Raw genomic sequence first — 59721 nt, 5'->3', positions numbered from 1 at the left:
TCCATAGTGTGACCTGCTTAACAAGGACAGAGGTATTTAACCTATTGAAAATGTCTTCCTCTACCTATCACATCAAGTCCTCACATAAAGTGCATTGTCATCCGGCCTCAATCACTTTAATGTATTGAAGTAGGATGCTCTGCAGGGCCTTGATATGATTGGGAATGCACCTCCAAAGTCATAGTTTAGAGTTTAAATGATTTCCCAATAGACAAAGTTTAATAGAATGCATTTATTTAGTGTACACTGTGGAAGCACTTGGTTTTTAAGTGATAATACCCGAAAAGCCTGTGTTTGGAGGATATAGTGGCACGGGTGTGTTGTTAGGCCCGAGACGAAGTACAGTCATTCAGTCTTTTTGTTCTGTATCTATGGACGCAACCCAGTTGTTCGTTCTAAATGTTCCATTGCCATACTGGCTGGCAACGTTCTTATCCCTTGCTTGCTAGCTAGCCAACTATGGCTAACTTACATTCACGAATACGGCTAACTTGCAGCCAGAATAACAGCGAAGTAGCCGCATTTGCATTTGTTTAAGCTGTTTTCTAGTGACATATATTTGTATACATCCATAACAATAAGCTAATGATGCACGATTTTGCCTGGCATAGAAAATGGGCTCACTTGTCAGGAGTGGTTAGCCAACAACACAGCTAACACAATCACTTCAAACTGAAGCTGGAAAGACTGCAAACTAGCAGCACTTTGTTTCGTTTTACCTTTTTTCAATGGACATTTCTTTGTATATATCCATAAAAATTAGGCCAGCTGATTCATGATTTCCACTGGCTGAGAAACGCTGCCTGGCTGCCTCGTCCTGACTCACGACACGTTCATTACTATGGGACAGCTGGAGATCAAATTTGAATATTGAAATTTTGTTGCAAATGTCGGAGAGACAGACACTGCAAGGTTTATACAAATCTCCGCTGTTGAAAACTAAATGTTAGTCTAAAAGAAATGTGCGATAATGGTGGATATAGTGGAAATCATGTTTATAAAGTGCCTGGCTGGGCTGATGAGACAGTGGATTGCGCAATTAGATGGAACAGAGTAAATAGGCATTTTAATGTCATAGATTTAGCCGGTGGTAATTTGTGGAATAGACACTGGCTAGAATGCGGTTTTAACCAATCAGCATGCAGGATTACACCCACCCGTTGTATAATATATAATATCCCACATTCCTTCCACAAGGTTTAGTCACTTTAGCACCCCCTGTTGCTACTTTGAATACATAAACATACCATTTTCTGGAGACAAGCATTCTTTTCGATGTTAACATTTTGTATTTGTATGTTTGACTTACAATAACCTACTTCAATAGACTTGACTTCTGAAAGAGTCAACTCTAAATAAATTAATCCATTGTGTGACCACTTCAAATGAACTATACAATAATCTTTATTGCTCCGTATAAAGCAAGGGTGTCAAACTCATTCCACGGAGGGCCGAGTGTCTGTAGGTTTTTCTTTTCAATTAAGACCTAGACAACCAGATGAAGGGAGTTCCATCCTAATTATTGACCTTAATTCATCAATCAAGTACAAGGGTAGAGCGAAAACCCACAGACACTCGGCCCACCATGGAATGAGTTTGACACGTGATATAAAGGATACCATGAAGTTACCATATTTCATCATCTGATGTGAAAGCCCCAGAGCTATACAATAAAGCTTACCTTGAAATTGAATGAATTTCTAGTTGGACGGTCTATTACTATTGTGCCTTTGATTGATTAAGAAGTCATTTTTTCCTTGGCAGAGAAGGAGGGAGGAGGACAGAGGGTAGAGGGGCTGCCTTTAGGGGGGCAGTCATGCGTGTGAGCCTGTGTTGTGCCTCTGAGACAATGGGTGCAGATGGCTGCCTTACTGCAGATGTGGCCATGGCTGTAACGGACGCCTGGGAGAGAGAACACCCTCCCATGGAGTCTATTTCAGCTGCTTGGCAAGGAGTGATGCACACACACACACACACACACACAAACACACACACATACAAACACACAATTAGAGAAAGAAAGCGAGACAGATGCTCATGTTGAAAGCATATGAGGACTGGGTTTAGGTATCTGTCCATATTACATACTGGGCTCGTGGACAGACTGTCAGCTCTCTGCTTTGACACAGACAGCATAGAAAGCTGACCCATTGTAGGATAGTGTAGAATGTGACCCCAACTGGAGTAATCTGAAAAGCCTGAGGATTATACCAGTCGGCTCAGCTGTCACAGAGGAGGCAAAGTCACACGTTGTGTGTGTGTGTCAGTCAAACCATGTGGCAGCAGTGCCTATGGTTACCCTCAGTAGGGAGTGTATTGCATGTAATGTTCTGAACAGCAAGATTTGTATTCTTAAAGAGGAAGAAAACTGTGGATAATAGGCATGTGCAAATCCGATTTCTGTCTCCAGACATTTTATCATCAGATAGTCACCAAAAATAACATATTATATGATTCAAACATACTGTCTCCTGTTCTGAAGACTGGTACATGAAGTAAAATGTTGTGTAAGAGTGTTCTAAGATATTGTATTTTACTTTGAAGAGTAAGATATTTCCTATATAACCTTATTGTAACATATTGTCTACTCTATATGACTATGTTATTACATACCATGGTGGTCATCTGCTCTGAGATGCTATCTATATCTGTTTGCAGTTAGGTATTATGCAGTTGTGCCTATTGTCAGAACACAATGGTTGTTCGTTACCCTGAGGTCACATCATGCGGTCACTCCACCAGACCAGAGTGTGTCACCTGTTCCTTAAAGCAAGCCCCCACCAACTCCTCCTCTCATTAACACTCATTAACACAGGCAGGAGATGGAAGAGCTGCTGAACACTAAGCTTTGTACTCCACAGACACAGCGAGGGTTCTTGATCAGAAAACCTTAGGAGGTTTATCACCTACTTTTTCTGGTGAGAATAAAACATGAATCATGTAGGCTACTGCTTAATACAGGGTCATCCCAGTCCCAATTATAGTCAGTCGTCTAATGTCACCTCCTGAGAAGAGATGGGGTGGTGGTATGATCGTCTCACATCCCTGACAGGAACACCTGTTGGACGGCAAATCCCCTCTTTGTCTCCACAGCCCTTCTCATTCGATTACCATGGCAACCTCTATTCACAGACAATGGCAATAGACCTACTGAATATTACATTTTATATTTACATATAGAGGGGCTTCACATAGATAGACAATTATCAATCAGGAAGATGCATTGTTTTTAGGTGACACCACCGTTTTCTAGTAGACTACTGTGTAAATACACGTTTTAAAAGAAAGCCTTATTCCCTGTGTGTGGGTGTTTTTAAGGAGAACGCCTGCCAGGATTATTCTACCTGGAGCCTGTTGATAGGAGGATGCAACGTTACAGAATGTTTAGCTCTTAATGTATGGTGTAGAACCTATATGATTTTCTGCCAAGTAGAATAGGCAGCTCTATTCATTACAATTCAATTAGCCTTGTATTAAATGCATTATGAAGAAAATTGTGTAATGTAGGCTCCATAAATTATGAAACACGGTATGAAGAAAATTGTGTAGGCCTACTGTTGAGTACACGGAAAAAAGGGCCTTTCTGACTACAAGCTCACAAGTATCCCAAAGTATTAAGCGAAAACGAGCATAGAAAACAGCATTGGCATGAATAAAAAAAAAAAAAACGTAAGGCTACTATTTTATTATAAGTATTTCGGTGACAACCTGGTTGATTAACAATATTGGTTTCGTTCGTTTTTTAATATAAATACACGTGGACACAAAAAGCAGCCTAGAACACCATTTCCCAAGATGCATTGCTCCAATAGCTTTCAAAAGACTGATTCGAAGTTTGCCCCTCAGAAAATGATTTTCTATTGAATGACGTCGCACAAAAATGTGTCCTTTTCCCTACGAATTAAGTGGCACAAAATTGTGTGTCTTCACACAAATTAAGGCACACAAAAACGCACGAAATCTGCTGAAATTCTTTCTGTACATATTTGCACGAATTGAGTGTGAGATTGTGATGATGTATGCCATGGGCTCTCCAGCCTTGTTCCTGCAGCTACCCAGTGCCTAATTTGGGAATCCATGTGAAATATGTTCGGGAACATACATAGTAACATGTTTTCTTAACGAAACACATTTCACTAAACTGTTGACAATCCGTCTGCGCGCTCGAGAAAGGAATAAAAAGAGAGGAGGAGATGGAAACGCATGGTGGTGAGATATTCTGTATAACTACAGGTAATGTGTCACCCAATTCATTATGAAAATACAAAAACAAATCTGTTACTAGGCTATTCAAAATCATATCCAAATCCAATAATTGTATGCTAACTGTAAGCCGCCCTGCACAATCAATGAACCAACAGCATCGCTAAAGGCTATACGTTCTCCCAAACTCATGGATAGACATTTTGGAGTGTAGCATAAGGTAACCAGTCCATCCAGTATGCATAATAATACAGTCCACACTCAAAGGTTAGACCAATTGTATCAAAGACATCTTAAATCAGTTTTGTTTTATGTTTTTCTGCCATGCATACTATGCGGTAGGCTACATTATGTACTGTATAATGGCACAATCAGAATTTTAATACAGTTTTTTTTTGGGGGGGGGGGGGGCTCATAAGCCTATGTATAAGCTAATATGCGTATGGGTGTTTTTAATTAATTGTCACATTAGAAAGCGCTGTTGAGTTAGGCTTTGAAACAACATCCACAACAACCATGTTTTACTTCTTTCTTCAAATTGATCATCACAGTGAGGTGTTTTAAAAGTACGATAGGCCTACTGTTTTGATAAGTGTTTGATGTGATTTTCGGTTAGATTTGCAGACCTGTTAGACCTGTTGGTAGTTAACAAGTTGGGTACTACCAAAGCATGTCCAGAGTGCATAAAAGGATATTACAGTGGAATAGTACTGTGGTCATGACTGCCGCAACAGCCCTATCTGAGACCAGGTTGCTTAATGGGGTGTTGGGCCACCACAACAGCTTCAATGCACCATGGCATAGATTCTACAAGTGTTTGGAACTCTATTGGAGGGTTGTGACACCATTTTTTCATGAGAAATTCCATAATTTTGTGTTTTGTTGATGGTGGTGGAAAACGTTGACTCTGGCGCCGCTCCAGAATCTCCCATAAGTGTACAATTGGTTTGAGATCTGGTTACTAAGACAGCCATGGCATGTGGCAGGGGTATTCAACTCTTACCCTACGAGATTCAGAACCTGCTGGTTCTCTGTTCTACCTGATAATTAATTGCACACACCTGGTGTCCCAAGTCTAAATCAGTCCCTGATTAGAGGAACAATAAAAAAAGCAGTGAAACTGGCTTTGAGGTCCAGAGTTGAGTTTAAGAGCAAAATGGTTTACATCAGTTTCATGCTTATCAAACCATTCAGTGACAACTCGTACCCTGTGGATGGGGCCATAGCCATGTAGCCAAAATAATGGCCTGCCCAGCATTGTTTTACATGACCCTAAACGTGAATGGATGTTAATTGCTTAATTAACTCAGGAACCACACCTGTGTGGAAGCACCTGCTTTCAATATACTTTGTATCCCTCGTTTACTCAAGTGTTTCCATTATTTTGGCAGTTACACGTATGTCAATGTTTGTTGCATGATTTAATGACATAAGAATGCAAAAAGATTGTAAGCGACACTGTTTCAATCAACCTTGGTAAAATAATACAATCATGTAAACACACTGTTTTTATTACATATGGTGAAATGTAATCTCATAAGGAATGTAATGAAATGCTATGAAGCTGCTATACAGAGCACACATTACAAAAGCTCAGTCAATATAAAAGCAATTCAAACAAAATAAGCATTAGTAATACAAGTTAACTGGGACTGTGAACATGATATACTGCGTATATTCAATTCAGTTAGCTTGTGATACTTAATTTCTTGTATTTTACCCCCCTTTTTTCTCCTCAATTTCGATCTTGTCTCATCGCTGCAACTCCCCAACGGGCTCGGGAGGCGAGGGTCAAGTCATTTAAAAAAAAAATCCCTTTATTTAACTAGGCAAGTCAGTTAAGAACAAGTTCTTATTTACAATGACGGCCTAGTCCGGCCAAAAATGTACGACGCTGGGCCAATTGTGCGCCGCCTTTTGGGACTACCGATCACAGCCGGTTGTGATACCGCCCGGGATCGAACCCAGGTCTGTAGTGACACCTCTAGCACCGCGATGCAGTGCCTTAGACCGCTGCGCCACTCGGGAGGCCTGCTTGTAATACTTTAACAGAGCATAAACTGACAAGCATCAAAACATACAACATAAATGTTAAAGCAACCGTTGCAAATTAATCAACCTTCATTTCAGTATTGCATTTAAAACTGCTTCACAAAACGTAGTATCTACAAAGGAAACCATGTTTCTCCCTTTGGATCGAAGAAAATCATTCACATTGCTAACTGGGATAAATCCTCGATTTATATCGTCTCTGGATGTTTGACTTTGTCTTCAGTTTAACTCCGGTCCAGAAAACAGCTTTCTATAACATATTGCTATTAATCTGCCGTAAGGCCATACAAATGTAATTGAATGTTTTTGAAAAGTGAGACGAGTGAGCGAACCTTACTAAGCAATCTTAGTTCAACACATAATCAATAAATGTAAGCCTCTCGGGGAGGCAAAAAGAGGCATAGTTCAGCCATAACCTGAGAGGAAGTTGTTTTCTCCATAATCTTGCATTTCTTTCTTAATTTATGGGGAAATGGTAACATTAAACATTTTATTACTTTTGTATGGCCAACTTTCAAATTATCTATCAAAATACTGTCTCAACAAATCTTTAACATACACAACACATTCATATTACATTTTATAGTCTGATATAAGCCTATTTCATATCTTTACATTTGCAATTTAGCATTCAATAGTAATATCCATGCCAAGATATCAGTGAATGCGGTAAAAAAAAAAAGGATTCAGCAGTATTGAGCTCTTGGAGATTGGAGATTTTTCAAATCTTCACACTTTCAGTTCATTTTGTCACAATAATGAATAAGTAGCAACCACTAAAATAATCACTGGCATAAATAAAGGTTTCTGCAAAACATGCCCAGCTAAAATTGCCTTCTCTGTCTTACATTGTTAAAAGTATTATGTATAGTACAATTATTATTAAGAAGACATGTAGTGTATATCAAAAAGTTAACCGAATACTGAATAATTATAAACACTACTACAACCCATACTTTAGCCTACTTTTAATCAACTAAAACTAAGACTATTATGAATAGGTCCAGATAAAAACCAACCACACTCCTTAAGGCTTGACCTCATATACAGTTGAAGTCGGAAGTTTACATACACTTTAGCTAAATACATTTAAACTCAGTTTTTCACAATTCCTGACAGTTAAACCTAGTAAAAATGCACTGTCTAAGGTCAGTTAGGATCACCACTTTATTTTAAGAATGTGAAATGTTATTTCTTTCATCACATTCCCAGTGGGGTAGAAGTTTACATACACTCAATTAGTATTTGGTAGCATTGCCTTTAAATTGTTTAACTTGGGTCAAACGTTTAGTCTAGCCTTCCACAAGCTTCCCACAATAAGTTGGGTGAATTTTGGCCCATTCCTCCTGACAGAGCTGGTATAACTGAGTCAGGTTTGTAGGCCTCCTTGCTCGCACATGCTTTTTCAGTTCTGCCCACAATCCCCTTCTATAGGTTTGAGGTCAGGGCTTTGTGATGGCCACTCCAATACATTGACTTTATTGTCCTTAAGCCATTTTGCCACAACTTTGGAAGTATGCTTGGGGTCATTGTCCATTTGGAAGACCCATTTGCGACCAAGCTTTAACTTCCTGACTGATGTCTTGATGTTGCTTCAATATATACACATAATTTTCTTTCCTCACGATGCCATCTATTTTGTGAAGTGAACCAGTCCCTCCTGCAGCAAAGCACTCCCACAACATGATGCTGCCACCCCCATGCTTCACGGTTGGGATGGTGGTCTTTGGCTTGCAAGCATCCCCCTTTTCCCCCCAAACATAATGATGGTCATTATGGACAAACAGTTCTATTTTTGTTTATCAGACCAGAGGACATTTCTCCAAAAAGTACGATCTTTGTCCCCATGTGCAGTTGCAAACCGTAGTCTGGCTTTTTTATGGCAGTTTTGGAGCAGTGGCTTCTTCCTTGCTGAGCGGCCTTTCAGGTTATGTCGATATAGGACTCGTTTTACTGTGGATATAGATACTTTTCCTCCAACATCTTCACAAGGTCCTTTGCTGTAGTTCTGGGATTGATTTGCACTTTTCACATCAATGTACGTTAATCTCTAGGAGACAGAACGCGTCTCCTTTCTGAGCGGTATGATGGCTGCGTGGTCGCATGGTGTTTATACTTGCGTACTATATTGTACAGATGAACATGGTACCTTGAGGCGTTTGGAAATTGCTCCCAAGGACGAACCAGACTTGTGGAGGTCTACAAATTTTGATTTTCCCATGATGTCAAGCAAAGAGGCATTGAGTTTGAAGGTAGGCCTTGAAATACATCCACAGGTACACCTCCAATTGAAATACATCCACAGGTACACCTCCAACTTCCTGACTGATGTCTTGAGATGTTGCTTCAATATATCCACATAATTTTCTTTCCTCATGATGTGATCTATTTTGTGAAGTGCACCAGTCCCTCCTGCAGCAAAGCACCCCCACAACATAATGCTGCCACCCCCGTGCTTCACGGTTGGGATGGTGTTCTTCGGCTTGCAAGCCTCCCCCTTTTTCCCGCAAACATAACGATGTTCATTTTGGCCAAACAGTTCTATTTTTGTTTCATCAGACCAGAGGCCTTGAAATTCATCCACATGTACACCTCCAATTGACTAAAATTATGTCAATTAGCCTATCAGAAGCTTCTAAAGGCATGACATAATTTTCTGGAATTTTCCAAGCTGTTTAAAGGCACAGTCAACTTAGTGTATGTAAACTTCTGACCCACTGGAATTGTGATCCAGTGAATTATAAGTGAAATAATCTGTCTGTGAACAATTGTTGGGAAAATTACTTGTGTCATGCACAACGTAGATGATGTTTATATGTCTCACCTTCATCTATGGCCTACTGTTCAATGATGAGCTGAATGGAAAAAGTATCTGACCACAAATACATAGCAGGCAATGTGGTATTTTATCTTTTAAAGAATGAGGTTCTGTATCTGCACAGTATATTATTATTGTTTTTGGATTACAGAATAGCGAATTGGCTATAGTAGATACTAAGAACAATGCAGCTGATATACTACATGTTTAACCCATCATGCATGGAGCCCTATTCATGTGTGGAGCCCTCAGAGGAAGTGATTGAGGAGATTGTAATAACAGGCTTATTGTCACAGTTGCTCCTTCCCAAAAGCTGGAGATCTATTAAGATCTTAGTGACTCATACATTTCCTCTCTAAGGAACACATCTCATCCCATGAGCTCATCTCATACCAAATAAGCTGACCTGTCACTCTTCAGTGTCTCTCCCTCTAGGCCTCAGCCTTCTCCTTTTTTAAATTCATTTTAAGGAAGGAGGGAGTGCGAAACTTATTTTTCTTCTTGGGGGACTTGGTTTGGCTGTCAGGGGTCTTGTCTCCCCCTGATTTCTCTGAGGTTATGGATATTTCAATCGTTTCTGTGGTGCTTATACTGAGCTTGGATACTTTGATGTTTAGTTTCTCTTCCAGTTCTTCCATATAATCTTTCCCATTGGGTATGATCTCTGTTAATGGGAAGAAACCAAGTCAGTGAGGAAAGATGGGGGCTTGTAGAAAAGTGTATAACTGCAGGAAGAATGAAGAATACCATTTTGTTTATAGTGCACCCTTTCCATAACTCCAAAAATTTGAACGAATAAAATGTTTAAGAGAAGGAATGCCCTGATTTAGGAATTAATCTTCTCATGGAAACTTCATTGGACACACCGGTCTTGCTCCTTTCTTATGAAATACTACCTTTGGCAGGAGACACGAGTGGAGACAGGGACAGTGAGATGGTGGACTCGTCAAATGTTGTCATCTCATCTGCGTCTGTGACATCAGCATCGCAAGTTCAAGAGTTATCAATAGGGCCTGGAGTTTTCCTGACCATGTGACCTGGCCAGATAAAACATTGGTCCCTAGTCATCACAGATTCAGCAACACAAATACAGTAGCAATACTGTAGATAACAGAGGTGAGAATGAAATGAAATGTTGATGAAGTGAGTGTTCTACATCATGATGACAGTGTTGATATTTGTATGGGATAGGGGAGTATCGTACCATCCAGGCCCAACTGCCTTCGCTCCACAACGCTCTTATACTCTTCTAGCACCTTCTCTGTCAGCTCACTGAAGGGGTTGGGAGGAAGAGAGCGCATCTGCTCCTCATCCTCAATGATAAAGGCCTGAGGGGAGCGAGAGATACAGAACAATGGGGTTAAACTTAACTGCTATACATACTGCTTAGTGACTAATGAGCTCCTCAAATGCCCAGTCTTAAACCAATGGGAAGGTCCATACCAGTGAGCTCCAACCCAACTATGTCACCGAACACAATATAAGGATGGACCAACGAAGACCCACATTACAGTCTTCTGATCATGACAGTCATGGAACTCACCACCATATCATGTTAGTGTTGTGTGGTGTGAAGCTGACCCAAGTACTTACTGGTCCTGGTATGGTGTCCACAACGATGCTAGCTAGAAGATGGGACTTTGGTCCTGGAGTCATGTGATCAACAGTGTTCTGTTGCCTTATCTAAAATACAGATTTCCATTACAAATTCTTTTAAGTTCTGTTAAGCGTCCATAAAAATGTATACAAATGCTTTATGACTGATTGGACCATCCAGTTGTCATGCCAGAGGGAGACAGGCTGCATCCTATAGGTCACTGCAATCAACACTCATTTGCTTGGGAGGAGAGTTCAATAGTACCTCCTTTACAATGTGTTTAGCAAATGGTCAAGCTGTTGAACTCAATATGTATCCCAGCCCAATATGTCGGAACATGTCAATAAGGAACATGATTAGAGAACATGATGTTCTAGCTCACCCGGTTCCTCTTCTCCATAACATCAGTGGGGTTTGTATTAAGGGGAACAAACTGGTTGGGGTCCTCGATCTTTATGGAGGTGCCAGTGCCATTGCTGGTCTCTTCAGATTTCATCCACTAAAAGGAAAGATACTGGTTTAATAAAGATATTTCAGTCTGGAGCTCATTAAATCCTTTTTTCTGAAAGGTGAATTTATTTCCTAGTGTCTGGTGGAAAGCAGACTGAACCAGGTTTTCCTCTAGGATTTTGCCTGTGCTTAGCTCCATTCCGTTTATAATTTATCCTGAAAAACTCTCCAGTCCTTAACAATTACAAGCATACCCATAACATGATGCAGCCACCACTATGCTTGAAAATATGGAGAGTGGTACTCAGTAATGTGTTCTATTGGATTTGCCTCAAACAACACTTTGTATTCAAGACAAAAAGATAATTCCTTTGACACATTTTTTTGCTGTATTACTTTAGTGCCTTGTTGCAAACAGAATGCATGTTTGAACTATTTTTATTCTGTACAGGCTTCTTCTTTTCACTCTGTCAATTAGGTTAGTATTGTGGAGTAACTACAATGTTGTTGATCCATCCTCAGTTCTCTTATCACAGCCATTAAATTATTTAACTGTCACCATTGGCCTCATGGTGAAATCCCTGAGCCATTTCCTTCCTCTCCGGCCACTGAGATAGGAAGGATGCCTGTATCTTTGTAGTGACTGGGTGTATTGATACACCATCCAAAGTGTAATTAGTAACTTCATGCTCAAATGGATATTCAATGTATGTTTTTTTGAACCCATCTACCAATAAGTTCAATTTTTTGCAAGGCATTGGTAAACCTCCCTGGTCTTTGTGGTTGAATCTGTGTTTGAAATTCATTGCTCGACTGAGGGACCTTACATATAATTGTATGTGTGGGGTACAGAGACGAGTTAGTCATTCAAAAATCATGTTAAACACTATTATTGCACACCGAGTGAGTCCATGCAACTTATTATTCAACTTGTTTTTACTCCTGAACTTATTTCAATACTTATTGACTCAAGACATTTCAGTTTTTAATTTCTTATGAATTTGTAAACATTTCTCAAAACATAATTCCACTTTGACATTTATCTGGTATTGTGTGTAGGCCAGTGACCAACAATCTAAATGAAATCCATTTTAAATTCGGCCTGTAACACAACAAAATGGGGGGAAAAAGGGATGTGAATACTTTCTGAAGGCACTATACACTTCCTCAAAATAATCAGAATTTATCCAAGATCACTCGAGAAATGTCCTTAATTTTGACGTTTTTGCAGAGGTCTTAGTCGCAAATGTTTGGTGGAGTATTTCTCAAGTGAAAAAATGTGTATGAAAATTATTAATCTCTCGTTGAATGGCAGCAAACACTTCATTGAATAATACTGTTCAAATAAAATTTGTCACATACGTCAAATACAACAGGTGTAGTAGACCTTACCGTGAAATGCTTACGAGCCCTTAACCAACAATGCAGATTTTTTTTTAAGTAAGACAAATTTGCTAAATAAATTAAAGGAAAAATGGTAACACAAAAATAACAATAACGAGGATATATACAAAGGGTACCGGGTCAATGTGCAGGGGTACTGGGTAGTCGAGGTAATGGAGGTAATATGTACATGTGGGTAGGGGTAAATTGACTACGCCTTCATAATATATGCACAAACTATTCCGGGTGGGAAGCATGCGGACACCTTTAGAAGATGTTATGTAGGGAAATATGTTTCATACATGTAGTTATACAAGATTCCACAAGAGGGCAGGCTAACCTACAACATGTGATATTTCATCTCTGCTATAGGAAGACATATTGTCAGGTGGAAGCAATAGAGGTGCAATACTGCATGTACACAATGTAGTCTACCGGTATACAAGGTAGATTGAAGAAGACTGGTTTATAGCAGCTCACCATGGTCTTGGTTCTGGGGCTACACTCTCCACTGCGTGAGCGTTCAGGCACATTGACCTTCAGGTAGCTGTTGGGAGAGTTGAGCCAGCGCGCCCTCTCCCTCTGCTGTTTCTGCACCAGGAAGTTAAAGGGGTTTCTCTGACCCAGATCACTGTCCTGCAAAGGGACAGTGTAGACCGTGGCAGGAATCTCCACATCATTTTTGGTCCGAATCTTTTCCCTCACTATGGGGTGGTGGTACATATAGCCTGTACGGTAACCCTAGCAACACAGAGAGACAATGTTTCAGTCCACCTGTCAAAATGGATTCCACAAAAACTCGGACACCTGTTATCCATCAACTGGAAAGTCTCTGTTAGTGTTGAGAATGTTTATTAGATTTTCAAGGAAAAGGTTTGTGCAACTTAATTATGCTCAGAACCAACACAAGGTGTTCTCTGTTAAGTGAATGGCCCTCGACAGCATATAAAAACAATCTCCCAAGGACACGTTTTCAAACATTGGTCCTGCAGTTTCCCATCACAAATTTGTAAGATTATTTTCATCTTTAACAATGTGAACATACACTTCATATCAGTGACTAAAGCCTGTGGTTTAAGGGGATCCTAGACCACCCAATGTTTAGCCTCCATTGTTGGAACACTTTGTACAGTACATTTAAACAACACTTTCAGAAGTGCCTGATTTCATAGGGAATAGATTACGCCTGGTAACACAGTGCAGTTGGCAGGGGAACTGTTGTTAGGGACACATCAAAGAAAAGGGGGGACCGCAAACCCCAAACCCAACCATGTTGAGCGGAACCCAGGGAGTGTGTTGCGTTTTCCAGTCAATTAACTCTGAAGGATTGTGTGGTCTGTGCTCTTAACTCCACACAGCATGGCCTGGCATCTGGAATCCATGATGGGGGAGGCGGGCTATGATCACACAGAGCTGTACAAGCTAACACAGCTGTAGCCTACACCAGCCCCAGTCCCCAGCAAGTGGCATGTCATTAGTAGATTCAATAGAGAGATCAGGCTTGCTCATTGTCTGCTGTGCCCACAGAATGTGTCTGGCCCTAGTCATTAGCAGTGTTGTTGAGATAGTATTGTTTAAAGGGGAAGCACTTTGAACATCACACAGTTATCTACAGTGGAGGTTAAACACAGACCCATCGCTAACAAACAGCCTGATAGCTACAGGCTAAGATTAGATGCTCATCTTTGATAAACACGCAACGGTCTTTAATAAGGCACATTGGGACAATAATTGTGCATTTGTTCAAGGAGCTACAGCTGGCCTTGATGATCTCCAATGTTTGATTCACAAGTTAAAAATACTACTTTCCGGTTGGGATTATGATGTCAATATATTCACACACATCCTCAGGATGTGCATGGGAGAGGAAACCCAAAGCATTGTGGGAAAGGTCAGATATAATGGTCAGGTCACCTACCAGGTTGTCCAGCATCCTCATGAGCGACTCAAACTCTGCCTCGCCCACTTTCCACTTGACTTCGCTGTCCACGGTGACCCCAGCAGCAGCCACTCCGTGGGTCAGGGGCTTGAGCCTCTCCCTGTCCAGGAGCACCAGGTTCTCTACTCCTGCAGAGCCCCGCAGAGCACTGACCTGAATGACCACATCAAAAACACATATAGTCAAGGTCAGGAACCATTTGAATTCACCAGGTTAGCCGAATAATGAGTAAAGTCTAAAACTAGCTATTATAGTGAAAATATGAGGTAAAATGTGTCACGAGGCATCACTAGAGTGTAGTAAAGAAAACACAGAGGAATCCCAGACTGACCACACATGGAATGACCTGCTCAATGGAAAAACCAACACTATCCCAGACACATTTTTATTTTACTAGGCACGTCAGTTAAGAACAAATTCTTATTTACAATGGCGGCCTACCCTGGCCAAGCTCTCCCCTAACTCGGATGACGCTGGGCCAATTGCGTGCCGCCCTATGGGACTCCCGATCATGGCCGGTTGTGATACAGCCCGGGATCGAACCAGGGTCTGTAGCAACGCCTCTAGCTCTGAGATGCAGTGCCTTAGACCGCTGCGCCACTCATATGATGATAAGAGAACATATTATATGTCTGCTCCACATAGAGCTATGAGTTACATGGGGACTCAACCAAGTCCTAGAACACTGAACTCCACCTGGTGCTGTTTGAGAACAGTGGTTTTAATCACACAGAGTATTTGATTTAGCTTTGTTTTAACAGATGTTTGACTTCTTACTTGTTTCTCTCTCACGCAGGGAATGTAACACAATATCATTCAATTGAAAAATGACCAACACCAAGTTTGATTTGTTTCCAAAAACCTGGGACCATTTTTATTCACATGTAATACATGCTGGTGGGTTTAGACCACACACGTTTACTGAGGCAAAGTAAACACAGACATCTTGGATTGCAGCACGCCAACATCCTATTTCCAAGGTAAGAAAAAAGAAATAGCAGTGAACTATTCCATGACCTATACAATAATGTGGTAGAAAAGGTGTGGCTGATGAATTCAAGTGTTACCTGGATTTCACAAGCTTGCTGTGAGTGGTAAATGTAGTGGAACGCCTCCTCAATAGTCTCCCCCAGAGCAACCAGGCCATGGTTCCTCAGAACAAGCACCTGCAACATGATTAAGTGTGGGATAACAACATCTAAAAAGGTCATATGAATGCATAAGTAAATACAAAGACATGAAAGGTAAAGCAGTTTAGCAAGTGGATACAACTTCCTGTAATGTGAAAATGCATGTTAAATGCTCTTATACCTGTGTAGAAAGAGCAATTACTACAGTAACAGAACAGTTTGATTAAATGCACTGTGTTCTGTTTCTATGTTTGGCACACACTACAGTGAGCCTGTTGTTGTTAAGGAAACCCATCATTCTGCGTTACCTTGGCAGTGGGCCCTAGGGCTTTCTGGAACTCCACCTTCTCTTCTTGATCATCCAGACAGCCTTGGTAACCGAAGTAGGCAACATCGCCCAGAACCAGAGCCTCTTGGGAAATGGGCAGGATGCCACATTTCATCGAGGACACCTGTGAGTTCAGGATAAAAGCAACCGTGGCTATGCTGTGTCAACAACAACTAACACAAGTTATTTCCGGCTAGTAAAACATCAGACATATAGCAACTATAAACTAGTAACTATAAACTTTAGATGGAAACAGCACAATTACATTAGGTGCACTTACTGTACATACAATAATGAAACAAAGATGAGATGGTAAATACACTTTCAGAGGTTGCTCTTAATTCAGTCATGAAGGGACATGGCCACTCATTGAGCTTTAGTTTAAAGTGTACTCACAGCAGCAGTGGCAGAGGTGTGGATGTGTATGATACACCTGACGTCAGGGCGCATGGAATAGACAGCAGCGTGAGGGCTGAAGCCAGAGTGGTCCACCTCCAGGTAGGTGGATCCCTGGTCGACAACATCACCAATCATGTTCACTTTCACCTGGAAACAGACCAGGACACAATATCTCTAGGTCTACTATGGCAGCAAGATACTGAGTCGGATACAAAGTCACACTAATGTATTGGGTATTATTCCAACTCATTGTGCTGTTACTCACTGTATTCAGTTATTATGATGAAGAGGAATCTAGTTATCCTTCTATTGGGACTTCCATCAATACTGTATTAAGGCATCTACACGCTGACAACAAGCTAGAAAACATCCATTCAACACAATTGTCAATTCTCCTTGACCCCTTGCTGAAGTAGTGAGGCATGTCTCTCAGCACAGCCAGAGGTTGTTTGAGTGGCTGGCTATTGATTATGAGGCCCTGTCAATAGTCTGAACACATATTCTGCACAATTCACACATCTGAATAGGGTTGTTTTGTACTGTTAATGATTGTGTTGTTCACCCACTGGAGATGAGCACAAACTGTTATTTTGTAGGGTAGTTCTAAGCCATGTGTATCTGGAATATGAAAACGCATGGACCATTATACCTACCAGACTGCCAGCCGTCACTTCAGTGAAAGAGAGCCCTTGTGGGATGATAAGAACATGGTCTTGTTCTTTACTAACCCGGACCTGTACAAGGAAAAGGAAAACGTATATAACAAGCAAATGTCAAAAGGCATGCATTGCCAAGAGCAACATTGTACCAGCTATATAATTTTCTACTGCATATAGACAATTATCCAGATAAAAATGTCTAGACTATTTATACTTTAACAATGCTTGCCAATTGCAAAAATAGAATGTGTATTGGGTGACTGAGAACTCCATGTGTCATTTTGACATGCCTACAGTAATCAAAATTCATACTGTGCTTATGAGTCTAGTGGTTAGGGCGTTGGGCCAGTAATCAAGAGGTTGCTGGATCGAATCCCCAAGCTGACAAGGTAAAAATCTGTTCTGCCCCTGAGCAAGGCAGTTAACCCACTGTTCCCCAGGCGCCGAAGACGTGGATGTCGATTATGGCAGCCCCCCGCTCCTCTCTGATTCAGAGACTTTATACTTTATAAAGGGCATTCAACAATACTGAACCCTAATCTTTTACAACCACTTCAACAGTGACTGTTGGTTTATAAAGAGACAGTGCTGCCTCCATCACCTCAAAGCCATAGGAGACAACCGTTATGTTTACATTTCCTAACAGTTTCAGTAAACATTCCTAGTGTTTTTAAAACACTACTATAGTATAAATACTATAGTATTCACTGTAGTATACTGTAGCCCCCCCCACCTCTCTGATTCAGAGGGGTTGGGTTAAATGCGGAAGACACATTTCAGTTGAATGCATTCAGTTGTACAACTGACTAGGAATCCCCCTTTCCCTAATGCTACATTAAGTTGGTATAATACGTTTTTTTAATGTGGGTTCTACTCACAGTAATGTATGAGCTGGTGAAATGGGCCCAGCTGAAAAGGTCCACCAGTCTGTAGACACTGGCTAGCTTACAGCGACACTGTTTCTCCCCTTTGGTAAAGGATGGAGACTCTACCCCATAGAGGTCATTGACTGGGGCGACCATCCCTGGGCCTGGAGAGAAAACGCATTGCATTCATGGTGAACTATTGTGACCGAGAGCACAGTCACTGACACCCTACAGCCTTCGTGACAAGCACCACAAATTTCTAAACAGCCATCTTTGTTAAAACTAAACAAGCTAAACCATTCATAATACTTCAGAGATATAACATTTATGAATGTTCATGAAACAAGAGCTTTCTTTATGTTCATGTTGCATTATAACATGGTCAATGGAATTAGCTTTCTCTTTCTCCATGACTACTCATTCAACATGAACAGCTCTTAAAATGTTCGGCCTCTCTCTTTTCAAGTTCCTCTAACAATATTTAGCTCAAACGATTGCTATAAAAAAATGACTTTCTCATTAAATCACTACATCACAGCATCCCTTGCTTAACTTTTGGATCATAATAGTGGCTGTTCTCAGAACTTCTCATGAGTTCTGAGTAGTATATCTTTTTTGACTTTATAAAGGGCATTCAACAATACTGAACCCTAATCTTTTACAACCACTTCAACAGTGACTGTTGGTTTATAAAGAGACAGTGCTGCCTCCATCACCTCAAAGCCATAGGAGACAACCGTTATGTTTACATTTCCTAACAGTTTCAGTAAACATTCCTTGTGTTTTTAAAATACTATACTATGGTATAAATACTATAGTATTCACTGTAGTGTTTTTACGGACTAAAGTCAGCAAAAACACTACAGGCAATACTGTAGTATTTACTGTTGTATACTGTAGTATTTACAGTTAAAGATGCACTATGCAGAAATGGCTCTGGTTGTTAAAATTCTAATAGTTTGCCAAATTTCACTTTATGTGACAAAACAAGCAAGTATAGTGTAGAGAATCACTGTACCATCTAAACCGCTGTGAAATATATTTTCCATAACCAAAAATATTGTATTTTCACATGTTTGAAGCCGGGGGTTAAAAACTGAAAGTAAATAAGGCAAAAACTAAACTTAAGACCGGGAAGCATAAATATAGCGCACATAGAACAGATCTACCACTTCTTAGACTTGCTTTTAATGAGTGACAGATCTATTAATACATTTCTATGTGGATTTGGTCAAGTTGCTCAAAAAGTTGCATATTGCAGCTTTAACAATAGTATACAGTATATTCTGAAAATATTCAGACGCCTTGACTTTTTACTGCCTAATTCTAAAATGGATTAAATTAGGTATTTTCCTCATCAATCGACACACAATACCCCATAATGTCATAGCAAAAACAGTTTTTTTGATTTATGTAAATTTATCAAATAAAAACTGAAATATTACATTTACATAAGTATTCAGACCCTTTACTCAGTACTTTGTTGAAGCACCTTTGGCAGCGATTACAGCCTTGAGTCTTCGTGGGTATGACGCTACAATCTTGGCACACCAGTATTTGGGGAGTTTCTCCCATTCTTCTCTGAAGATCCTCTCAAACTCTGTCAGGTTGGATGGGGAGCATCGCTGCACAGCTATTTTCAGGTCTCTACAGAGATGTTCGGGTTCAATTCTGGGCTCTGGCTGGGCCACTCGGACATTCAGAGACTTGTCCTGAAGCCACTCCAGCGTTGTCTTGACTGTGTGCTTAGGGTCGTTGTCCTATTGGAAGGTGAACCTTCTCCCCAGACTGAGGTCCTGAGCGCTCTGGAGCAGGTTTTCATCAAGGATCTCTCTGTACTTTGCTACGTTCATCTTTCCCTTGATCCTGACTAGAGGTCGACCGATTAATCGGCATGGCCGATAAATTAGGGCCAATTTCAAGTTTTCATAACAATCGGTAATCAGCCTTTTTGGACGCCGATTATGGCTGATTACATTGCAATCCACGAGGAAACTGCGTGGCAGGCTGATCACCTGTTAAGTGAGTGCAGCAAGGAGCCAAGGTAAGTTGCTAGCTAGCATTAAACTTATCTTATAAAAAACAATCAATCAATCTTCACATAATCACTAGTTAACTACACATGGTTGATGATATTACTAGGTTAACTAGCTTGTCCTGCGTTGCATATAATCAATGCGGTGGCTGTTAATTTATCATCGAATCACAGCCTACTTCAACTTCACCAAATGGGTGATAATTTAACATTGCCGAAAAAAAGCACAATCTTTGCACAAATGTACCTAACCATAAACATCAATGCCTTTCTTAAATTAATACACAGAAGTATATATTTTTAAACCTGCATATTTTGTTAAAAGAAATGCATGTTAGCAGGCAATATTAATTAGGGAAATTTGTGTCACTTCTCTTGTGTTCAGTGCAAGCAGAGTCAGGGTATATGCAACAGTTTGGGCCGGCAGGCTCGTTGCGAACTAATTTCCCAGAATTTTACATAATTATGACATAACATTGAAGGTTGTGTAATGTAACAGCAATATTTAGACTTAGGGTTGCCACCCGTCCGATAAAATACGGAACGGTTCTGTATTTCACTGAAAGAATAAACGTTTTGTTTTCAAAATTATAGTTTCCTGATTTTACCATATTAATGACCAAAGGCTCGTATTTCTGTGTTTATTATATGATAATTAAGTCTATGATTTGATGTTTGATAGAGCAGTCTGACTGAGCAGTGGTAGGCAGCAGCAGGTTCGTAAGCATTCATTCAAACTTTACTGATTTTGCCAGCAGCTCTTAGCAATGCTTGAAGCACAGCGCTGTTTGACTTCAAGCCTATCAACTCCTGAAATTAGGTTGGCAATAGTAAAGTACCGATTAGAACATCCAATAGTCAAAAGGTATATGAAATACAAAATGGTATAGAGAGAAATAGTCGACGTGTAATAATTCCTGTAATAACTACAACCTAAAACTTCCTAACTGGGAATATTGAAGAACTGGGAATATTGAACCACCAGCTTTCATATGTTCTGAGCAAGGAACTTAAACGTTAGCTTTTTTTACATGGCACATATTGCACTTTTACTTTCTTCTCCAACACTGTGTTTTTGCAATATTTAAACCAAATTGAGCATGTTTCATTATTTATTTGAGACTAAATAGATTTTATTTATGTATTATATTAAGCTAAAATAAAAGTGTTCAGTGTTCATTCAGTATTGTTGTAATTGTCATTATTACATATATATATATATAAATCGTCCAATTAATCGGTATCAGCTTTTTTTGGTCCTCCAATAATCTGTATCGGCGTTGGAAAATCATAATCGGTCGACCTCTAATCCTGACTGGTCTCCCAGTCCCTGCCGCTGAAAAACATCCCAACAGCATGATGCTGCCACCACCATGCTTCACTATAAGGATGGTGCCAGGTTTCATCCCGTCGTGACGCTTGGCGTTCAAGCCAAAGAGTTCAATCTTGTTTTCATCAGACCAGAGAATCTTGTTTCTCATGGTCTGAGAATCCTTTAGGGTCCTTTTGGCAAACTCCAAGCAGGCTGTCATGTGCCTTTTACTGAGGAGTGCTTTCCATCTGGCCACTCTACCATAAAGGCCTGATAGGTGGAGTGCTGCAGAGATGGTTGTTCTTCTGGAAGATACTCCCATCTCCACAGAGGAACTCTGAAGCTCTGTCAGAGTGACCATCGGGTTCTTGGTCACCTACCTGACCAAGGCACTTCTCCCCCGAATTCCTGGTTTGGCCGGGCAGACAATTCTTGGAAAAGTCTTGGTGGTTCCAAACTTCTTCCATTTAAGAACAATGGAGGCCACCGTGTTCTTGGGGACCTTCAATGCTGCAGAAATGTTTTGGTACCCTTCACCAGATCTGTGCCTTAACACAATCCTGTCTCGGCGCTCTAAGGACAATTCCTTCGAGCTCATGGCTTGGTTTTGGCTCTGACATGCACTGTCAACTGTGGGACCTTATATAGACAGGTGTGTGCCTTTCCAAATCATGTCCAAACAATTGAATTCACCACAGGTGGACAACAATCAAGTTGTAGAAACATCTCAAGGATGATCAATGGAAACAGGATGCACCAGAGCTCAATTTCGAGTCTCATAGCAAAGGGTCTGAATACTTACAGTTGAAGTCGGAAGTTTACATACACTTAACTAGTTTTTCAACCACTCCACAAATTTCATGTTAACAAACTATAGTTTTGGCAAGTCGGTTAGGACATCGACTTTGTGCATGACAAGTAATTTTTCCAACAATTGTTTACAGACAGATTATTTCACTTATAATTCACTGTATCACAATTCCAGTGGGTCAGAAGTTTACATACACTAAGTTGACTGTGCCTTTAAACAGCTTGGAAAATTCCAGAAAACGATGTCATGCCTTTAGAAGCTTCTGATCATTTCAGTCATTTGGAGGTGTACATGTGGATGAATTTCAAGGCCTCTGGTCTGATGAAACAAAAATAGAACTGTTTGGCCATAATGAACATCGTTATGTTTGCGGGAAAAATGGGGAGGCTTGCAAGCCGAAGAACACCATCCCAACCGTGAAGCACGGGGGTGGCAGCATTATGTTGTGGGGTTGCTTTGCTGCAGGAGGGACTGGTGCACTTCGCAAAATAGATGGCATCATGATGGAAGAAAATCATGTGGATATATTGAAGCAACATCAAGACATCAGTCATGAAGTTAAAGCTTGGTTGCAAATGGGTCTTCCAAATGGACAATGACCCCAAGCATACTTCCAAAGTTGTGGCAAAATGGCTTAAAGACAACAAAGTCAAGGTATTGGAGTGGCCATCATAAAGCCCTGACCTCAAAGCTATAGAAAATGTGTGAGCAGAACTGAAAAAGCATGTGCGAGCAAGGAGGCCTACAAACCTGACTCAGTTACACCAGCTCTGTCAGGAGGAATGGGCCAAAATTCACCCTACTTATTGTGGGAAGCTTGTGGAAGGCTACCCGAAACGTTTGACCCAAGTTAAACAATTTAATGGCAATGCTACCAAATACAAATTGAGTGTATGTGAACTTCTGACCCACTGGGAATGTGATGAAAGAAATAAAAGCTGAAATAAATCATTCTCTACTATTCTCTACTATTACTTTTCACATTCTTAAAATAAAGTGGTGATCCTAACTGACCTAAGACAGGGAATTATTATTAGGATTAAATGTCAGGAATTGAGAAAAACTGAGATTAAATGTATTTGGCTAAGGTGTATGTAAACGTCCGACTTCAACTGTATGTAAAATAAATTCTAAAAACCTGTTTTCACTTTGTCATTATGGGGTATTGTGTGTCGATTGACAAGGACATTTTTTATTTAATACATTTTAGAATAAGTCTGTAACGTAACAAAATGTGGAAAAACGGAAGAGGTCTAAATACTTTCCGAATGCACTGTAATTACTGTCTTTAAAAAACTGTAGTGTATATACTACAGTAATTAATTAAGTGTCTTTGCAGATTGTAGTATACTGGTGGTAAATTGTGGAATAGACACCGGCTGAAATGCGGTTTTAACCAATCAACATCCAGGATTAGACCCACCCGTTTTGTAATATTCTACAGTATAGTACATTTTACTACAGAATTCTATAATAAGTACTGTAGTATTCTATAGTAAACTGTAGTATTTTTTTTATGTGGACGACCTCCATTGAAAGACGGAGGGAAACATAATTGACACTCCAGACAGCTGTAATTCATTATAAAGTCCAGGACATGTGGCCAACTTATTAGAAACATTTGGAATGTGGAATGTGGAATGTTGTCAACAAGTACTTGAGCAGAATTTTGCTGCATAAGGGCTCTCAATGTCACAGGTTTTTGTGATTTCCGTGTTCCAAAACATTGACAATGCAGAGAATCAGGATGCATCACTGAAAGACTATGCAGACCCACATGTACTCTCTCACATGTATGCGCACACACTGCTACTTACTGAGAGGAGATGTGAAGGAGCCTGTCCCTCCCACAGAACTGGCCATGATCAGATCAGCTACCTGCCTAAGAGCCAGCAGTCCTGTTGGATTACTGCCCTTAGTCATCTGATCCTGGATCAGGCCTTCCAGCTCATCCTTAAACACCTGCAAACCAAACAATAACATGTTAAAATGACTGAGTGAAAATAGTCCCAATAGTCACTGGCTTACATCGATTAATCTTTACCAGTCCAGGATAGTGGTCACTGATCACAAAGAATAAGATGAGGGAAGGAAGTAGAGCGGAAGGTAGCCTAGTGGTTAGAAAGGTGAACCAGCAACCGGAGGGTTGCTTGGTAAAATCCCAGGTCTGCTGGGAAAAATCTCCTGGGAAGTGGGCTAGCAACTGGAGGGTTGCTGGTTTCAAATCCTAGATGGCATTGAGCAGGACCCTTAATGTCCCACAACAACAGCTTCCTGGGCGCCCAGTGTGGCAGCCCCTGCATCTCTCCAAAAACCTGTATGTGTGTCTTTCAGAAGGGTTGGGTTTAAAGTGGAAGTCTTGTGTACAATTGACCAATAAAGTTATCTTAATCTTACAACTCCTGGGATGGTCTACTGTATGTGTAGTTATGCAATTCTTCTCACCTTGACCCTGTTCCAACTCCCTGTCTATTCAGCCGTTCACATTAGGACTATGTATTTCCAGTGTACTCTCAGGCCTAAAGAAGCCTTCCTGAATTAAATCACATTAGATTCTTCTAAAACCCTCTTTGTGCCAATGTCACTAGAGGTAACTGGGAAGTGTCCTTCTCATTAAGCCAGCCTATTAATTTATACCCAGTGTCGTTGGATATCTTGGGTATTCTTCCCAAAAAGACGATTCTCCTGCAAGCCTCTTTGGTGGAACGCCAGCATTCCGCCCCATCTCAGTGCGGTTCCCATGGTGATGAGCTAAGTTCCACTTGTTGGGGTCTGTTATGCAATCCCAGACATGCGTGGGCTCATCTTATTTCCATGCACTTTACGGGCATGTGTTTGTTGCACCTCCTAACAGCATCTCTAACCACATTTTACTGCTCGATTATCTATGCCTCCGATTCACAATTGCATATATGCATTTATCATGAGTGCATATAGGCAACATTTACTGCTTATACTACAAAAATATAAGTATATATATATATATGTGTACATACAGTGGATGCCCAAAATTACGTTCATGCCTATATTGTTCTGTCTCTCAAGAATTCAATTTGACAAAAAATGTTTCATGAGCTAAGCTGTGAACTTGACAAGGACATTTGGCAGGCAAAGTATAATAAGGCTAAAATCTATTCGGACTGGTTCATATTTAAAACCACAGCAGTGGAGCTTGGCTATTTCCTCTGACAGTAGCACATTGTACTGCATTGCAACAAAGATGTACACTGTACAAACACCTTGCTACTTAATATGACTGAGTTGCCTAACTTGTCTTACCTAGCTACCTCAAGATGAATGCACTAACTGTAAGTCACTCTGGGTAAGAGCATCTGCTAAATGTCTAAAATGTAAAAGTAATAGCCTCTTTATTTGCAGATCAGTTCAAATGTAGCCATCAGAATGAAAACTGAAGACATCAATGATGTAGTGTCTCTACTAGAGCCAATCACATAGGCCTGGACCTCGAAGAGAAAAACTTTTCAGGCCTTTTGATGGTCTGCAGCCAGATAATGGAAATGGCTGTACTGTGTACACACATTAACATAGACATAAAGAACAAGAGACATACTGGACTCTGTAGGATCTGAGTGACTCTCTTCTTTTGCTCCATCATGTTGAAGTCCTGCTGTATTTCAGGTGACATGTTCCTGCTGCGGAGGTACTCAGGGTCACTCTCGTCCACCCGGTCAAAGTACCTCTCCTTGGAGTCTGTGCTGGATAAGGACAGGGTCATGGACCCAACCGTATGTCTGATCTCCACCAAACTCATACTGTCCAAGTCTTCACAACAGCCTCACTCTCTCTGATCCTCACCTGCCCCACTCCAGGACTGCTGGCTCTGGGAATCTGTTGGGGACAGACCAAAACGTTAGTTTTCCACCAGTTCCGATGATGCAACAAGTATGGCCAGATGTTAGACATAAAAAAATGTTCCACAGGAAACTCGATTCATACTAAATCAATTATTTTATTGCTGAGGTAAACTAATAGGCTTGCATAAAGTTGTATACAAACACACAGGGAAGGAAAAATACACAGGACCCCATAAAGAGTAGCTGCTGCTTTTACAAAAGCTTATGGGGATCCTAATAAAAAAATAAATAATAATAAGTTTACCATAACCACCTCTATCTCTGCAGACAAACAGAGAATCCCCTGTGTGTCTACTGTAATCTGTGGGGTGGGGGAAGGGAACATCAATCACCAATGTTTACTGTCATGCAAACAACCAGAAAGCATGTCAATAGAATATCACACGGGGCCTTTGCATTATCGCCTCATATAAAATCAACTAGTTTGGGAGAGCATTTAGCACCTATTGTGTACACCTTTAGGGGGGGGGGGGGGGTAAATCAACAGGGGGTAAGTAAAGGGTTAAAACAGTCTGTGACCTGGATTTATTTTGCTCTAATATGCCTGTTCAATATCTCACCAAGTACTTATCAACACAACTACAAATTGGTCTACATGTGATGGAGGCTAGACAAATAAATTATAACAGATATTCTACCCATTTTAAGGTGTCAAAAGTGGTCTATTCAATGTGCCTTTTCTGCAGTGAAAAGCCAGATATAGATAACTTAAACATGTTATCTGAAGATAATATACAGAAAATGCACACTACAGAAAACATCAGCAGAACATTACTGTCCATAAAATCGGTAAACTTTCTTATTTCTATAGACATCTAATCAAAATAAATAGTAGGGCTAGGCTACAAGAATTCAACCATATGTTCAAAGAGTCAAAGATATCGAGGTCTGCTAATACGAACCGCAAGGAGCACAAAAAAAGGCACCCAGGTCCCGTAAATATACCATTACGTAAGAGTTAACACTTTAAAATCAGATCCAACAATGTGATATGATGAAAGGAACAACAGAAGAATATGAAAAATGTGCTGCATGATGCATCTTACGCTTTAATCAAAGGAGATACTCAACTCACCGACTAAATAGGATACTCCATTGAGGAGCACCACGACAAAAAAGTTGAGCATGTACAGTATATGCCATCATTGAATTGACCATCGACTCGTAACTTTAAACTTCCATGAGTATTATCAAGACGCTGTGGTACAAAGTAACCTTAAACCCTTTGCACTAAACCAGTCCACAGGAAATAGGCAACATTGTATACAGTAACTATTTGAAACATCAAACCTTTTTGGCAGTGATCGTATCTCCGTAGCCTATCTAAAGACAGAAACTCCCCACAAGTCCTGGACAGAATTCAAAGATCGAGACTAAAATTGTTAAACGTATTCCAGATTTCGATGCATTCTGCAAACGTGTAAAATATTACTCCGTATGTGCGCCCTATGCCATTGCAATAAACATGTAAACAGCTGTGTGTGTTTCTAAATTTGCAGGGGCGAATTCATTAAGCCGATTATGTCGCAAAACGTTTCTTAAACGGAAACAAACAGAACGTAACGTGGTGAGACCTACTTGCATTTGTCCAATAGCAGCTCTCGTTTGGACTAATGAAGATTACACCCCTTGCAAGCAAGTCCGCATGTTGTGAGTGGGTGTGTTTGTGTGGGAAAAAGTGAGACCATGTGACTTCTCATATCCCCCCAATACATCCATATATGCTAAGGTCAAACAGATCATGACTACATCCATTTGTATTGCTGATTAACTGATTTCCTAAACACTTTTATACCAATGGGAACACAGGAATAATGTCACTGTTTTCTGGAGAAGTGTGTGAGCTGTGTGTGTGGGGAATACATAAGTGTATGACGATCTTGAAAACATTTTGATGTGTTACAGCCCGAGTTTACAATGGATTAAATAGAGTTTTTTTTTTAATCACTGGCCTGCACACAATAACCCACAATGTCAAAGTGGAATGATGTTTTTGGAAATTTTTACAAATTCATTAAGAATGAAAAGCTGATGTGTCTTAAGTGTCAATAAGTATTCAACCCCTTAGTTATGGCAAGCCTAATTAACTTCAGGAGTAAACATTTGCGTAACAAGTCACATAATTAATGACATGGACTCACTCGGTGTGCAATAATAAGGTTTAACCTGATGAATGACTACCTCATCTCTGTACCCCATATATACAAATATCTGTAAGGTCCCACAGTCGAACAGTGAATTTCAAACAAAGATTCAACCACAAAGAACAGGGAGGTTTTTCAATGCCTCGCAAAGAAGATAACCTATTGGTAGTTTTTTTTTACACTGAATATCCCTTTGAGTATGGTGAAGTTCTTAATGACACTTTGGATGGTGCATCAATACACCCACTCACTACAAAGATACAGGTGTCCTTCCTTGCCGGAGAGGAAGGAAACGGTTCAGGGATTTCACCTTAGGCCAATAGGGACTTTAAAACAGTTACAGAGTTTAATGGATGTGATAGGAGATAACTGAGGATGGATCAACAACATTGTAGTTACTCCACAATACTAGCCTAATTGACAGAGTGAAAAGAAGGAAGCCTGTACAGAATACAAATATTCCAAAACATGCATCCTGTTTGCAGCAATGCACTAAAGTAATACAGAAAATAATGTGGAAAATAAACTTTTTGTCCTGAATACAAAGTGTTATGCTTGGGGCAAATCCAATACAACACATTACTGAGTACCACTCTCCATATATTCAAGCATAGTGGTGGCTGCATCATGTTATGGGTATGCTTGTAATCATAAAGGACTGGGGAGTTTTTCAGAATAAAAAATAAATGGAATGGGGCTAAGCACAGGCAATATCCGACAGGAAAACCTGGTTCAGTCTGCTTTCCACCAGACACTGGGAGATGAATTCACATTTCAGCATGACAATAACCTAAAACACAAGGCCAAATCTACACTGGAGTTGCTACACTGGAGTTGCTTTCCAAGAAGACAGTGAATGATGCCGAGTGGCCAAATTACAGTTTTGACGTAAATCTGCTTGAAAATCAATGGCAAGACTTGAAAATGGTTGTCTAGCAACGATCAAAAACCAATTTGACAGAGCTTGAAGAATTTTTAAGAGAATAATGGGGAAATATTGTACAATCCAGGTGTGCAAAGCTCTTAGAGACTTACCCAGAAAGACTAACAGCTGTAATCACTGTTCAAATGTGATTCTAACATTTATTGACTCAGGTGTATGAATACTTATGTAAATGAGATATTTCTGTATTTCATTTTCAATAAATTAGCAACATTTTCTAAAAACATGTTTTCAATTTGTCATTATGGGGTATTGTGTGTAGATGGGTGAGAAACAAAAATAAATGTAATCCATTTTGAATTCAGGCTGTAACACAACAAAATGTGGAATAAGTCAAGGGGTATGAATACCATGAATACTTTCTGAAGGCACTGTGCATCACATTTCGAACAGCAACATTGTGATAAGCCCCTAAAGCACTGGTGTGATTGTGCACATCTCATGCTTAGTTGATTAGCCTACAGACACAGTCAAATGTATTCTAGTTCTAGCCAAGGGTTGAATTAATGAAAGAGATTTTCCGATACTTTGTATACTTTTTAGCATGTCGTTTTGAAAGTAGAGGTCACGAGCCCAAAGTGGTCACCAAAAATTGCGTACTACATCACCTATGTGCAGATATGTGCACCATGTCATTGCTTTCTCTCACTCGCTCTGCTGTGTGTGCATCTCTTTCTAGCTGTCACTCAAATGGCGAGGGGCTGCATGCTCGTTGGCTAGAACTCAAATTGCTAGGGGGCTGGCACATGTGGGGAAAATGTATGGAAAATGGCGCAGCACAGCTTCCAGAAAAACAGCTGCTTTCAAACTAGGAATTTCGTGGCTAATTGAGGTAAGACAGTAATTCTGCTCACAGATTATGCATTCATGAACTACACATTGACACATCCAGCTCAAAGAGGGAGGTTTGAAAAATATTTAGTAGTCACCAAAGTTCCAGAGAATGTTTTTAAAGAAAATAAAAAAAACTAGAAATTACAGTTTATTACGTATTCAGATTCATGTCAAAATTGAATTCCTTACTTGAATGAAATGTAATAGTAAATGCTGGCATCCGTTTAAAACTGTTATGTGATTAAATGTGTATCTCTGTCCCCCGTTTTGGTCACTTGGGAATGTGATTCACTAGTCTATTCAGGAAATAATAATATTGAACTGTTAACTCTCTTAATGGAATCCCACTGTGGGTTGTGTCCAAACCACTCATTATCAGGAATCAAGGTCAGACCCAGATGCAGACAGACACGTCGAATAGACAATGGTTTAATATTCCAACAGGGGCAGGCAATAGACAGGTCAAGGCAGGCAGGGGTCAGTAAACCAGAGGTTGGGCAATGGTACCGGACGACAGGCAGGCTCAGGGTCAGGGTAGGCAGAGGTCAACAATCCAGAGGTGGGGCAAATGTACAGGTCGACAGGCTCAGGGCCAGGGGCAGGCAGAGTGGTCAGGCAGGCGGGCTCAGAGTCAGAACAGGCAAGAGTCAAAAACCAGGAGGGTGAGAAAAAGACACTGAGAAAAGCAGGAGCTGATAACAAAAACGCTGGTTGACTTGACAAACAAGACGAACTGGCAACGGATAAACAGAGAAAACAGGTATAAATACACAGGGGATAATGGGGAAGATGGGCGACACCTGGAGGAGGGTGGAGACAATCACAAGGACAGGTGAAACAGATCAGGGTGTGACACTCCCAAAATGTTTTTGTTTTGAAACATGAAATTGGCTTTATTGCAGAAAACTAGAGATCAATCCATTCAACACAAAGACAGAGACACAGAATTCCAACAAATCCCACCATGAACTCATGCCAACTTTTAAGAGCAGTTAATAACATAAACTTACTATACGAATGCAGATGCAATAACTTCCGCGCAAACACACAGAACATTTATAGTAAAATTTGGTCTCCCAATGAACCAAATGTAAACATTTCTTGCTGCCCCAAGGACCTCTAACTGATCGGTCCAAAAGATGTCACACACACACACACACACACACACACACACACACACACACACACACACACACACACACACACACACACACACACACACACACACACACACACACACACACACACACACACACACACACACACACACACACACACACACACCTAGCTGCAACCCTACGGGGACTGGCAGAGTTCCTATGGAACCCCACACTAAACATATGCACTCACAAAAAAATGTGGTGCACATACACACACATACTTTCAACATACTCTTACTGAACCCCTACATTCTCTGTAACTCTATTTGGATATTTTTTGGAAGGGCAGTCCTTCTTGTGTAACATTGACCAGATGTCTGGTGTTATTACTAGAGACCTAATTTATATGGTGCACAGTAAGATACAGTACATACAGTACCAGTCCAAAGTTTTAGAACACCTACTCATTCAAGGGTTTTTCTTAATTTTTTCTATTTTCTACACTGTAGAATAATAGTGAAGACATCACAACTATGAAATACCACATATGGAATCATGTAGTAACCATTTTCTGGATTGACTGACCTTCATGTCTTAAAGTAAAAATGGACTGTCATTTCTCTTTGCTTATTTGAGCTGTTCTTGCCATAATATGAACTTGATCTTTTACCAAATAGGGCTATCTTCTGTATACCACCCTTACTTTGTCACAACACAACTGATTGGCTCAAATGCATTAAGAAGGACAAAATTAACTTTTTACAAGGCACACCTGTTAATTGAAATGCATTCCAGGTGACTACTTCATGAAGCTGGTTGAGAGCATGCCAAGAGTGTGCAAAGCTGTCATCAAGGCAAAGGGTGGCTACTTTGAAGAATATAAAATATAAAATATATTTTCATTTGTTTAACACTTTTTTTGTTACTACATGATTCCATGGGTGTTATTTCATAGTTTTGATGTCTTCACTATTATTTTACAATGTAGAAAATAGTAAAAATAAAGAAAAACCCATGAATGAGTAGGTGTGTCCAAACTTTTGACTGGTACTGTATTTATATAGTATATCAGAAAAACAAGCACACCTTTCTTATGATTGATTTCTAAGCGCCTAAATACAATACCCCAAAGCACTTGATTAATAGTTAATAGACATGAAGAATACCACACTATCTTAGGACAACACCTAGAGTGATAACAGCAAAAGTGTTCATGAGATCCTACGTCATCAATGGCATAAACTTGACATCACTCCTTCGCAGAGGGAACCATATAAAAGGCTGCTTTATATAAAAGGATGGGTTTACAGAAATAAGTCCTGCTGCTCTTCCAAAGGCTTCCAATGACCTTCCAAAATGTCCACTCTAAGAATAATAACAAGTAGACTAGACTCATGGCCAGGTTATGTATTTACATCCACTCCAGAGGATGCAATATGCTGCATGTTGTTTGGCACAGTTACAGTATGTCGTTTTCCTTTTTCTCTTCTCATTACTACCCGACAGTATATTTTTACAACTCAAAGAGTCATTGTGAAACAGAAAGTTAAGCTGGAATTTAATTCGATTTAATGAGCTACTGGACCAGAGCTCTGGCAGGCAAGACATAGTGCTATAGTACATACTATATCATGATAAAATGACTGTAATGGTAACTAAAATCATGAATTCATATCTTTTTCTACATTTGGTTTTGTCACGATGTGTTCATTTTCCCTTTTATTTTCCTTAGCTGTTTTTCCATCAGAGACCATCTACTGTAAATCAACACGAACAGGAATGCTTTTTTTTTGGTCAGTTTTTGTTCGATTGTCAGAAGCACCCTTAATAATTTTTTGTTCTTCAATTTTAGTGTTCAAATTGAATTCTCATCATTCTCTAATGGATTTGACTTTTATTTCTCAAGCTATAGTAATCGTAATTTCTGTACCAATCTGAAATGTAACACAACATTAATTATCACTGAAGCTAATCATGGAATCTCCTTCACCACTCTGCCAAATATTTCCAGTTGACAAGACTTCTGGTTCGTTGGAGGGAGGCCTTTAGAGTTTACAGGTATCATTATGAAGTCTGTTGCTCAAACACAGGAAATAATTTCTGCATCATAGTGCCTTTCTAATGAAGGGATAAAGAGAAAAACTCTTCACAGGAAGTCCAATGGTGAAGTCTGGACTTCCAGACAGAAAAATAATCTGTTTGTCATCTCAGAGAAAGGGAGAAGAGAGAGAGTGAGAGAAAAATAATCATCTGCAGATCAGCAATATCTTACCCCAAACTTCACTTTTAGGAGGTGAACACATCCTATTCTCATCAGACAAAATTACAGGTTATATTGCCTTCTTGACTGATTATTCCTTCTGTCAGAGCAAAATGTTAAAGGTCATATCCTCTCATCAGCCAATCGCAATCACTCTACATCATATCTGTTGATTTTCTCGTGTCTAGTTGACTATTTAAAGATTGAAAGGGGAACTGTTCTCTCTAGGGTCTATGAAATATTGCCAGACACTTTTACATCCATGTCTGTCCCCTCCCATGCCTACATTTATGTTAATTTTCCTGTGGCCTCTGTGATGGGGAACCCCATATTTTATTATCAACAAAATGACTTTTGACCCTAACCCCAACGAATTGATACCAACTGTTTAGAACCAACAGAACCACAGTCCTCTTGTGAGAATAAAAACATGTGTTGTTTATGAGTTTATTCGATACAGTAAAATATCCTACCACATAGTTTCAGAGTTTGAGGAAATGGATACCTCGTCTAATTTCACCAACAGTGCCTTCAAGTCGGTTCCACGGAGAAAAAACATCCATCAACAGCAGTTCTTTGAAGAGAATACAGCCATGGACAAATGTTTAACAAATTCACATCACTTCACAACTCCCTAGATATGCATAAAAATGTAACTTTAGAAACATTTGCTTTGATACAGCGTCTTAGCCACTGAATGTTTTACCCACTTCAAGGCTTTTTGTATGTAATGAAATACTCTGTAATCGTGATTAAATTGGTACCTCACTGTAAATGGGCGGTGCACAGCTTTCTCATATCATGGACATTTAGGTAATTTTCCCTGAGAGCCTAATGTAATAACCAAGTCAGTGTCAAAGGCCTGAGAAACGTCTATTTCTGAAGCCCTATTTCAGGATTTTGAATGCTGCATAGCTTTACTGAAGGCTACTCCTGCCTTTGGTCTGAGCTATTATTTTCCCTTGCAGTGTTCTAAGTTTACTGATGTCAAATGTGCAAAAAAGAGGACCACTGTTTTGAACAGTTACATGTATGCAAAACTTTCTATAAAATGAAGAACATGCTATATGACGAACATAATCATATGGAATTTCTAAATCACAAACCCTCTGATGGCAAGTCCACAGTGGAGCAATGTTTATCTTTTCAATACTATCACAATACTTATGAACATGCTCTGCTATTCACTTTAGCAGTGTGGGTGGTAAGTAACACTACATGTACAGGCAACTAGGGACCTGGAGCAATTTACATTGTTGCAGTAAAAACAGTATTTTCACAGCTTTATATAGAATTTGAAACTTACAGAGATTAATATTGAATCAACACATAAACTGAACAAAAATATTAATGCAACAATTTCAAATATTTCACTGAGATACAGTTCATAGAAGGAAATCAGTCAGTTGAAATAAAACAATTAGGCCCTAGGCTATGGATTTCACATGACTGGGCAGGGGTGCAGCCATGGGTGGGCCTGGGAGGGCATAGGCCCACCCACTTAGGAGCCAGGTCCACCCACTGGGGAGCCAGGCCCAGCCAATCACAATGAGTTTTTCCACACACTTTATTACAGACAGATATACTCCTCAGCAAGCCCCCCCCCCCCCCCCCCCCCTCATCAGATGATCCCGCAGGTGAAGAAGCCAGATGTGGAGGAACCCAGATGCTGTTGTGATGCCGGTTGGATGCACTGCTAAATTCTCTAAAACAGCGTTGGAGGTCGGCTTATTGTAGAGAAATTAACATTCAATTATCTGGCAACAGCTCTTTTGGACATTCCTGCGGTCAGCATGCCAATTGTACACTCCCTCAAAACTTGAGACATCTGTGGCATTGTGTTGTGGGACAAAACTACACATTTTAAAGTGGCCTTTTATTGTCCCCAGCACAAGGTGCACCTGTATAATGATCATGCTGTTTAATCAGCTTCTTGATATGCTACACCTGTCAGGTGGATGGATTACCTTGGCAAAGGAGAAATTCTCACTAACAGGGATGTAAACAAATCTGTGCACAAAATATGAGAGAAATAATATTTTTGTGCGTATTGAACATTTCTGGGATCTTTATTTCAGCTCATTAAAAATAGGACCAACTCTAAAAACGTTATATATTTTTGTTCAGTATACATAACGGCTAGGAGAGAGGACTGAGCTGGATGAAGAAGAATTACAAGAGTGGTCAAACTTTGTTCATCTACAGTACATGGAGGACCTGGCCGAGACTGTTTTGTGGTTTTCTTCTGATTGCCTCCACCCTAAGATGTGGTTTAGGGTGCGGTTGACTATGAGGCTGGAGTAAGAGTCTAGAGTCTAACTCGTGCTGGGTTTATCATATAAACATAGGCAATGAGAATACAAAGCTGAGGATATACTGTACACCTGCTCTTTCCATGACAAACTGTACACTGACCAGGTGAATCCAGATGAAAGCTATAATCCCCCTGTTAAATCCACTTCAATCAGTGTAGATGAAGGGGAGGAAACAGGCTAAAGAAGGATTTTTAATCCTTGAGACAATTGAGACATGGATTGTGTATGTGTGCTATTCAGAAGGTGAATGGTCAAGACAAAAGATTTAAGTGCCTTTGAACAAGGAAAGGTAGTAGGTGCCAAACGCACCGGTTTGTCCCAAGAACTGCAACGCTGCTGGGTTTTTCCACGCTCAACAGTTTCCCATGTGTATCAAGAATGGTTCACCACCCAAAGGACATCCAGCCAACTTGACACAACCGTGGAGCCAATATTTGGTATACTCAGTGTATACCTAAATAACTTTACTTTTAAGAACATGGCAACTATTTGAGTTAAATTCATGGCTAAAATAGACTTGTTTTGTGTAGAAAATATCCAATATGTTCCAAGTAATCACTTAAACATGACAAATTAATTGCTAACGCTCAATTACATGGTTAAAATGGTTTGGGTCACCACCCACTGCATGTGACCTTGATGGGTTTCTGAAAACCTACATTAAAGTACCCAATTACCCAATGAAATCTTGTATGCCTCAATTCCACATCTAAAGTAAACACACGCTTACCCAGTGTATAATGTTTCTAGAGAGAGAGACATTAATTGAAAGCAGCTGTTCGTGACTTAACTCAGCATCTGGAACTGATGTAGTTCTGGTCTATTACAGCCAAACAATAAAAATATATCTCGACAACATTGTAAAAACAGCATTTACTATCCTAAGAAAGTGTACTATAGCATACACAGGACTATACACACAGTATTGCTGTATAGAGTAATACAGAATAAGATAACACATCTGGTAAGTGAAAGCCTTATCAGTCCAACATTTCCTTCTAAACAGACTCACAGGTGATTCACTCCATCCACCCATGAAAGGGATTTTCATTTTGATACATCATTGAGCAAGTCCTTATAAAGTCCAAAGTAACTGCTTAAAATGAGAAGCTATTTTCAAAACATTTCCTGATTCACTGATATTACATAAAATATCAAGTACCTTGCCCTGTTTGCAGTTACAAACAACTATTCTAGTTCAATTGACTTGTCTCAACAACCACCATTGCAAAAACGTAAAAAATGCTGCTCCACTCACCTTTTGAGGTCAAACTCGCACAGTTCTGCCAGTTGCCAGTCTGCTGTTTACATTATCACAATAGGAAGGGTCATCATCTAGCTCCAACTAGGATGAGTGACTGATGCTTTGCCTATCATCTCCTACTCCCTCTGTTCCTCAATGTCATGTGATGCACATTCGCACAGCTTGCTGGGAAAAACTTCCAAACTTGTCAGAGGAGGTTGTGGAGACAACAATCTGTTGTATGGGACTGTATCGCCCAAAAGTGGGAGGAGCAAAACAGTCACACACCCACCAGATATGTTCTGGCATACATGTATATAGATTACTCGAAAATAAATATTCCGTTTTTGGAGAGCGGGATTTTAACTACTAAATACTCCATATCAAATTAGAGAAATTGTAGTGGAGTGTTGCACATAGGGATCTATGAAATTACAATAAAGAGGGATTACCAATGGACTAAATCATCTTATCAATTTATACGTTATGGCTATATCCACTTTCAGTTGTCTAGATGAGATATTTTCAACCTTTTCTGCGTGCAGATATTTTGTACATTTATTGTGCAGCTCGGAGGACATTGCAGAGAGTGCTTACCCACTATCACTTCACACTCCCACACATTTCAAGAGTGGATGAGTAAGAGAGTACTGCTTCCCCTCTCCACTGTGCTGCCTGCTTGAATACATCAGTCACATGGTGGAGAATAATAATCATCATGACATATAGCACATTTTACTCAGTACATTGTGGCATAGAGAAGTAGTATAACAATGCAGACAGTAACAAAAAAACAATAGCAGAGAGAGAGAGAGAGAGAGAGAGAGAGAGAGAGAGAGAGAGAGAGAGAGAGAGAGAGAGAGAGAGAGAGAGAGAGAGAGAGAGAGAGAGAGAGAGAGAGAGAGAGAGATGGTCAAAAAGTATGTTAGTGTGGGAGGAAACCGAGAGATAGAGACAGAAATGTTATTTTTGACATAAGAGACATGAACACCTATCATATAGGGTACTGGGTATTCTCACACTGTTAAAGGGGAAGCCAGTACTGTAGATATTGTGTGGACAGTGTCTATTACAAATTACGAAGACAATAGAATACATGTACATATAGCATAAACAAGCATAGACAATATAACTTTAACACAAAGAACCAACATTGATAATGAATCACAATCTGTAAGGAGAGAAAACAGGAATGGTATAAGTAGTGATTTTATTTAAATTGCGTTAAATTTAGATTTGGAAACTCCAGCACCTGCAAAAAGTAACTGGATGTCAAATCAAATGCGCCACATGCGCCGAATACAACAGGTGTAGACTTTACAGTGAAATGCTTACTTGCAAACCCTTAACCAACAATGCAGTTTTAAGAAAAATAAGTGTTAAGTACATTTTTTAAATAAAAATAAAAAATAATTAAAGAGCAGCAGTAAAAGAACAGCAGCGAGGTTATATACAGGGGGTACTGGTACAGAGTCAGTGTGCGGTGGCACAGGTTAGTCGAGGTAATTGAGGTAATATGTACATGTAGGTAGAGTTAAAGTGACTATGCAGAGATAATAAACAGAGAGTAGCAGCAGCGTAAAAGAGGGGGTGTGGGACAATGCAAATAGTCTGGGTAGCCATTCGATTAGCTGTTCTGGAGTCTTATGGCTTGGAGGTAGAAGCTGTTAAAACCTCTACAGGATTGGTGTCCCCCCTGTGGGACGGTTGAGCTAACGTGCGCTAATGTGATTAGCATAAGGTTGTAAGTAACAAGAACATTTCCCAGGACATAGACATATCTGATATGGGCAGAAAGCTTAAATTCGTGTTAATCGAACTGCACTGTCCAATTTACAGTAGCTATTACAGTGAAATAATACCATGCTATTGTTTGAGGAGAGTGCACAGTTATGAACTTTAAAATGTATTAATAAACCAATTAGGCACATTTGGGCAGACTTGATACAACATTTTGAACAGAAATGCAATGGTTCATAGGATCAGTCTAAAACTTTGCACATACACTGCTGCCATCTAGTGGCCAAATTCTAAATTGTGCCTAAACTGTGGCCTTTCTATTGCATTTCAAAGACTATAAAAAAAATATATATATTCTCCTACATTCATTTTACATTTCCACAAACTTCAAAGCATTTCCTTTCAAATGGTATCAAGAATATGCATATCCTTGCTTCAGGTCCTGAGCTACAGGCAGTTAGATTTGAGCATGTCTTTTAGGTGAAAAGTGAAAAAAAGGGTCAGATCCTTAATAAGAAGCCTTTTGGACCTAGACTCCAGCACCCCTTGCCGTGCGGTAGCAGAGAGAATAGTCTATGACTTGGGTGGCTGGAGTCTTTGAAAAATTTTAGGGCCTTCCTCTGACACCGCCTGGTATAGAGGTCCTGGATGGCAGGAAGCTTGGCCCCAGTGATGTACTGGGCCGTACACACTACCCTCTGTATTGCCTTAAGGTCGGAGGCCGAGCAATTACCTTACCAGGCAGTGATGCAACTAGTCAGGATGCTCTCGATGGTGCAGTTGTAGAACTTTTTGAGGATCTGACAACCCATGCCAAATCTTTTCAGTCTCCTGAGGGGGAATAGGCTTTGTCGTGCCCTCTTCACAACTGTCTTGGTGTGTTTGGACCATGATAGTTTGTTGGTGATGTGGACACCAAGGAACATGAAGCTCTCAACATGCTCCACTACAGCCCCGTCGATGAGAATGGGGGCGTGCTCGGTCCTCCTTTTCCTGTAGTCCACAATCATCTCCTATGTCTGTATCACGTTGAGGGAGAGGTTGTTGTCCTGGTACCATATGGCCAGGTCTCTGACCTCCTCCCTATAGACTGTCTCATCGTTGTCGGTGATCAGGCCTACCACTGTTGTGTCGTCAGTAAACTTAATGATGGTGTTGGAGTCGTGCCTGGCCATGTAGCCATGGGTGAACAGGAAGTACAGGAGGGGACTGAGCACACACTGCTGAGGGGCCCCTGTGTTGCAGATCAGCTGGGGCAGCAGGTAGCCTAATGGTTAGAGCATTGGGGTAGTAACTGAAAGATTGCTGGATCTAATCCCTTAGCTGACAAGGTAAAAATGTGTTGTTCTGCCCCTGAACAAGGCATTTAACCCACTGTTCCCTGGTAGGCTATCATTGTAAATAGGAATTTGTTCTTAACTGATTTGCCTAATTAAATAAAGGCTACCTTTTAAAAATCAGCGTGTTGTTACCTAGCCTTACCACCTGTGGGTGGCCCGTCAGGAAGTCCAGGATCCAGTTACAGAGGGAGGTGTTTTGTCCCAGGGTCATTAGCTTAGTGATGAGCTTTGAGGGCACAATGGTGTTGAACGCTGAGCACGTAGGTGTTCCTTTTGTCCAGGTGGGAAAGGGCAGTGTGGAGTGCATCATCTGTGGATCTGTTGGGGCGGTATGCAAATTGGAGAGGATCTAGGGATGATGTGAGCCATGACCAGCCTTTCAAAGCACTTCATGTCTACAGACGTGAGTGCTATGGGTCGATAGTCATTTAGACAGGTTACCTTAGTGTTCTTGGGCACAGGGACTAAGGTGGTCTGCTTGAATCATTACAGACTCAGTCAGGGACAGGGTTGAAAATGTCAGTGAAGACATTTGCCAGTTGGTCAGCGCATGCTCGGAGTACATGTCCTGGTAATCCGTCTGGCCCTGCGGCCTTGTGAATGTTGACCTGTTGTTTTTAATAAGCTGATAAAACGTTATTTTCCTGAATGTTCTCCAATCAGTAAACCACACTGCAGGATAACACCCCATCCCAGGAACACAACCTAAAAGGTCAGTGTCACAAAGTTAAGAGTGGTTATGTTGATATAAAACTAGAAATTCAGCATTTGGAAACAGGCCCATGTCAATGGCTGAGATCTCTTTAATACATGAATGATAATGTAAGCAACACTTGCTCATTAGAGGAGCCTAAACACAAAGTAATACAACACTTGGACTCATAAGATTTTGCATTTAGTTTGGGCCTATTACTTCAGTTGGAAAAATCTGTAACTCCAATGCTTGCTTACACTGCCATCTAGTGATTTTTTTTTGTGAAAGGGCTATAGACCCACGATGCACTTTTCAGTTGTACCACTCTCCGGAATCTCTATTTTTAAACATTTATTTTAAAAAAGACAGGAATAGAACATTTATGTATATAAAGCCCACCATATCTTTAAAAGATGCATTATTAATGCTCTTGAAAAAAAGATGATGATCATACATCCCATAGGCAGAACACGTTTGTAGATGGGGCATTGGCTATGGTGAGACTGTTCATTGTTATGTGTCAATTTCTTTTCAGCCTTGAAAAGATCTAAACAAGCCAAAATCAAATCAATCAATCAATGAACCCAACTATGTTGTTGAGGTACTGTGTACTTCAAGATCAATAGACCTATAAGGCTGTATCACAACTAGCTGTGATTGGGAGTCCCGTAGGGCGAGCACAATTGGCCCAGTGCCGTCTGGGTTTGGCCGAGGTAGGCCGTCATTGTAAATAACAAATTGTTCTTGACTGACTTGCCTAGTTAAATAAATAAAATAAAATAGATAAGATTAATCAATATATGCTCAAATTAGGGAGTGTGTGTGTGACGATGAAAGATTCAAAGTCAATATCATTTAGGGCAAGCTAAGGTAAATACAGCTACTGAAATACATATTTTTAGAGCTGAAAACTCTCTGCCCCTCCCTCCCTCCCTTCCTCCCTCCCTCCCTCCCTCCCACCCTCCCTCCCTCCCTCCCTCCCTCCCTCCTCCTTCCCTCTCTCTTTCTCTCTCTTGCTCCCTCCTCTCGCCCCTCTCTCTCTCTCTCTCTCTCTCTGCAAAAGCTTTTTACTTAGATTTTACTGCACCCAAGGTACAGCCAGGAGACTTCCTCCATGTCTCTATAGGAATCTGCATACAGATATAACCTGGGGGCTGCATTTTACAGGCTGGACATAAACTCCTGACAATTTTGCTCCTTCAGTTTGAGACAAATTTGATCCCACTGTGCTTTAAAAGAAAATCTACTTGTGCTGCAAAATTATTTCAAAATCCCCAAATATATTGGTGGTCAGTTTATATTGTGTTTCAATATGGATAAGGCAGATGATAACGCATTTAATCATGTTGTTATAACGTTTTCAATTAAATTATGTCCAGGGCCCCTGGAAAACATTTGTTGAGGCGGCATATGACACAGCACTTTTTAAATCACCACTTTGACAGATTTGCCTCATGATTTGTCAACTTGCACACAATTTATCTGTCCTTCACATCGGAGTGCTGCTGCAGGCTTTTTGAGAAGGGTGCAATTGCGGCCTGTAATTCGGAGCGTTCCTGCATGTGGGCATTCCCAGTGGTGGAAAAAGTACTCAATTGCCAAACTTGAGTAAGAGTAAAGAAACTCTTACTTAAATTGAAAATTAAATTGAAAATGACTCAGTAAAAGTGAAAGTCACCCAGTAAATTACTACGTGAGTAAAAGCCTTAAAGTCTTCGGTTTTATATATACTTAATTATCAAATGTAAAATGGAATTTCTAAAATGTACTTAAGTATCAAAAGTAAAAGTATAAATAATTTCTAATTCCTTATATTAAGCAAAACATACGGCACCATTTTCTTCTTTTTTAAATTTACGGATGGCCAGGAGCACACTCCATCACTAAGACATTTACAAACGAAGCATTTGTGTTTAGTGAGTCCGCCTGATCCTATGCAGTAGGGATGACCAGGGATGTTCTCTAGATATGAATTGGACCATTTTCCAGTCAAAATGTAATGAGTACTTTTGGGTGTCAGGGAAAATGCATGGAGTAAAAAGTACATTATTTTCTTTAGGAATGTAGTGAAGTAAAAGTAAAAGTTGTCAAAAATATGAATACTAAAGTAAAGTACAGATACCCCAAAAAACGACTTAAGTATTTTTACTTAATTAAGTACTTTACCCCACTGACGTTCCTGCATCTGGTACATTTTTAAGTTAGGACAGGTGGAAGACAGGGGCGCTCATGTACAATAGGTGGCGTTAATGCACAATAACGTTGGATGCCAGCCGCCGATAAACCCCACAGAATAAGGGGTGGGGGCAACAACTGTAGTTAGCTAGCCTTACACCGGTAGACAGTGTCCTTCGTCCCTGCCTGTCGGTCACTGTTTTCCCCCAATTCTGTTAATGACGGCGAGGGCATGTGTTTGGCAAATGGGAGCGAAGGACACTGTGTGCTAGCTTTGCTAGTCCAGTACAGAGCAGGCGGGAGCGACACCGTGTACTAGCTAGTTAACTAGCAAGCTAGCTAGTAAGCTAACACACGGTGTCGCTCCAGCTTCCTGCCTGCTGTGCTAGAGGAAGGCTGGGGCGACCGATAGACAAATGTTCTTCGCCACCGCCTGTCAGGCACAGTTTTCTCTGGCACACAGAAGGTGGGAGACGAAAGGTAGACAGTGGCACCATTTTCCCGTAGTTCTGTTAACAACTGTGAGGGCAGGTTTTTTGGCAGGCAGGACCATAAGACACTTAAGACACCTTTTTCTAGCTAGCTCCCGCTAGCTAGCAAGGAGGACTCCGGGAAGGGGGGAGTGAAAAAACGAATATAATACTTTTATTTCCTCTACTAAGCTATATGGAATTGTTTTAGGAAGGTCATACCAAGGGTCATTTTGCTATTTGATTTCGAATTTTAAAACCCCTTGAAGTATCAACCCCCAAAAATATATGTACTTATATAAAATATATATATACTTGGTTTTAGCCCATACAAACGCATTGAATGGCATATTCACTACGTGGAACAACAGATAGTCCCCCTCCCCCCAAAAATCGAAGGAAATTTATTCTGAAGTGTCTGTCCTATATCGGAGTGATATAAGAAAGACCAGGAAACATTAGCATTTATTTTTTACATGTATTTAACCCCTTATTTTTGCCACTGAACAGTCTTCATATATACTCCTATTCATTTTTTAAACTGATAATCAAATCAAATCAAATTGTATTGGTCACACATGGTTAGCAGAAATTATTGCGAGTGCAGCTAAATGCTTGTGCTTCTAGTTCTGACAATGCAGCAATATCTAACATTTAGTCTAACAATTCCACACAACTACCTAATACTCACAAATCTAAGTAAAGGAATGGAATAAGAATATATACATATAAATACATGGATGAGCAGTGACAAAGCGACATAGGCAAGATGCAATAGTTGGTATAAAATACAGTATATACATATGAGATGAGTAATGCAAGATATGTAAACATTATTAAAGTGGCAATACTAAAGTGACTAGTGATCCATTTATTAAAGTGGCCAATGATGTCAAGTCTGTATTTAGGCAGCAGCCTCTCTGTGTTAGTGATGGCAGTTTACCAGTCTGATGGCCTTGAGATAGAAGCTGTTTTTCAGTCTCTTGGTCCCAGCTTTGATGCAGCTATACTGACCTCGCCTTCTGGATGGTAGTGAGGTGAACAGGCACTGGCTCCCGTGGTTGTTGTCCTTGATGATCTTTTTGGCCTTCCTGTGACATCGGGTGCTGTAGGTGTCCTGGAGGGAAAGTAGTTTGCCCCCGGTGATGCGTTGTGCACCACCCTCTGGAGAGCCTTGAGATTGTGGGCAGTGCAGTTGCTGTATCAGGCGGTGATACAGCCCGACAGGATGCTCTCAATTGTGCACACTCCGAGTGCCCTCACCTCCTCCCTGTAGGCTGTCTCGTCACTGTTGGTAATCAAGCCTACTACTGTTGTGTCGTCTGCAAACTTGATGATTGAGTTAGAGGCATGCATGGCCACACAGTCATGGGTGAACAGGGAGTACAGGAGGGGGCTGAGCACGCACCCTTGTGGGGCCCCAGTGTTGAGGGTCAGCGAAGTGGAGATGTTTCCCACCTTCAACACCTGGGGGTGGCCCTTCAGAAAGATCAGGACCCAATTGCACAGGGCGGGGTTGAGACCCAGGGCCTCCAGCTTGATGATGAGCTTGGAGGGTACTATGGTGTTGAATGCTGAGCTATAGTCAATGAACAGCATTCCTACACAGGTATTCCTTTTGTCCAGATAGGATAGGGCAGTGTGCAGTGTGATGGCTATTGCGTTGTCTGTGGACCTGTTTGGGCGGTATGCAAACTGAAGTGGGTCTAGGATGGCCAGTAAGGTGGAGGTGATATGATCCTTGACTAGTCTGTAAAAGCACTTCATAATGACAGAAGTGAGTGCCTTTTTGAGTACAGGAACAATGGTAGCCATCTTGAAGCATGTGGGGACAGCAGACTGGGATAGGGAGCGATTGAATATGCCCGTAAACACACCAGCCACCTGGTCTGCGCATGCTTTGAGGACGCGGCTTAGGATGCTGTCTGGGCCAGCAGCCTTGCGAGGGTTAACACGTTTAAATGTTTTACTCACGTCAGGCACGGAGAATGAGGGGGTGGGGGGGCACAGTCCTTGTTAGAGGGCCGCGACGGTGGCACTGTATTATCCTCAAAGTGGGCAAAGAAGGTGTTTAGTTTGTCTGGAACCAAGAGATCGGTGTCCGTGACGTGGCTGGTTTTCCTTTTGCAGTCTGTGATTGTCTGTAGACCCTGCCACATACGTCTCATGTCTGAGCCGTTGAATTGCGACCACACTTTGTCCCTTTACTGCTTGTTTGATTGCCTTGCGGAGGGAATTTTATTTTATTTATATTTCACCTTTATTGAACCAGGTAGGCAAGTTGAGAACAAGTTCTCATTTACAATTGCGACCTGGCCAAGATAAAGCAAAGCAGTTCGACACATACAACAACACAGAGTTACACATGGAGTAAAACAAACATACAGTCAGTAATACAGAAGAAAAATACATCTATATACAATGTGAGCAAATGAGGTGAGATAAGGGAGGTAAAGGCAAAAAAAAGGCCATGGTTGCGAGGTAAATACAATATAGCAAGTAAAACACTGGAATGGTAGATTTGCAGTGGAAGAATGTGCAAAGTAGAAATATAAATAATGGGGTGCAAAGGAGCAAAATAAATAAATAAATAAATACAGTAGGGGAAGAGGTAGTTGTTTGGGCTAAACTATAGATGGGCTATGTACAGGTGCAGTACAGGTGCAGCTACTCTGACAGCTGGTGCTTAAAGCTAGTGAGGGAGATAAGTGTTTCCAGTTTCAGAGATTTTTGTAGTTCTTTCCAGTTATTGGCAGCAGAGAACTTGAAGGAGAGGCGCCAAAGGAGGAATTGGCTTTGGGGGTGACCAGAGAGATATACCTGCTGGAGCGCGTGCTACAGGTGGGTGCTGCTATGGTGACCAGCGAGCTGAGATAAGGAGGGACATTACCTAGCAGGGTCTTGTAGATGACCTGGAGCCAGGTGTTTTCCAAGCTGTTTAAAGGCACAGTCAACTTAGTGTATGTAAACTTATGACCCACTGGAGTTGTGATACAATGAATTATAAGTGAAATAATCTGTCTGTAAACAATTGTTGGAAAAATTACTTGTGTCATGCACAAAGTAGATGTCCTAACCGACTTGCCAAAACTATAGTTTGTTAGCAAGAAATGTGTGGAGTGGTTGAAAAACGAGTGTTAATGACTCCAATCTAAGTGTATGTAAACTTCCGACTTCAACTGTATATACGTCCGTGCATGTCCGTGCACAGAATTGGTCTGTTGGCGGCTATGTGATCACATGTGAAAATCCACATGTGAAATCATGTTGTTTTTCTGTAAGTAATCAACGTGGTGTAGTCATTTGAGAGACAAGGGATGGAACCTTAGTGTCTTTGCTACTTATCCCATCCCACTGGCACAGACTATCACATTTCAAGGTAAAACCCAGATGCAGACAACGTTGAATTAACAACAGTTTAATAATCCAACAGGGGCAGGCAAAAGACAGGTCAAGGACAAACAGGGGTCAATAATCCAGATAGTCTGGAAACAGGAGACAAAGTGCTGTGAGACATGAATTTAACTCTGGGCACATGAAAGGTTGGGTGTATACGAAGGGTACGGGGCAACAGAAGACGAACAGCAGAGGGGCTGATCATTTTAGAGATGGGAAAACGGGCCGGTAAACTGGGGGGAGAGTTTGCGGGATTCCACACGGAGGGGCAAATCCCGGGTGGATAGCCATACCTTCTGCTCGAGATGATACTGGGGAGCCGGGGTCCGATGATGATCCGCTTGTCGTCGATACCTGGAGGTGGTCTTGAGGAGGGCCGACGGGCTCTCCTCTAGGTACGACAACAGCGGCGGACAAACATCTGAGAAGAAAGTATGCCGACCTCTTCTTCCTGCTCGGAGATGAGCGGGGGCTGATACACCAGGGAACACTCAAATGGTGATAGGCCCGTGGCAGAGTAGGGAAGGGTGTTGCGGGCGTATTCCACCCACACAAGCTGCTGGCTCCAGGTGGTGTGGTTGGTGGAGACCAGGCAGCGCAGAGTAGTCTCGAGGTCCTGGTTGGCTCTCTCCGACTGGCCATTGGACTCGGGGTGGAACCCAGAGGACAGGCTGGCCGACGATCCAATGAGGGTGTAGAATACCTTCCAGAACTGGGACAAGAACTGAGGCCCCCGGTCGGAGATCATGTCCACGGGTAGTCCATGGATCAGTCCATGGATCCGGAAGACGTGCTGCACCATGAGCTGGGCCGTCTCCTTGGCCGAGGGTAGTTTGGGGAGAGGAATGAAGTGGGCGGCTTTGGAAAACCGGTCGACCACAGTCAGGATGTCAGTGTTGCCCTCAGACGGGGGGAGACCCGTGACGAAATCCAGGGATATGTGGGACCAGGGACGGTGAGGTACAGGCAGTGGTCGAAGAAGACCAGCCGGAGCTTGCCGAGGAGACTTGTTCTGAGCAGAGACAGTGCAGGTGGCGACAAACGCGGCGACTTCCGGAACCATAGTAGGCAACAAAAGCGTTGTCCCGCGAAGGCCAGGGTTCGCGGGAGCCTGGGTAGCAGGTAAACCTGGAGGAATGGACCCCTCCAGGACCACGGAGCGGATAGTGTCAGGCATAAACATCCGGTTATCTGGGCCCCCCCAGGGTTTGGTTGCACCTCCCGTACCTGTTTCCCTATACCCCAGCTGGTAGGAAGAATGGTCTCGGGCTCCGTTGAGGCGTTGAGGCGGTGGGAGAAGAAGGCACAGGGATGCTTAAACTTCTTGTCACTACAGGGGGTGCTGTTTCAACTTCGACATTTAGCGTTCCCAAATTAAACTGCCTCGTACTCAATTCTTGCTCGTACAATATGCATATTATTATTACTATTGGATAGAAAACAATCTCTAGTTTCTAAAACCGTTTGAATTATGTCTGTGGGTGAACCAGAACTCTTTCTGCAGCGAAATTCCTGACAGGAACTGCGAAGGTCTGAAAACTAGGCTCTGTTCTCAGATCAGTTTAAAGCTCTGTATGTATCCTATGGGTCGACATGAACTGCACCGGCCTTCCCCTGGATGTCAGTAACCAATGAGAATTGGAATGGAGTTTCTACGTAGCTCTCAGACCTTATAAAAGGCCATGACATGCAGTGTCCGCTCTTTTCGACTTTCGTCAAGACGCAGAGGAGGACATCAGGATGGCATGCTCAAACGCTCTCGTTTTAGGCCCTATATATATCCGTCTGTGATTTAATTCGATATAGGTGTTAGAAACATCATAACGAAGTTATTTTAAACCGAGTTATATCAGTTTATGCGAGTATATTGCTATTTTCGGAATTTCCTTAGTATTGCGTTTTGGGGATTTGGGGATGTTGTGGCCACATAGCTATTGTTAGCTGCTAATTCCGAAGTTGAAGACGACGTTTTACAACCAAGCAACGATTCTTTTGGACAAAGGACACCTTGCCCAAGATTCTGATGGAAGCTCGTCCAAAAGTAAGAGCTATTTATGATGTTATTCCGTATTTATGTGGAAAAATGTAAAAGTGTTTGGCCGCTATTATTGCGGCACTGGTCTGGCTGTAACGCACACTGTATGTCTAGTAACGTTAATTTTAAAAATCTAACACAGCGATTGCATTAAGAACTAATTTATCTTTCATTTGCTGTCCAACTTGTATTTTTTAGTCAAGTTTATGAATAGTTTTCGATTAGAATAGGTGCTTCTCCAAGATGGCGCCGGACAGATTGCTCTAAGTTTTGGCCACTATTCTCATTGTATAACCACGATTTGTGCCGCTAAATATGCACATTTTCGAACAAACTCTATATGCATTGTGTAATATGATGTTATAGGACTGTCATCTGAAGAATTCTGAGAAGGTTAGTGAAAAAATTAATATCTTTTGGTGGCTTATACTTATCGCTATGTTTTTGCTTGAATCAATGCTGTTGTGATGTTTGCTATTGTGGTAAGCTAATATAACGTTATATTGTGTTTTCGCTGTAAAACACTTAGAAAATCTGAAATATTGTCTGGATTCACAAGATCTGTGTCTTTCAATTGCTGTACGCTGTGTATTTTTAAGAAATGTTTTATGATGAGTAATTAGGTAATACACGTTGCTCTCTGTAGTTATTCTAGTCGCTTCGGTGAGAGTTGTGATGGTGGCTGCAATGGTAAACTATGATTTATACCTGAAATATGCACATTTTTCTAACAAAACATATGCTATACAATAAATATGTTATCAGACTGTCATCTGATGAAGTTTTTTCTTGGTTAGTGGCTATTTATATCTTTATTTGGTCGAATTAGTGATGGCTACCTATGCAGGGAAAAATGGTGGAGAAAAAAAAAGTTGTGTCTTTTGCTATGGTGGTTAGCTAATAGAAATACATATTTTGTCTTCCCTGTAAAACATTTAAAAAATCGGAAATGATGGCTGGATTCACAAGATCTGTATCTTTCATTTGGTGTCTTGGACTTGTGATTTCATGAACATTTTATTATATGATATCCCTGTGGCTTTAGGCTAGGCTATGCTAGTCAGCTTTTTTGATGGGGGGATCCCGGATCCGGGTTTGTGACTCGTTAGAGGTATTAAGGTCAAGGGCAGAACGTTGGGCCAGGACAGCCCCCCACTCCGACATCCAAAGCATCGGCCTCCACCACGAACTGGCGGGAAGATTCAGGATGAACGAAGATAGGAGCAGTGGTGAAGCAATGTTTGAGGTCCCGGAACGCCCGGTCAGCGGCAGAGGGCCACATGAATGGAACCTTGGTAGAGGTGAGTGCAGACAGGGTGGAAGCCAGGGTGCTGTAACCCCGGATAATGCGGCGATAAAAGTTGGCAAACTCCAGGAAACGTTGCAGCTGCACCCTAGACGTAGGTAGATTTGGATAGAAAACACTCTGAAGTTTCTAAAACTGTTTGAATCATGTCTGTAAGTATAACAGAACTTATGTAGCAGGCAAAACCCTGAGGACTAACCATTAATTTCTTTATTTTTTTAAGTCACTGTCTGTTCAATGAGGTTTCATTGGAATACTGGATTTCTAATCACCCTGTTTTCAGTTCCTACCGCTTCCACTGGATGTCACCACTCTTTGGAAATAGGTTGAGGTTATTCCTTTGTGCAATGAAGAAGTGAGGCCGCCTGGAAACAGTGTAACGTCATGTGTACTGTTTGAGAGTTGCGCAAGACTAGAAAAGTAGCGTTAGTTTGTTGATCTCCTGTATTGAAAACAGATAGACCCGTCTTCAATTTGATCGATTATTAACGTTTACAAGTACCTAAAGTTGTATTACAAAAGTAGTTTGAAATGTTTTGGCAAAGTTTAGAGGTCATTTTTGAGATATTTTGTAGTGACTTTGCGCAAATTGGAAGCTGTTTTTTTCTGGATCAACCGCGCCAAATAAATGGACAATTTGGATATATATGGACGGAATTAATCGAACAAAAGGACCATTTGTGATGTTTATGGGACATATTGGAGTGCCAACAAAAGAATCTCGTCAAAGGTAAGGCATGATTTATATTTTATTTCTGTGTTTTGTGTCATGCCTGCAGTGTTGAAATATGCTACACTCTCTTTGTTTACTGTTGTGCTATCATCAGATAATAGCATCTTATGCTTTCACCGAAAAGCCTTTTTGAAATCTGACATGGTGGCTGGATTCACAACGAGTGTAGCTTTAAAATGGTATCTTACATGTGTGATTTAATGAAAGTTTGATTTTATATAATTTTTTTGAATTTGGTGCTTTCATTTTCCCTGGCTATTGGCCAAGTGGGACGGTATCGTCCCACATATCCTAGAGAAGTTAACCTGTTGGGGATGAGGGCGCTGTTGTGGCTATTTATGCTAATCGTGTAATTTTTTGAAACGGCTTCCCACAAAGTTCTTGATCGTACAATATGCATATTATTATTATTATTGGATAGAAAACAGTCTATAGTTTCTATAGGAGTTGAAATTTTGTCTCTAAGTGGAACAGAGCCCATTCTACAGCAATTTCCCTGACATGGAGTCAGATTCCAGAAATTTTGGCCACTGTTCTGGAGTCAGTTAAAAGGCCACTGTTATTGCTATGACTATACGGACACTGCTTACGTCTTCCCCTGGATGTCTTTACGTGATGACGATTTGAATCGGGTCGATTGCGCGTTCACAGGCACTATAAATTAAAAAACCCTGAGGCTAGTCAATCTTTTGGAGCTGCGTCATGCGCATAGAGGGCACCGACCCGCACCTGTTCCAAGCATTAGTGGAGGGAGTAATATTACTCGGGTCATGTTTCTACTCGTTATGGGAGTTAAAAACATCATAAGGTAGTTAATTTAAAGCGTTTTATAGCAATTTATATCCGTTTAGTGCGATTTTGGGACATTTATTTCTGAAAGGCTGTGAATTGCTGGGCACGCTTCCAGTTCATCCCGAACGCAGTTGGCATTTCCACATGGCAAGAGGACAGCTTTCCACCAAAAGACGATTGGACCCAAGAAAGGATCCTTTGCCCAAGATACTGATGGAAGAACAGCTCAAAGTAGGACATTTTTATTATGATAAATCGTGTTTCTGTCGAAAAATGTTAGTGGCTTAGGACGCCATGTTTTTTGACGTAGCTTCGCTTGGCGCAAGCTGTATTGAAAAGTAAGGATAATTTAAAAAATGTAATTCCGCGATTGTATTAAGAATTAAATTGTCTATCAATCCCTGTCCACCCTATATTTTTTAGTCACGTTTATGAGTATTTATGTATAAGAGTAGATCACTGTCTAAGTGGCGCACAGACTTTTTCTGACCAGCTGAACTACATTTCACATTGTCTAACCATGATTTTGGTGGCTAAATATAAACATTTTCGATCAAACTCTATATGGATTGTGTAATATGATGTTACAGGAGTGTCATCTGAAGAATTCTGAGAAGGTTAGTGAAAAAATTAATATATTTTGGCGATGTTTACTTTTATCGCTCACTTTGGCTAGAATCAATGCTGGGCTGCTATGTGCTATGTGCTATGCTAATATAACGATTTATTGTGTTTTCGCTGTAAGACACTTAGAAAATCTGAAATATTGTCTGTATTCACAGGATCTGTGTCTTTCGATTCGTGTATGCTGTGTATTTTTACGAAATGTTTGATGATTAGTAAGTAGGTAAACACGTTGCTCTAAGTAGTTTTTCTATTCCATTTGTGACGGTGGGTGCAATTGTAACCTATGCCATCTACCTGAAATATGCACTTTTTTCTAACAAAACCTATCCCATACCATAAATATGTTATCAGACTGTCATCTGATTAGTTTTTTTCTTGGTTAGGGGCTATAAATATCTTAGTTTAGCCGAATTGGTGATAGCTACTGGTGTTGGTGGACAAATAAAAGATGGTGGATTATGCTAATGTGTTTTTAGGTAATAGATGTACATCTTTACATATTGTGTCTTCCCTGTAAAACATTTTAAAAATCGGACATGTTGACTGGATTCACAAGATCTGTGTCTTTCATTAGCTGTATTGGACTTTAATGTGTGAAAGTTAAATATTTAAAAAAAATATTGTTTTTGAATTTCGCGGCACTGGTTTTTCAGTGGGGGTGGGGGGGGAGTGCCGCTAGCGGCACTCTCATCCTAGACAGGTTAAAGAACCTGCCGGACATGGAGCACATGTTCTTGGGGGGAGCGGGATAAGACGAGGACGTCATCTATGTAGACAAAGACTAACCAGTTCAACATGTCGTGGAGAATATCATTTACCAGAGCTTGCAACACAGCAGGGGCGTTGGTGAGGCCAAAAGGCATGACTAGATACTCGTAGTGGCTGCTGGCCATGTTGAAGGCGGTCTTCCACTCGTCCCCCTTTCGTATCCGCACCAGGTGGTAGGCGTTCTGCAGATCCAGCTTGGAAAACACAGTGGCCCCCTGGAGCGGCTTGAAGACCGAGGAAATTAGAGGTAGCGGGTCATGGTTCTCAACAGTTATGTCATTGAGTCCCCGGTAGTCAATGCACGGGTGGAGGGTCTTGTCCTTTTTCTCCACAAAGAAGAACCCTGCGCCTGCGGGAGAGGAAGAGGGGACGGATGAATCCTGCAGCTAGGGAGTCCCCAATGTTAGTATCCTTAGCCTTGGTCTCCTGTCCCGACAAAGAGTACAGATGTCCCCGGGGCAGCCTGGTGCTAGGGAGACAGTCAATCCCGCAGTCATAGGGTCAATGCGGTGGAAGTGAAGTGGCCCAGGCCTTGCTGAACACCTCCCGGAGGTCCTGGTACTCCGCGGGGTTGGCAGAGAGGTCCGGGGCACCTTCCGAGCCCCCAGGAAGAAGTCCCGGAGCAGGTTGCGCTGAATTCAGACAATGGGCGCAGTTATGTCATTGAGTCCCCGGTAGTCAATGCACGGGTGGAGGGTCTTGTCCTTTTTCTCCACAAAGAAGAACCCTGCGCCTGCGGGAGAGGAAGAGGGGACGGATGAATCCTGCAGCTAGGGAGTCCCCAATGTTAGTATCCTTAGCCTTGGTCTCCTGTCCCGACAAAGAGTACAGATGTCCCCGGGGCAGCCTGGTGCTAGGGAGACAGTCAATCCCGCAGTCATAGGGTCAATGCGGTGGAAGTGAAGTGGCCCAGGCCTTGCTGAACACCTCCCGGAGGTCCTGGTACTCCGCGGGGTTGGCAGAGAGGTCCGGGGCACCTTCCGAGCCCCCAGGAAGAAGTCCCGGAGCAGGTTGCGCTGAATTCAGACAATGGGCGTGACAGAACTGAATCCAGCCCATTATGGCACCTGTAGACCAGTTGTTGAGGGGATTGTGTCGTCAGAGCCACAAGAATCCCAAAACCACAGGAATCTGAGGAGACTTAATGAGCAGAAATTGAATAGTCTCGCTGTGATTCCCTGACACCCGCAGGTTGATGGGAGTGGTGTTATGACTGACCTGACCTATAAAGCGCCCATCCAGCGCTCTAACATCCAGGGGAATAGAGAGGGGCTGAGTGGGGATGTTCAGCTCGGAAGCCAGGGTATCGTCCAAAAAGCTCTCTTCGGCCCCAGAGTCAATGAGGACCCGGAGAGATTTAGACTGGTTTCCCCACAGCAGAATGTCATGAAAAGGGGTGCGAGCAAGGGAAGCAGAAAAGTTCTCCATTTGGCCCACAAGAGTACTCGCTCCTACCGGTGAGCCTGGTCTTTTTAAATGACAAGATGACCCAAAATGACCAAGAGTCCTGCAATACAGACAACTCTTCATGTTGATCCTGTACTGCCGTTCTGCTGGCGACAGCACAGCTCTGCCTAGTTGCATAGGCTCGGGAAGCGGTGATTCGGCTGTCTTCGGGGAATCTCGGGGGAGGTCAGGAAGCCCCGTGTTCTCTCGGCAACGGGACCGTCGAGGATTTCCGGGTTGACTCGGAGGCCAGGTGGAATCCCTGGACATGCGAACGAAATTGAATTTCCTCTCCCTCCGTCGTTCCTGTAATCGCCCATTGATGTGGATGGTCAAATGCGATGAGAGACTCGAGATCTGTAGGTAACTCCCGAGCAGCAAGCTCGTCCTTGACCCCTCCGAGAAGCTGTGCAGGAACATATCGAACAGCGCTTCCTGGTTCCAAGCACACTCCGCTGCCAACGTGCGGATATCCACCGCATAGTCTGCCACACAGTGGGAGTCCTGCCGAAGCTGGGGGGCTATGGGGTTACCACCATGGTAGGCTGCCTCCAGGAAACCCGCGGAATTGCTCCAGCAGAATGTCCAACGCCCGGTCATGTCATTCAGCCAACGTTTGGACCCCATCCATAAGGCCATGAAGCAATTCCTTGTGCCAAACGATGGTGGCTCTATGCGAGGAGATGGTGTTGCGCAGCTGGCCTGGGTCTGCTGGGTCAGTCTGGCCAGTTCGTACTATCATGTTTCAAGGTAAGATCCAGATGCAGACAATGTTGATTTGTGACAAGGTGGGGGGGGGGGGGGGGTATATAGAAGATAGCCCTATTTGGTAAAAGACCAAGTCCATATTTTGGCAAGAACTGCTCAAATAAAGCAAAACAACAGTCCATCATTACTTTAAGACATGAAGGTCAGTCAATACGAAACATTTGAAGAACTTTGAAAGTTTCTTCAAGTGCAGTCGCAAAAACCATCAAATGCTATGATGAAACTGGCTCTCATGAGGACCGCCACTGGAATGGAAGACCCAGAGTTACCTCTGCCGTAGAGGATAAGTTCATTAGAGTTACCTGCCTCAGAAATGGCAACCCAAATAAATGCTTCACAGAGTTCAGGTAACAGACACATCTCAACATCAACTATTCAGAGGAGACTGTGTTAATCAGGCCATCATGGTGGAATTGCTGCAAAGAAACCACTACTAAAGGACACACATAAGAAGAAGAAACTTGCTTGGGCCAAGAAACACAAGCAATGGACATTAGACAGTGGAAATTTGTCCAAATTAGAGATTTTTGGTTTCAAAAAACGTATTATCTCTGCATGTGTATTTCCCACAGTAAAGCATGGAGGAGGAGGTGTTGTGGTGTGGGGGTTCATTGCTGGTGACACTGCCTGTGATTTATTTAGAATTCAAGGCATACTTAACCAGCATGGCTACCCACTAAGCCCAAACTACGCCATCCTATCTAGTTTGGGCTTAGTGGGACTATCATTTGTTTTTCAGCAGGACAATGACCCAACAGACCTCCAGGATGTGTAAGGGCTATTTTACCAAGAAGGAGAGTGATGGAGTGCTGCATCAGATGACCTGGCCTCCACAATCCCCTGACCTTAACCAAATTGAGATGGTTTGGGATGAGTCGGATTGCAGATTGAAGTAAAAGCAGCCAACAAGTGCTCAGCATTTGTGGGAACTCATTCAAGACTGTTGAAAAAGCATTCCAGGTGAAGCTGGTTGAGAGAATGCCATGAGTGTGCAGAGCTGTCATCATGGTAGAGGGTGGCTATTTGAAGAATCTCAAATATAAAATATATGTTGGTTTATTTAACACTGTTTTGGTTACTACATGATTCCATATGTGTTACTTCATAGTTTTGATGTCTTCGCTATTATTGTAGAAAATAGTACAAATAAAGAAAAACCCTTCAATGAGTAGGTGTTCTACATCTTTTGACCGGTACTGTATATACTTGGTAGGCTGATTCATTCTCTCTGATGAGTGCACATATTTTAACCCCAAAATCCTGGAGACAGCTGCAGCTTTGGAATGTACCACTCTCAAATGACCTCTCCATACCCCCATCCGTCCAGCTCTCTGCCAAGCTGGAAAGGTCATCCGCCCAGCCTGCAATGGCCACATGTGTTTCATGACTGCAAGGAGAGAGAGAGAGAGAGAGAGAGAGAGAGAGAGAGAGAGAGAGAGAGAGAGAGAGAGAGGGAGAGATGGAGAGATGGAGAGATGGAGAGATGGAGAATAATGGCGTCTAATCTTTGACTGCCACAGAGTTGCATATCGCTCCTTAGAGCATTGCTGGAGTGAATGTATACAAAGGAGCTCAGATTCCTCTGTCAGCTTTTGGGGGCTCTGGAAAAAAGTACAGTTGTCAACGCAATCAGAAAATAGTAAATAGAAATCTTGCATAGGATTCAAATTAGCTCTATGTTATGTGTCATCCACAGACATGACTATTACAATATAATTAATCATTATATCATCTCTATTTGCCCAGGATTTAATATGGTATCAACAGAACAGATATGAAGGCAGATAAAAGCATTGATATATACTTAAAACATTGTGTTTCTGAGATATTGATTATGAGTCACTGTCAAAATTGTCATTATAATAGCTATTTGCCTGAGAATATGAAAAATGGTTAAACAATTGCTCAAATTAGCCTAAGCTATTTATTGTGATAGCATACTAAAACTGAGACGGAGTATGGAGAGTTTTGATCTACTGTATGTTGTACATTTTAGATGTGACTGCATTGGACTGATTGCTAACATCAAAGGGGACACTTTGGAGGATTTCATTTTTATAATCAAAACTAAAAACTGTCACTGATATTAGTCATTTCAGTCTTCAGGAAGTGACAACATGGAATTTTTGATTGCTGAGTGAAATACAATATGCAAAATATGCTGAATATACAAAACATTAATAACACCTGCTCTTTCCATGACAGACTGACCAGGTGAATCCAGGTGAAGGCTATGATCCCTTATTGGGTGCTGGCTCATCTCTGGCTCATGTTACAACTCAATATTCGGAGGGTGTTCTTAATGTTTTGTACAATAATTGTATATGCTTGTCATGGTACAAAAAAAACGAGGTAACACTTAAATAACACTTTCCTGATGCTGTGGGATGAGATTTAAAGAAGATATGTCTCCATTTTATGTACAATTCAAATATACCCTAACAGCTTTATACCGCACTAGTCACCTTTAAGCTTTGGATATTCTGATATGAATATTATGAGTACGTTATCAGTAGTGCCAACCCTATGAGTTTCCACCAATCCATTTTTGCCCCTGAAGTTTTAACACTGACATGTTCATTCTAACCACAGTGAAGATAAGACTTTATATAAGAAAACGTTTCTTAAGCTACTGACATATTCAAAGACAAGGGTTCTCTCCCTTTAGCTACCTAGGATCCTGTCCAAAAATATGTCACGTAGGAGAGTCTTGCAGAGGCAAACCAGTCAGGCCAGCTTATCGAAAACGAACCATCGCTTAGCTCATATATTTACTACATGGAAATAGAGAGGTCAGTGGGGTACACCCTCGTTGGACTGCACCATAGAAATCTATATTTGGGATACAAAGAGAATTTTCCCTAAACACAACATGTCTGAACTCTCCTTTCTGAGAGGAGCTATTAAATCTTTCATGAGCGCCATCCACCCGTTGAGCGTAGGCGCTCTAGCCTTCTCTGTGGCACACTTTCGAGACTTATGAATAAAATATGGCGCTCACATGGGTATGCTTAAACAACAAAAAGAAACACTGTCGGGTTTGTTCTGCTATAATTTCAAATGGAGCTTTAGGAGGAAAATAATCCAAAAAAGCTCACATCTATATTCTCAAATGATTACATTCTCGAGTGGTCAAGACTTCCCCATGTATTTGCCCTGACATTAATCAAAGGTGAAGTTTTGGAGATTACTTTGTGTTTTGCTATCATGAGTCTTGTGAACTGGATGCCTAATGACGTGATTAAGCTATAATGCAGTCAGAGTTGATTTCTCTGTTTGTTAGATAGGTCTGGGGTATAATTAAGTATTTTTTTGTTACTACTGTACATGATTCCATATGTGTTATTTCATAGTTTTGATGTCTTCACTATTATTCTACAATGTCGAAAAAGTAAAAATAAAGAAAAACCCTTGAATGAGTATGTGTCCAAATTTTGACAGGTACTGTATATTTTTATATACTGTATATTTACAAAAAATATATATGGGGGATTGAAAATTAGGCAAACATTGATGGAAGCCACAATCTATCTGCAATATTAATGCTGATCTACAGTGGCTTGCGAAAGTATTCACCCCCCATTTTTCCTATTTTGTTGACTAACAACCTGGAATTAAAATAGATTTTATGGCGGTTGTATCATTTGATTTACACAACATGCCCACCACTTTGAAGATGCAAAATATGTTTTATTGTGAAACAAACAAGAAATAATAAAAAACAGACAACTTGAGCTTGCATAACTATTTACCCCCCCAAAGGTAATACTTTGTAGAGCCACATTTTGCAATTACACCTGCAAGTCTCTTGGGGTATCTCTCTATAAGCTTGGCACATCTAGCCACTGGGATTTTTGCCAATTCTTCAAGGCAAAACTGCTCCAGCTCCTTCAAATTGGATGGGTTACGCTGGTATACAGCAATATTTAAGATATACCACAGATTCTCAATTGGATTGAGGTCTGGGCTTTGACTAGGCCATTCCAAGACATTTAAATGTTTCCCCTTAAACCACTCGAGTGTTGCTATAGCAGTATGCTTAGGGTCATTGTCCTGCTGGAAGGTGAACCTCCATCCCAGTCTCAAATCTCTGGAAGACTAAAGCAGGTTTCCCTCAAGAATTTCCCTGTATTTAGCGCCATCCATCATTCCTTCAATTCTGACCAGTTTCCCAGCCCCTGCCGATGAAAAACATCCCCACAACATGATGCTGCCACCACCATGCTTCACTGTGGGGATGATGTTCTCGGGGTGATGGGAGGTGTTGCGCCAAACATAGCGTTTTCCTTGATGGCCAAAAAGCTCAATTGTAGTCTCATCCGACCAGAGTACCTTCTTCCATATGTTTGGGGAGTCTCCCACATGCCTTTTGGCGAACACCAAACGTGTTTGCTTATATAAGCAATGGCATTTTTTTCTGGCCACTCTTCCGTAAAGCCCAGCTCTGTGGAGTGTACGGCTTAAATTGGTCCTATGGACAGATACTCCAATCTCCGCTGTAGAGCTTTGCAGCTCCTTCAGGGATATCTTTGGTCTCTTTGTTGCCTTTCTGATTAATGCCCTTAATGACTCTGGGGCCTTTCAGAACAGGTGTATATATACTGAGATCATGTGACAGACGATGTGACACTTAGACTGCACATAGGTGGACTTTATTTAACTCATTATGTGACTTCTGAAGGTAATTGGTTGCCCCAGATCTTATTTAGGGGCTTCATAGCAAAGGAGGTGAATA

The 59721-nt window shown here is 41.3% G+C and overlaps 1 protein-coding gene across 6 annotated transcripts; it reads right to left on the bottom strand.

Annotated features, from left to right (window-relative positions):
* Positions 1 to 5698: 5698 nt before the first annotated feature.
* On the bottom strand, positions 5699 to 36877 carry LOC139570898 (gamma-adducin-like). 6 transcript variants are annotated; one of them, XM_071393203.1, is made up of 15 exons: positions 36712 to 36877; positions 25554 to 25831; positions 23800 to 23944; positions 17837 to 17988; positions 16953 to 17033; positions 16297 to 16446; positions 15881 to 16024; positions 15510 to 15608; positions 14422 to 14595; positions 12984 to 13244; positions 11053 to 11169; positions 10667 to 10756; positions 10279 to 10401; positions 9970 to 10060; positions 5699 to 9737 (listed from the first exon to the last, which is right to left on the bottom strand). In XM_071393203.1, exons 2-15 carry the CDS (start codon positions 25752 to 25754, stop codon positions 9505 to 9507), a joined length of 2061 nt encoding a protein of 686 aa, XP_071249304.1. In that variant the 5' UTR covers positions 25755 to 25831; positions 36712 to 36877; the 3' UTR covers positions 5699 to 9504. The 6 variants fall into 6 exon arrangements, with proteins under 6 accessions (XP_071249304.1, XP_071249303.1, XP_071249306.1 ...); XM_071393202.1 differs by lacking the exon at positions 36712 to 36877 and adding an exon at positions 27148 to 27438; XM_071393205.1 differs by lacking the exon at positions 36712 to 36877 and adding an exon at positions 26102 to 26168.
* Positions 36878 to 59721: the final 22844 nt, after the last annotated feature.

Source organism: Salvelinus alpinus, chromosome 3 (assembly GCF_045679555.1).
Source record: "Salvelinus alpinus chromosome 3, SLU_Salpinus.1, whole genome shotgun sequence".
NCBI lineage: Eukaryota > Metazoa > Chordata > Actinopteri > Salmoniformes > Salmonidae > Salvelinus > Salvelinus alpinus.
Note: the sequence above shows the minus strand (reverse complement) of the source record. Positions and strands in the feature narration are given on the sequence as shown.

Bases quoted from the DNA above. Each gene is read 5' to 3' on its own strand.
- LOC139570898 (XM_071393203.1), bottom strand. From the start codon at position 25,754: ATGAGTTTGGTGGAGATCAGACATACGGTTGGGTCCATGACCCTGTCC. The intron at 17,034-17,836 runs GTGAGTAGAACC...TTCCTTGTACAG, and splicing joins TCACCAGCTCATACATTACT to GTCCGGGTTAGTAAAGAACA. The intron at 16,025-16,296 runs GTGAGTACACTT...CTGAACTCACAG, and splicing joins ACACCTCTGCCACTGCTGCT to GTGTCCTCGATGAAATGTGG.